Source organism: Esox lucius, chromosome 1, assembly GCF_011004845.1.
Source record: "Esox lucius isolate fEsoLuc1 chromosome 1, fEsoLuc1.pri, whole genome shotgun sequence".
NCBI classification, from domain to species: Eukaryota; Metazoa; Chordata; class Actinopteri; order Esociformes; family Esocidae; genus Esox; species Esox lucius.
The window spans coordinates 13,666,960-13,727,907 of NC_047569.1; the positions used below are offsets into that span (position 1 = coordinate 13,666,960).

At 39.9% G+C, this 60,948-nt stretch overlaps 1 protein-coding gene across 1 annotated transcript; it reads left to right on the forward strand.

The window, feature by feature from the left end:
* Positions 1 to 15,266: 15,266 nt before the first annotated feature.
* ccdc180 (coiled-coil domain containing 180) lies at positions 15,267 to 39,731 on the forward strand. Its single transcript, XM_020050429.2, has 36 exons — positions 15,267 to 15,567; positions 16,095 to 16,180; positions 16,296 to 16,405; positions 19,766 to 19,894; positions 19,992 to 20,102; positions 20,195 to 20,290; positions 20,373 to 20,536; positions 20,646 to 20,765; positions 20,888 to 20,967; positions 24,700 to 24,788; positions 25,041 to 25,160; positions 25,252 to 25,425; positions 25,537 to 25,652; positions 25,786 to 25,912; positions 25,994 to 26,036; positions 26,139 to 26,257; positions 26,345 to 26,529; positions 26,606 to 26,781; positions 27,397 to 27,577; positions 27,709 to 27,855; positions 27,935 to 28,079; positions 28,207 to 28,323; positions 28,417 to 28,509; positions 28,627 to 28,713; positions 28,918 to 29,099; positions 30,101 to 30,168; positions 30,364 to 30,433; positions 32,770 to 32,847; positions 33,867 to 33,936; positions 34,050 to 34,194; positions 34,334 to 34,494; positions 34,770 to 34,907; positions 35,030 to 35,141; positions 35,471 to 35,576; positions 35,668 to 35,809; positions 35,901 to 39,731. Coding segments are annotated over exons 1-36 (4,224 nt in total). The 5' UTR covers positions 15,267 to 15,565; the 3' UTR covers positions 36,036 to 39,731.
* Positions 39,732 to 60,948: the final 21,217 nt, after the last annotated feature.

Consider the following 60,948-nt stretch of genomic DNA (forward strand, 5'->3'; position numbering starts at 1 on the left):
CACTAGTCTTCAAGTTTACATTATCTGACGGCGTCGAAGTGCATTCCCTCATATAGATGTGTTTGACGACTTTGAGCTTGACTTGCCTATGTTTTGCCTTCCATTTCTTTGGAGGTTCTATATTGGATGTGCAGCTACACTCACACTGACGATGATTCTCCTGGAATCACCATGCCAGCAGTTGTCCAAATTCAAGAAGTTAAGTTTTAACATTACATGTTTTTACACACTTGAGCCAGTAGTCATTGTACATCACAAGTTTACACGGTTACATTTTCTGACGGCCTTAGTGTGCATTGCCTCATATGGTTTTGTATAAGACTTTCAGCTTGACATGATTATGTTTTGCCTTACATTTCTTTGGTGGTTCTACATTGGGAGTGCAGCTACAATTATACTGACCATGCTTCTCCTCTATACACTATGCCAGCTTTCGCCAAATATAGCAAGATAAGTACTATAATTTCCGCAATTTACAATCTTAAGGCAATTGTCATAGTACAGCACTAGTCTTCAAGTTAACAATTTCTGACGGCCTCAAAGTGCATTCCCTCATATGGATGTGTTTGACGACTTTGAGCTTGACTTGCCTATGTTTTGCCTTCCATTTCTTTGGAGGTTCTATGTTGGATGTGCAGCTTCACTCACACTGACGATGCTTCTCCTGTAAACACCATGCCAGCAGTTGTCCAAATTCAAGAAGTTAAGTATTAACATTACATGTTTTTACACACTTGAGCCAGTAGTCATTGTACATCACAAGTTTACACGGTTACATTTTCTGACGGCCTTAGTGTGCATTGCCTCATATGGATGTGTTTATGACTTTCAGCTTGACATGATTATGTTTTGCCTTACATTTCTTTGGTGGTTCTACATTGGGAGTGCTGCTAGAATTATTCTGACCATGCTTCTCCTCTATACACCATGCCAGCTTTTGGCCAAATATAGCAAGATAAGTACTATAATTTCCACAATTTACAATCTTAAGGCAATTGTCATAGTATAGCACTAGTCTTCAAGTTTACATTATCTGACGGCCTCGAAGTGCATTCCCTCATATGGATGTGTTTGACGACTTTGAGCTTGACTTGCCTATGTTTTGCCTTCCATTTCTTTGGAGGTTCTATATTGGATGTGCAGCTACACTCACACTGACGATGATTCTCCTGGAATCACCATGCCAGCAGTTGTCCAAATTCAAGAAGTTAAGTATTAACATTACATCTGTTAATTGACAGACTTCAAACAGTAGTCATTGTACACCACTAGTCTACACAGTTACATTTTCTGCTGGCCTTAGTGTGCATTGCCTCATATGGTTTTGTATAAGACTTTCAGCTTGACATGATTATGTTTTGCCTTACATTTCTTTGGTGGTTCTACATTGGGAGTGCAGCTACAATTATACTGACCATGCTTCTCCTCTATACACCATGCCAGCTTTTGGCCAAATATAGCAAGATAAGTACTATAATTTCAGCAATTTACAATCTTAAGGCAATTGTCATAGTACAGCACTAGTCTTCAAGTTTACATTATCTGACGGCGTCGAAGTGCATTCCCTCATATAGATGTGTTTGACGACTTTGAGCTTGACTTGCCTATGTTTTGCCTTCCATTTCTTTGGAGGTTCTATATTGGATGTGCAGCTACACTCACACTGACGATGATTCTCCTGGAATCACCATGCCAGCAGTTGTCCAAATTCAAGAAGTTAAGTTTTAACATTACATGTTTTTACACACTTGAGCCAGTAGTCATTGTACATCACAAGTTTACACGGTTACATTTTCTGACGGCCTTAGTGTGCATTGCCTCATATGGTTTTGTATAAGACTTTCAGCTTGACATGATTATGTTTTGCCTTACATTTCTTTGGTGGTTCTACATTGGGAGTGCAGCTACAATTATACTGACCATGCTTCTCCTCTATACACTATGCCAGCTTTCGCCAAATATAGCAAGATAAGTACTATAATTTCCGCAATTTACAATCTTAAGGCAATTGTCATAGTACAGCACTAGTCTTCAAGTTAACAATTTCTGACGGCCTCAAAGTGCATTCCCTCATATGGATGTGTTTGACGACTTTGAGCTTGACTTGCCTATGTTTTGCCTTCCATTTCTTTGGAGGTTCTATGTTGGATGTGCAGCTTCACTCACACTGACGATGCTTCTCCTGTAAACACCATGCCAGCAGTTGTCCAAATTCAAGAAGTTAAGTATTAACATTACATGTTTTTACACACTTGAGCCAGTAGTCATTGTACATCACAAGTTTACACGGTTACATTTTCTGACGGCCTTAGTGTGCATTGCCTCATATGGATGTGTTTATGACTTTCAGCTTGACATGATTATGTTTTGCCTTACATTTCTTTGGTGGTTCTACATTGGGAGTGCTGCTAGAATTATTCTGACCATGCTTCTCCTCTATACACCATGCCAGCTTTTGGCCAAATATAGCAAGATAAGTACTATAATTTCCGCAATTTACAATCTTAAGGCAATTGTCATAGTATAGCACTAGTCTTCAAGTTTACATTATCTGACGGCCTCGAAGTGCATTCCCTCATATGGATGTGTTTGACGACTTTGAGCTTGACTTGCCTATGTTTTGCCTTCCATTTCTTTGGAGGTTCTATATTGGATGTGCAGCTACACTCACACTGACGATGATTCTCCTGGAATCACCATGCCAGCAGTTGTCCAAATTCAAGAAGTTAAGTATTAACATTACATCTGTTAATTGACAGACTTCAAACAGTAGTCATTGTACACCACTAGTCTACACAGTTACATTTTCTGCTGGCCTTAGTGTGCATTGCCTCATATGGTTTTGTATAAGACTTTCAGCTTGACATGATTATGTTTTGCCTTACATTTCTTTGGTAGTTCTACATTGGGAGTGCAGCTACAATTATACTGACCATGCTTCTCCTCTATACACCATGCCAGCTTTTGGCCAAATATAGCAAGATAAGTACTATAATTTCAGCAATTTACAATCTTAAGGCAATTGTCATAGTACAGCACTAGTCTTCAAGTTTACATTATCTGACGGCCTCAAAGTGCATTCCCTCATATGGATGTGTTTGACGACTTTGAGCTTGACTTGCCTATGTGTTGCCTTCCATTTCTTTGGAGGTTCTATATTGGATGTGCAGCTACACTCACACTGACGATGATTCTCCTGGAATCACCATGCCAGCAGTTGTCCAAATTCAAGAAGTTAAGTTTTAACATTACATGTTTTTACACACTTGAGCCAGTAGTCATTGGACATCACAAGTTTACACGGTTACATTTTCTGACGGCCTTATTGTGCATTGCCTCATATGGATGTGTTTATGACTTTCAGCTTGACATGATTATGTTTTGCCTTACATTTCTTTGGTGGTTCTACATTGGGAGTGCTGCTAGAATTATACTGACCATGCTTCTCCTCCATACACCATGCCAGCTTTTGGCCAAATATAGCAAGATAAGTACTATAATTTCAGCAATTTACAATCTTAAGGCAATTGTCATAGTACAGCACTAGTCTTCAAGTTAACATTATCTGACGGCCTCGAAGTGCATTCCCTCATATGGATGTGTTTGACGACATTGAGCTTGACTTGCCTATGTTTTGCCTTACATATCTTTGGAGGTTCTATGTTGGATGTGCAGCTATGCTTCTACTGGTGATGCTTCTCCTGTATACACCATGCCAGCAGTTGTCCAAATGCAAAAAGTTAAGTATTAACATTACATGTATTTACACACTTGAGCCAGTAGTCATTGTACATCACAAGTTTACACAGTTATATGTTCTGACGGCCTCAGTGTGCATTGCCTCATATGGTTTTGTATAAGACTTTCAGCTTGACATGATTATGTTTTGCCTTACATTTCTTTGGTGGTTCTACATTGGGAGTGCAGCTACAATTATACTGACCATGCTTCTCCTCTATACACTATGCCAGCTTTCGCCAAATATAGCAAGATAAGTACTATAATTTCCGCAATTTACAATCTTAAGGCAATTGTCATAGTACAGCACTAGTCTTCAAGTTAACAATTTCTGACGGCCTCAAAGTGCATTCCCTCATATGGATGTGTTTGACGACTTTGAGCTTGACTTGCCTATGTTTTGCCTTCCATTTCTTTGGAGGTTCTATGTTGGATGTGCAGCTTCACTCACACTGACGATGATTCTCCTGTAAACACCATGCCAGCAGTTGTCCAAATTCAAGAAGTTAAGTATTAACATTACATGTTTTTACACACTTGAGCCAGTAGTCATTGTACATCACAAGTTTACACGGTTACATTTTCTGACGGCCTTAGTGTGCATTGCCTCATATGGATGTGTTTATGACTTTCAGCTTGACATGATTATGTTTTGCCTTACATTTCTTTGGTGGTTCTACATTGGGAGTGCTGCTAGAATTATTCTGACCATGCTTCTCCTCTATACACCATGCCAGCTTTTGGCCAAATATAGCAAGATAAGTACTATAATTTCCGCAATTTACAATCTTAAGGCAATTGTCATAGTATAGCACTAGTCTTCAAGTTTACATTATCTGACGGCCTCGAAGTGCATTCCCTCATATGGATGTGTTTGACGACTTTGAGCTTGACTTGCCTATGTTTTGCCTTCCATTTCTTTGGAGGTTCTATGTTGGATGTGCAGCTACACTCACACTGACGATGATTCTCCTGGAATCACCATGCCAGCAGTTGTCCAAATTCAAGATGTTAAGTATTAACATTACATCTGTTAATTGACAGACTTCAAACAGTAGTCATTGTACACCACTAGTCTACACAGTTACATTTTCTGCTGGCCTTAGTGTGCATTGCCTCATATGGTTTTGTATAAGACTTTCAGCTTGACATGATTATGTTTTGCCTTACATTTCTTTGGTAGTTCTACATTGGGAGTGCAGCTACAATTATACTGACCACACTTCTCCTCTATACACCATGCCAGCTTTTGGCCAAATATAGCAAGATAAGTACTATAATTTCAGCAATTTACAATCTTAAGGCAATTGTCATAGTACAGCACTAGTCTTCAAGTTTACATTATCTGACGGCGTCGAAGTGCATTCCCTCATATAGATGTGTTTGACGACTTTGAGCTTGACTTGCCTATGTGTTGCTTTCCATTTCTTTGGAGGTTCTATGTTGGATGTGCAGCTACACTCACACTGACGATGATTCTCCTGTAAACACCATGCTAGCAGTTGTCCAAATTCAAGAAGTTAAGTATTAACATTACATCTATTTACACACTTGATCCAGTAGTCATTGTACATCACAAGTTTACACAGTTATATGTTCTGACGGCCTTAGTGTGCATTGCCTCATATGGTTTTGTATAAGACTTTCAGCTTGACATGATTATGTTTTGCCTTACATTTCTTTGGTGGTTCTACATTGGGAGTGCAGCTACAATTATACTGACCATGCTTCTCCTCTATACACCATGCCAGCTTTTGGCCAAATATAGCAAGATAAGTACTATAATTTCAGCAATTTACAATCTTAAGGCAATTGTCATAGTACAGCACTAGTCTTCAAGTTTACATTATCTGACGGCGTCGAAGTGCATTCCCTCATATAGATGTGTTTGACGACTTTGAGCTTGACTTGCCTATGTTTTGCCTTCCATTTCTTTGGAGGTTCTATATTGGATGTGCAGCTACACTCACACTGACGATGATTCTCCTGGAATCACCATGCCAGCAGTTGTCCAAATTCAAGAAGTTAAGTTTTAACATTACATGTTTTTACACACTTGAGCCAGTAGTCATTGTACATCACAAGTTTACACGGTTACATTTTCTGACGGCCTTAGTGTGCATTGCCTCATATGGTTTTGTATAAGACTTTCAGCTTGACATGATTATGTTTTGCCTTACATTTCTTTGGTGGTTCTACATTGGGAGTGCAGCTACAATTATACTGACCATGCTTCTCCTCTATACACTATGCCAGCTTTCGCCAAATATAGCAAGATAAGTACTATAATTTCCGCAATTTACAATCTTTAGGCAATTGTCATAGTACAGCACTAGTCTTCAAGTTTACATTATCTGACGGCCTCAAAGAACATTCCCTCATATGGATGTGTTTGACGACTTTGAGCTTGACTTGCCTATGTTTTGCCTTACATTTCTTTGGAGGTTCTATGTTGGATGTGCAGCTATGCTTCTACTGGTGATGCTTCTCCTGTATACACCATGCCAGCAGTTGTCCAAATGCAAAAAGTTAAGTTTTAACATTAAATCTGTTAAAAGGCTTGAGATAGTGGTCATTGTACACCACTAGTCTACTACACGGTTACGCTTTCTGACACCATCCGAGTGCATTCCCTCATATGGATGGGTTTGGCGACTTTGAGCTTTATCTGTCTATGTTTTTTGATGTTCTACATTGGAAGTGCAGATACGCTTCTTTTGGCTATGCTTCTCCTGTATACACCCTGCCAGCTTTTGACCAGGTGCAACATGTTAAGTACTAAAACTACCCCTGTTAATAGACTCGAGCCAGTAGTCATTGTACACCACAGGTCTACATGTTTACATGTTCTGACGGCATCATTGTGCATTGTCTCGTATGAATGTGTTTAAGACTTTAAGCTTGACATCATTATGTTTTGCCACACATTTCTTTGGTTGTTCTACGTTAGATGTGCAGCTACGCTTATACTGACATTGCTTGTCCTGTATACACCATGCCAGTGGTTGGCCAAACGGAACATTTTAAGTTCTAATTTTATCTCTATTTACAATCTTGAGGCAATTGTCATAATACAGCACTATTCCTCAAGTTAACATTATCTGATGGCTTTGTGGAATCTGAGCGTTAACAATTACAATATGAATGTACATTTCAGTGGGAGTGTATGTGGCTAGATAATGAGAATGACAGAAATCTCTCTCTCTGTAGGTTGCGCTCTGATAACCTCAGGAACGTTTACATTGCCCATTTGGCATGGGGGTTACTTTCTTGGAAACCTGATCTTTGCTAGGTAGACACACCCATTAATGTATATGTCAGCGTGTAACTAACATTACAGTGAGAAGACAATGGAACGTTCACCAAATTACCTCTGTGCTGCAATTTTCCAATAAACTTGAGGGAACTTCTCTCTCGATTTGATACGGGTTCTACATTATTTGACCACTATACGTAACTGCCGATTTGGTTGGAGATATAGATTCTACCAATAATGACTGTTTTTGCTGGAGATCCTGAGACGAAGCTTGCTGTGCGCACCTGCAAGGGAGTTGGTCTTTGTTCCTGTTGGTGAGTCTGAAATCCACATAATTTAACCAATATATTTAAGACCTAGTTACTCCCTGACTAGGCCACGAATTGCAATCATGTACGATCAATTTGGGGGGGAAAAATTGGAGGGACGACCTAGTTATTCCCTGACTGGGCCACGAATTACAACGTTTAAAATATCTCTAGGGGTGGATAAATTGGAGAGAACACCTGGTTAGTCCCTGACTAAGCCACAAATAAAATTGTGCAAAAATCTCCAGGGGTGGATAAATTGGAGAAGCGCTGAATTTCATTTCATTGACAATTCTAGTTGCTGTAGGCAATTATACAGTGACTTGTACAAGTAAAATATAATGCCATACAGTTGTACAAATACGACGGGAAGAGGAGTGCAGCATGACATATTTAAATAGCATGGCGCGAATAGAACACCATCATGAACGAATAGGATCATTAACAACGATATATGGAGTCGAAATGGCTAAACAAGATGGATTGCGAGGAAGTTGTATATGGACAGATGGAGAGTGTGGTACATACGTAGAGAGAAGACAAAGGAAAGTTAAGATGGCCGAGAAAGGACAATAGTCGAAGGGAGGGAAAGGAGACAAACGAAATGGAGACATTCTGTTTGACCACCTGGCTGACCGACAGTAGTCTCAAGATGAAGTCTCTCTTATGGGATCCTGGAATCATGGACGATACTAGGAACTGACGTGAGCTTTCATAATCATTGATTCAGAGTTCTTAAATATTTATTACCAAAAATGTATCTGAAAAAATAAGGGACACCTTGCCAGCAGCCCCAAACCCAGGGGACACAAATGAAGCAGGGTCTGGGGTTCTCCCCAATGAGAGTGTCAGATGTTCATTCCCTGCATTCTGGTGAATTTATATGCATCAATTTGTTCTTTTATGCATGATTTTCAAATTACTTGGCTACTGTGAACATGAATGTAATGTAAATAGTGTAAAGAACAGTAAAGAACAGTTGCATCAATTATATTAAGGATTAAGACATCAGATCATAGACATGGGCAACATTTTTGGTCTTTCAATATAAACTATTTGGTATATTTGGAAGAAGCAAGAACACACTCTCCAGGAAGGATGGGGTAGTCTAGTTTTGTCTGTTGCTGCTCCCATGCTCTGGACTAGTCTCCCATCCCACATTAAGTCCCATTCCACAATTGCAATTTCAAATCAAATTTGCTTTCAGTTCAGTCTGAGGTTGTCCCTTGGTTTTTGTCAAGTCCACTCTTTACTTATTTTTAGCATCCTCTTACTGGTTAAATCTGTTGTTGGTTTTATTCAATTTCTCTTAACTTCTTATTGTATTACTTTGATTTTATTTTACATAATTTTAGTTGTCTTAAGTGTTTTCTATTTTAGACCTCTATGTATTATATGTAGTATTAAGTATTGTTGCCTTTTATGTATTATTCCTTTAATCATGTATCCAGACCCGGTGACACAGGATCATTGCCTCCCAGCAAGAATTCTTTGCCCCCCAAAAATAGTTTGGGTAAGATGCTTCCCAACACTGTACTTCACTAGTTACTAAAGCTATCAAATTTGATTGACAGCTGTGTATTTTGCTAGTATATAGCCATAAGACATGCATGCAAAGATTATTTGCTTTCCGTCCGTCGTGCTTTACCTACTATTCTATGTTGATGAGTAGGACAAATGTGCCCCTCCATGGCAATCAAAAGCCAGACCAAAACGTTTGTTCTAGCGCCTGCACATATACCTGTTTTGAGGCAGATGTTAATCCATCTGCCTTGACTGTAAAGCACTTCGGGTCAACTCCTGTTGTTTTTAAATGTGCTATATAATAAAAGTGACTTCATTTTCCACCAAGTGGGCTGTTGTTTTAATTTCCCTCACACAAACACACACCGCTCATGCATGCGGAGGGTCGTATCTGTCAACTTGTGTATAGGAGAACCGCACTGCTGATGTTACCGTGCGTCTGAATCTCCATAACCAGGACAACGACAACGTTCAGTGACAGACTGAACGTCATCTGTAATTCTGATAGACTGAACGTCGTCTGTGATTCTGATTAAATACCTCTCAGCTATGTTTCATGAAACACTTTTGATTTGATTATTTTTCGTATCAATCCCAGCTTAAAGTAGGGTGTGCACGAAAAAAATCCATCCATCATCCATCATCTTCCGCTTTATCCGGGGGCCGGGTTGTGGGGGCAGCAGTCTAAGCAGAGATGCCCAGACTTCCCTCTCCCCAGACACTTCCTCCAGCTCTTCCGGGGGGACACCGAGGCGTTCCCAGGCCAGCCGGGAGACATAGTCCCTCCAGCGTGTCCTAGGTCTTCCCTGGGGTCTCCTCCCGGTGGGACGGGACCGGAACACCTTCCCAGGAAGGCGTTCCGGAGGCATCCGAAACAGATGCCCAAGCCACCTCAGCTGACCCCTCTCGATGTGGAGGAGCAGCGGCTCTACTCTGAGCACCTCCCGGGTGACCGAGCTTCTCACCCTATCTCTAAGGGATCGCCCAGCCACACTGCAGAGAAAGCTCATTTCGGCCACCTGTATCCGGGATCTTGTCCTTTCGGTCATGACCCAAAGCTCATGACCATAGGTGAGAGTAGGAACGTAGATTGACCGGTAAATCGAGAGCTTCGCCTTGCGGCTCAGCTCTTTCTTCACCACGACAGACCGATACATCGACCGCATTACTGCAGAAGCTGCACCAATCCGTCTGTCAATCTCCCGTTCCATCCTTCCCTCACTCGTGAACAAAACCCCTAGATACTTAAACTCCTCCACTTGAGGCAGGCACTCTCCACCAACCTGAAGTGGGCAAGCCACCCTTTTCCGACTGAGGACCATGGACTCGGATTTGGAGGTACTGATTCTCATCCCCACCGCTTCACACTCGGCTGCAAACCGTCCCAGTGCATGCTGAAGTTCCTGGCTTGAAGCAGAGACGAAATCGTGTAGTCCCCAAACCTGACACCCGACAAAGAAAACAGAACCGGCGACAAAGGGCAGCCCTGCCGGAGTCCAACATGCACTGGGAACAAGTCTGACTTACTGCCGGCAATGCGGAACAAGCTCCTGCTTCGGTCGTACAGGGACCTGACAGCCCTTAGCAAAGGACCCAGGACCCCATATTCCCGAAGCACTTTCCACAGGATGTCGCGACGGACACAGTCGAATGCCTTCTCCAAATCCACAAAACACATGTGGATTGGTTGGGCAAACTCCCATGAACCCTCCAACACCCCGTAGAGGGTATAGAGCTGGTCCAGTGTTCCACAGCCCGGACGAAAACCACACTGTTCCTCCTGAATCCGAGGTTCTACTATCGGCAGTATTCTCCTCTCCAGAAACCTGGCATAGACTTTCCCGGGGAGGCTGAGAAGTTAGTTCCCCCTATAGTTGGAAAATATCCTCCGGTCCCCCTTCTTAAAAAGAGGGACCACCACCCCGGTCTGCCATCCCAGAGGCACTATCCCCGACCGCCACGCGATGTTGCGCAGGCGTGTCAACCAAGACAGAAGGACTATCGCAAGGCACCGGGGGTGGATGAGATCTGCCCTAAGTACCTCAAGTCTCTGGATGTTGTGGGGCTGTCTTGGTTGACATGCCTGTGCAACATTGCGTGGCGGTCGGGGCTAGCTAGAAAAAGCAGTGATGGCCAAATTATGCTTCCTTAGCATTATTTTAGCTGCAGGATATTATGCTAGCAGCACTCAGATTTTCTTTTTCAAAATAAAAGCCATCATTAAAATGTACAAGCCAATACAGTTAATATAGTAAAAAAACAAACAGACAAGAACAACATTGGAACGGACATTAAACATAAACTACTATCAATCAGAAAGATTTCTGGCTCCCAGGTGTCTTTTATACAGGTAACGAGCTGAGTTTAAGAGCACACTCTTAAAGGGAGTGCTCCTAATCTCAGTTTGTTACCTGTATAAAAGACACCTCTCCACTGAACCCGATCCAGAGCATCCCAAACATGCTCAATGGGTGACATGTCCGGTGAGTATGCTGGCCAAGAACTGGGATGTTTTCAGCTTCCAGGAATTGTGTTAAGATCCTTGCAACATGGGGCCGTGCATTATCATGCATGAAGTGATGGCCATGGAGGAATGGCACAACAATGGGCCTCAGGATCTCGTCACGGGTATCTCTGTGCATTCAAAATGCCATCAATAAAATGCACCTGTGTTTGTTGTCCATAACACATGCCTGCCCATACCATAACCCCACCGCCACCATGGGCCACTCGATCCACAACGTTGACATCAGCAAACCGCTCACCCACACAACGCCATACACGCTGTCTGCCATTTGCCCTGTACAGTGAAAACCATGATTCATGTAGATGAGCTTCCCTGAGACGGTTTCTGACAGTTAGTGCAGAAATTCTTTGGTTATGCAAACCGATTGTTGCAGCAGCTATTTTGAGGCAATTTGGAACAGGTTGTAGGTCTGGGGACAGCTAAAATTAAATGTCTAATATATATATATATATATATATATGCTCAGAGAGGCCTAAACTCTAGAGGAGTTTTTCTCCCCATTCAAGTTTTTTTGAAGACACTGAAACATTCGTGGATGAAATAGACAAAAATGGACTTGGTGATAATTTTGAGCATCTCTGTTAATTATTTTTGTTGATGAGGGTTTTTATTTGCTGTCTTCAAACCATCAGCTAACGCTGGTTTCCACACACCAAAAGTTACAAGATCCAGAAAACACAATATAGTTTGATGAGACAGAGACAAGAAACATCAGTTATTTAGCAAGAGTAAACTGGACCGTCTTTTGGAAGTGTTCACCTGGCCATACAACATGATAGGATGAAACCAAATCCTACAGAATCTGGGCAAAGCTGAATACACTGTAAATAAAGAAATGGTTTAGTTTTGTCACTGTTGGAATTTAATGTTTTGAATATTTGATCAGGAGATTAAATGTTTAATTGTCTAACTGGCATGTCATTTAATTTAGTATTTTTAGGTTATGCCATTAACTTCATGCTTTTGGACTACAATAATTGACTTTCAGTAATGTCTGTTGTGCTCTTTTGGACCTGTTCTACTTGTAATTTAAGTTATTGAATCAACTTTTAGGATAAGGGTTAAATTAGACCTCAGATAATCAATTCCAAGACATGTAACACTTATAGCAAAGGCTACTCAAAGAAAAACTTACCATGGCAGGCATAGTAGTAAACCAGTAGTATTATTTAGCCAACTAGATTGATGCATTCAAGATTATTTGGATAATTCCATCCAATAGTGTTAAAGTGAGTCAAAACAAACGGCTCTGGTTAACTACCTCACCCAACATGTAATTTATCATACATATTTTGTGTGTTTAATATCACAGAACTTACCACTCAGTAAGTTCTTAGCATGGCAATCTGAGGTACGAAAGATCATGCACATATAAACAACATATTACACATTCAGCCCAAAATGGGAGGTATAAAAAATAATACATTCACAAAAGTTCCATACTGCATCTTGCAGTTTTATACAGTGACTTTGGTCGACTTTAGAAGGACCAGACATTTTGCAAATGTGCAAATATTTGTGCACTCAAACTGTTTTTAAATGCTGAATGTTAGCTTTTTAAAAGGCTAAACTTTGTTGCTTCATGTATATGCTCAAATGTTGCACAACCTCTTAATCTCATTGCTTCTTAAAATCTCCCTTTTCCCTCTACTTACACCCTGTGGGAAACATTCCAGTGTACAAGGCAGACGTGTGCTTGAATATCAGTTCAACACCTGAAGATCAGGCAAAGTTGTCATTTAACATCTGGACTACTGAACCCACTTTTGGTTGGTCTCATTGATTGTGCCATCAAACCACTTCAAATTATCCAAAACGCTGCAACATCATGTTTTTGTGTAGTTTTGTTCATTTTTCTTAATCCTATGTAGCTTGTTTGAAACAACAAGTATAAAATGCTACTTGATAGCAAAAGCCACAGCCAAGCCAAGGACAAAAATCTTATGGCTTAATTGCAAGCGCAATTATGTGTTTTCCCACATGAGACTCGCTGCCAAGAAGTGGATAAGATGACAGCGTTTGATACACTGGCTGCACTTCACCAATGGTATGTTAACATTTTAGAGGGGGCAGAGGTGTCAACACGTTATTCGTAGGTAGATTCTGTGAGATAAATTCACAATGCAATGTAAGTCGTCTTTTTAACATTGTATTAAGAATACTTTTTAAACAAACTGTTATACAGTCATCCTCTATGAATTTGTTTGATTTTGCTCTTCAACTCTACATTATTGCCGGACCGCGTTAGCGGAGCCAGCCTAGAAGAGCGAATGTCACTAACTGACTGGCCGGCCTAGAAGTGCGAATGTCAATAACTGACTGGCCAGCCTAGAAGAGCGAATGTCACTGACTGATTGACTGGCCGGCCTAGAAGAGCGAATGTCACTAACTGACTGGCCAGCCTAGAAGAACGAATGTTACTGACTGACTGTATCCATGGCTTCATTCTCGGCCACAGAGAGCGGGTAGATCCTGTTCCTGGGAGGCACGGTCTCTGGGAGGTTAATGGTGCAGTCCCAGGAGCGGTGGGGAGGGAGACACTTGGCTTTTTTGCTGGAGAACACCCCACTTAGGTCCACACAAGTACCCCTGACTGCAGTGTGCAATTGTACAAATTCTGTACAATTCTGTTAATTGTACAAACAGAAAACAACAAAAGGAGAGGTACAGCCCATAAACTGAAAAGCAACAAAACAACATTTATTCCAAATAATGACGGACAACTAAGGGACACACAGGACGACTTAAATATGATCCCCAATCAGAGGCCACAGGGAGTAGCTGCCTCTGATTTGGGATGATTAAACAGCAATGAACATAGAGATGCCAAGATGCACCTCTGCAGCGAGCCCTGACTGTGGCCTCCAGACAAATAGAGATGCCTAGAGGCACCCCAGCCAGGACCAAGGCCCAGGTGGATGTTTTATTAACATAAATAGAAGGGTGAGGGGAGGGGGAAATCAACCAAAAACAAATCACTGTGATGGCCTCCCGTGGCGGTTTGGGTTGAATGGGGCCCTGTGAGTGACTCATCTTCGTCCTTTCCATCCTTCTGTCTTTCTCCCTGGGCTCCCAAGTCACTGGAGCCAGGCAGCGGTGAGGACAGTATGTCTTGAAGTTCCTCTTTTTCTGCCATTTGTTTCTGCACCTTCCTCTTCTTCAGCTCCTGCAATTTCTTGCAAAACATGTTGCTTCTGGGATTCCAGCTATCCCCCTAAACTGCTCCTTGGGAGCCTTTAAGTACCTCCCTTGACGAGTTTCCAATTGGAGGTAACTGTGCAGGGGCAGGGCTGGCCTGGCTGTTTGCCCCTGGATGGTTCAGAAACCTGCTAACTTTTTCTTATGTGGCCATTGGTTGGAGACGCTCATGTTGCAGCGCATTCACACCACAATATATAGAAAGTTTTCTACACGTTGAGGTGGAAGTTGTGTTGGGAATACCCAGTAGGTTTGTGGTATATTCATTTGGTGTATTTTTGTCTAAATAACCAGAATAAATGTTTGCTTTACCCATTCCATCCCCAATGAATATGTGTGTGTGTGTAAAAACATAGCATAAGTTCACTCCACAGCTAGCTTGAAATGTTGCAGGTGGAGCTATCCAACTGGTACTTTCTGTGTAGCTTAAATATTTGGAACGGGACTGTGATTTGCATCCAGTGGGGTCAAGCTTACTGTGGAGGAAGCTAAACAATTAGCAACCACATGTTTGACTTTGGTTACTGCCTTGCAGAAATAGTCATACCTCTGACAATTGTCATACCTCTGACAGTTGTACTTTTTTAAATTCACAGTAATTATTACTTATTACTATATTGTATAATATAGTGCTCAATTCTCAGAGCAATTTTGTTTCTATATATTAATTGTGTACATGTCAATGCAATTAAGTCGTCTCCATAGTGGAATGTATTTGATTTTCTTCAACAAAAGATTTAAACATTAGAAATCATTACAGTCCAAAGGTGTAATGTTTCCAATGTTTTTTCTAAATCAAGTTCCATTACTGTACATGGGGGACTATTATTCTGAATGCGAAACTAGAGTTGTGTAGAGACTCGTAACTATGACAACTTCCATAGCAATAGATTCGGAAAGGGCGAACGCAGAGCTGGAGACAAGTACGCAGTCATTGCCACTCAGTAAAAACTGATCTAACGAAGTGAATATTCCTAAAATCCGTGATGATTTTTCTATTATAATAGGCTAAAAATGTAATTACCTCCGTTTGATATTGATATATTTGGTTGTTTTTGCTGCTTAACCTTTAAAAGTTATATGTTTTAGGTTGAGAAGGGACCGCTAACGGCTACCGACCACACGTCATTCGAATCACCTGGTTGCTAAATTAGCATGCAGATATCGGTTGGTATATTGAAAGTAGTTTTTACTGTAATGCGGTGGATTTTTGACGAAGACATGAACACATATTGTGATTGACATCCATACAAACATCGTACTCATATTTTTACCCGAATAAAGTGTCAAATACAAATATATTAGCCTAGCCATGAAGGTTAATTTTTAATCAATGGGAAGCATCAGAAGGTTTCCCCCAGCTGCATCTTTTGTGTTCTCGTTGTTTACTTGTAAATGATTGACATGTTACGCTTACAACCCATAATGTGATGTTTAAAAAATATTTAATATTTGCAAAAGGCCCAGACTCCATCTATGTATGTAAGTTATTTCTGTTTGAGTTTGAGTGTTTATATTAGTTTTTCTCTCTTTGACACCACAGGGACCAACTGCTCTCAGGCATCATGCATTGTCAGACAAGTGAAGAGCAGCTTGTGGAGGAGGTCTGTGGACTACCTGACAATGTAGGCAAGTAGTTCATCTCATTAAAGTTTTGTAGATTAAAAATGTTAAGGGTGGATTGTAGGCTAAAATTAACTGCTTATTTTGCCTGCTGTTGTGGATCTATTCCCTCTTTCTGCAGTGGCAGAAAGGTCAGGCTCAGACATCATTGAGCGCCTTATGGAGAAGAAGCAGAAGAACCATATAGAAGCAGTGGCACAGTTGCACAATGACCTTTCTGTTATCAGTGTGGTAGGAACCAACATATACTGTGCATCTGGACATATTGGAACATCTTTTTCTTATTTTGGCTTTATACTCCAAAAGTTTGGATTTAACATAAAAAAATACTGAGAGTTTTAAGTATATTATTTTGGGGTATTTTAGCTAATAATAATCTTTCTGTTCAGAGAATATAAATATTTTTTTTAGGTAGATTTATATGGTGTCTAAATAATTGTGTGCATTCTTTGGTTATCCACTGCATAGGTCTTCCTTGGCCTACCAGGCAATTTTCTGAGCTCACCATCTTTCTTGACATTCATTCACACTTTGTTGACACACACAAATAGAAGACTGACATTTACCTCTCTCTTATATCCACACAAATGAGGGTACAAAACCCTCTCGACCAACCGGAAACACATGTAAAGCCAATTATTCCAATTATTTCTGTCCCCTGAAATAGTGGAGTGTAGGACTATGTATAGGTGATGTCATTACTAAATGGTGAAACTGCCATGTGCAAAAATACCATTAAAAAGTCTTAGTCTATACTTTAAGCTCATAGTAATTGTTGGAATACAAATCCAAACTTTTTGACTGTAGAACCAAAAGAAGAAATAATCAGAACCTTTGCTTTGAGGGAAAATCTACTGTAAAATAATGTTTGGGTTGTTTTCAGTCTCCCTGCGTAATTATGAGTGATTGGAGGTGTTTCAGACAATTTCGTGCACCGCAACAGTATTTTTGCAATTTTGTTGTCATCAATGACATCATTGGCTGATTGAGTTTGCTGTTTGATCTAAAAGTGAATGGAATCAGACTTTGTAGCAATTATTATTGTCACTAATTTTCACCAATTGTTTGATCACACTAGAGGTGGTTAGATATGGTATCTTTGTTATATGATATCTTTGTTCAACAGAGCCACTGGACTTTTAGGATAGCCTTGTTGGAATTTTCTTCTGGCTTTGTTGAGACTACAGTCTGATGGGAGCTCTTTTCCCACCCATGGAATGTAAGCTTTTCAAAATGGTGTTGTTCTAAGACTTTTGGAGCTTGCTAGCCAGCTATTCTATTTGAGATTGAGAAACAATGGCTGTGATGGTTCGTCTCTATAAGAAAGCTGGACATAGCTATGAATTCCTATTATTGTGGTTTGCTTACAACCAGGAAATGTAGATGACCTGCTTCTACCAGGGAAATGCAGAAATGCTTGTATTTGCATCTACACACCCCTCTTTAAATCCCAGGTTCTTGTGATGTAAAAGAATGAGACAAAGATACATCATATCAGAACTGTTTCCACCTTTAATGTGACCTATAATGTGAACAATTCAATTGAAAAACAAACTGAAATCTTTGAGGGGGAAAAATAAAAAATGGAAAACTCACAATAACCTGGTTGCATTAGTGTGCACACCCTGAAACTAATACTTTGTTGAAGCACCTTTTGATTTTATTACAGCACTCAGTCTTTTTGGGTAGGTGCCTATTAGCATGGCCATATTTGCCCACTCTGTCAGATTGAGAAGACATCTCTTTTGCACAGCCCTCTTGAGATCACCCCACCGATGTTCAATTGGATTCAGGTCTGGGCTCTGGCTGGGCCATTCCAAAACGTTAATCTTCTTCTAGTGAAGCCATGCTTTTGTGGATTTGGATGTGTGCTCTGGGTCGTTGTCGTGCTGAAAGGTGAACTTCATCTTCAGCTTTCTAACGGACACCTGAAGGTTTTGTGCCAGAATTGCTTGGTATTTGGAACTGTTCATAATTCCCTCCACCCTGACTAAGGCCCTGGTTCCAGCTGATAGAAAAACAGCCCCAAAGCATGATGCTGCCACCACCATGCTTCACTGTGGGTATAGTGTTCTTTGGGTGATGTGCAGTGTTGTTTTTGCGCATATCTTTTGGAACTATGGCCTAAAAGTTAAACTTTGGTTTCATCAGACCATAACACATTTTCCCACATGCTTTTGGGAAACTTGATGTTTGTTTTTGCAAACTTCAGCCGGGGTTGGATGTTTTTCTTTGTAAGAAAAGACTTCCGTCTTCCCACCCTACCCCATAGCCCATTCATATGGAGAATACGGGAAATTGTTGTCACATGTAGTACACAGCCAGTACTTGCCAGAAATTCCTGCAGTTTCTTTAATGTTGCTGTAGGCCTCTTGGAAGCCTCCCTGACCAGTTTTCTTCTCGTCTTTACTTCAGTTTTGGAGGGACGTCCAGTTCATGGTAATGTCTCTGTTGTGCCTTATTTTCTCCACCTGATGATGACTGTCTTCTCTGTGTTCCATGGTATATCTAATGCTTTGGAAATTATATTGTACCCTTCTCCTGGCTGATATCTTTCAACAATGAGATCCCTCTGATGCTTTGGAAGCTCTCTGCGGAACAGCTGAACTTTTTTTGTGATTAATCAGAATCAAGTTAAATGATGGCAGGTGTGTAATGACTTCTATTTAACATGAGTTTGAATGTGATTGGTTAATTCTGAACACAGCCACATCCCCAGTTATAAGAGTGTGCACACTTATGCAACCAAGTTATTGTAAGGTTTTTATTTTTCATTTTCCCCCCTCAAAGATTTCAGTTTGTTTTTCAATTGAATTGTTTACATTATAGGTCACATTAAAAGTGGAAAAAGTTCTGATATGATTTATCATTTATATGTTTCATTCTTTTACCTCACAAAAACCTGGCACTTTAACAGGGGACCTGGCACTTTTTTTATATCCACTGTACATGTATTGGTAAATAGAACAGCAGTAATATTTCCCTTTCAATGCCTCTTTAAGGCTGAAGTACATAACTTTCAAGAAAAGGAAGTATTTCCGCATCATTTTCCCAGAAAGCTCGCCTGTCGCTGGTGTGACGGTGTGACTTATCTAACAGAAGAATTGCCACATCAGCATCGCAGTGTAATGCATTTTACTCCTTGAGTTCCATCTGTGGTGGATAGGCAGCTGCACCAATGTTCACTCGTGTTTTCCAACGGTATCAATCTGTCTCTCTTTTATCAGATTTACTTTATTTTGATCTAAAACGTATTTTATTAGGTACTGTTACATTCTGAACTTGCTAGCGTGTCTCGCTGCTTGATCCATAAAATGAGAGTAGTCATTTCCTTATTATTTTCAGCCTCAGCTCTCTGTTTGATATGTCAAACACATCATATGCTGTGCGCAGGAACAGTTTTCCTGCCACTGTGCTAGCCAACCTTTTTTTCCTTAGCCGCAGTATACCTTATAGAGAGGTTTTTCAGATGCGGGCCTGGGACAATCTGATATGATAGGAATTCATCCATACATACTTCAGCTTTAATTACAGAGGGCACTGTATATACATTTGTAGTTTTAAAGTAACATACTGCCTTATTGTTTGTAGGAGTATGAAACACTGTACAGGAAACCTGGGGAGGATTTGCTTCACCAACTCTCTGTTCATGATGACAATGTGGAGAGACAAATGCTGAGGATTGAAAGTATTTCTGATTTGGAGAAGTTCACATTACAGGTCAGATTATTGTTCAATTGCTTTTCTTTAAATTGCTTTTCTTATAACTTCATATGTAACCAACAACAAATATGTGAACTGTCACCATTTTTCATAGGAACTTCATGAATTATGGGATACAGTGAACGAGGAGTTTGTGATGAGGAGGAAGCAGCTCAAGGACCTAGATAGTGCCCTAGCTAAGTATGAATGTGACCGAAAAGCCATGGTGAGTCTTACAACGTAGAACAGTAGCTTCCTAGAAACATTCCTTGTGGATATTATTTCTGTTGCTCTTGACATTGTTCTGTGTCTGTTTAGATCACAGCATTACTGAGAAAATACACAGGGAAGCTTGAAAACATAGGCTATATAATACCTTCGGATATCCACCGACTGATGGACGAAGAAGCCATGGTAGGATGTTCACAGTGCTTTGTCATTAAGGTAGTGGAGAAACCTGCAGAGACAGACCCTCTCATGACTCCTCCCTCCACAGATGATAAACCAGGCTTTGTTGGCCAATAGACGTGCATTGGCCAAACTCCACCTGAACCTGATGGAGAGTCATCTACAGAAGGAGTATTCCCACCGACTCAGATGGGAGGACAAGCTGGAAGACTGGAAGAAGGTCAAGGCCCTTGGTGTGGTCAGTAGGTTCAAGTAGGTTGTTTGTTCAGTGTCAAGCAAATTAATTGTTCTCATTCATAGAGAATTTGAGATGTGATGTTTGGGGATGTAAATCTTAATCCCATGAGCCTTATGTCATTAGAGAGTTCATTGGAAGCCCTGCAATCCAGTGTCCCAAGGACATCCAAACTGTTCGCAATTGCATGCATGTTGCACAGCAATCTGTTCAAGAACAACGCATCAAAATTCTTCAGTCAGTCATGTAAGTTAGCAGGCAGTTGCCCCCCATCTTTGAGACAAGTCATGGTGTCACACAATGTACTTATGAAAAGCATTGTAGAAATGACGAAAATGACTGATTTGTTGTGTGGGTTTATTTTTTAGGGCCATGATACCTCCAAGATGTTCAAGTTCTCTAGTCACTGAGTGGTATAAGTCTTTATCAGGTGTCAATGAGAAAATTGGTGAGCAAATCCTCATTCTTTACTATTATTCCTAGCTACTGTTCTGTTCTGGTTGTGCTACCTTTTGCTACATTGACTGAAACCAAAAGCTTCCTTTAGCTGATCATTCACTCACATTGCTGTGGAGATATTTTGACCCACTCTTCCATGCAGAGTTGCTTTAACCCAGTGACATTTGAGTGTGAACTGCCTTTATTGGTGCTGTCAAAACATCTACATTTAGTGTTGGTATGAACATTGAGTAGGCCATTCTAAAATGTCTTGTTTTTCTTTTCTGATGGAAAACTGCTTGTGTATTTTGGAACATTGTCTTACAACATAATCTAGGCTTCATCTCATGGTGAGATCACTATTAAGATTATTTTAGAATACAAATCGTTCCTTAAGTTATGGCAACCTTTCAGTGGTAGCAAAGCAACCTCAAAACAGCACACCATTACTGTCAGTTAATAATCAATTTGAATAACAAACTGTGCTGCTTAAAAAACAACACTTTGTTTCTAAATGAATGTACCAATGATAAAACAAACCAAACTATATTGAGAAAGCAAAATAAACTTGTCTTATGTCAAACTAAAGTTATAAACCAAATAAGCATTTTATCCTTTTTACACAGTCCCAACATAAATGTAATTTCAATAGTCCATACAGGACCGGGCAATACAAACTCCCAAAAATATAAAACCCCCAAAAATGTCATTGCCATTCAAAATGCTAAAATATGGAATTACCCCCCAAAAATAATTAATTTGTTATTCTTGGAAAGGAAGTTTGTACCTACAGTAATGAGCAAATGAAAGATGGGAACAGCAATGTGTTGGCTGGAAATTATAACTTTTTTGTCCTGGAATTTGATGGGCCAGGTACACAACAAAAAATTCTAAAAAATTTCTACATAGCTACCCCCGAAAGAAACATTGTTTTTTATAGGCATAATCCACCAAAATTGCTAATGGTGGCCATTTTGGAAAATATTTAACCTCTCCTGAAGACAAAATATTGTTGCTTGTGCAATTAAAGATATTATCCCCTGACTTTCCGGTTTTATGATTTTGTTCATGGATCACAAATTTACAAAATCTAACAGTTATGATACTGGGACTCTGTATGGTTGGATTTTGGAAATGGAAAGAACAAGTCAGGTTAAAAAGCATGAGCATTCAGATTAACAGAGGACCTAGAAATGTTGTTTTATAGGCAATGTAAACATTTGGTATGTTGACACTGAATAATGTGTGTGCATTAGTCCAGTTGTAGAAATACAACAGGAAAAACAGTCCTAGCAGAGGCCACTTATATTCGAATAAAGTGAGAAATCCGTAACCAAATCTTCCCTGTAGTGATGGGGAGTTCTTACCAGACTGAGTAGTAAGTGACACGTGTATTTAAAGACCAAATAAGCCACTCTTTTACAGTGAGAAACCTTCCTTGTGCTATCTGGAAGTCATTGTTTGATGGGTAGCAAGCAGACGTGTAAAAATACTAAATCCTAAAGTACTAAAGTAAGGTAAAGAAAAGTACGTCTTTAATTGACCAAACAACGTTAGTTAAAAACGTGACTGCAGCCCCTGATGTAATGGTAGAAAATATGTTAGTGTTCCAGAAAATGATTATTTCTGGAATTTTTCTGATATACAGAAGACATGGGAAGAAATTCAGCAAATGCCTGATGGATTACACTAGTCGTTGATTGTTTTCTCAGAAATTACAAAATAAAGTGCTATATTCCTCAGGGATAATTTTTAATGAGCTATGCAGAAGGAGAGAAAATGTTGGGGTGTTGGCTGAACACAAGCGAGAAAATAAAGAACTGGATCTGTTGAAGAAAAAACTGGACAGTTAAAGGCAGGAACAACATCTAAAGACACTCAAGGCCCATTAAACAAGAAACGAGGTGTGTCACAACAGTGTACCCTGGCCACTGGCAGAATGAGTTTCGCAAGAAGGAAAGGAAATACAGGACAAAGACTGAATGATCGTGGTCAGGTATCGTCATGATCTGCATCACAACCTGGAGGACTTTGGACAGGGACACCAACGAGTCTTTCAAGCCTGGTACTCTAGAGGTGTGGGCCAAGACCTCATGTCCTCATAAGTTTAAACAGGGCAGGAGACAAGGAAAATTGAGAGTGCATTCCTTAGATTTACAAGGATTTACAGTGGAGAAGGAGAACTGACCCTATTCCCCCGGCACAATAATATAGCAACATAAAACCTTAGGAGGCCCCAAACAGGGCCCAATAGGCAGGAAATCAATCCATCCACATTGCCAAGCATCAACTAAAGGGACACCCACCAACTGCAGTCAACCTGAAATGAGGGCAGTGTATTGCCAGCGGAGTTCAACCCAATTGCACAATGGGCGCAACAGAGAGACAACAAGCCAGAAACTCCGCCCCTGAATGGCATTGGAGGGAGGACATCCCAGTGACAATGTGAGCCCACCTGGGAAGACAGCAAGGGTGGACAGTGTCTAGCCTTTACTGTCACCTTCACACCCCGGGGCCAGACTGAACTTAATCATAGACCATGCTAATAACTGAAGGAATATCAAACAGTTAATTAACTTTCATCTAACAGCTTTAACACAGGAAGTTATGGCAAATTCTAATTCTAAATAGACACAAAGGCATAGTTGTAAATTCTTAAAAGGTGTGGTCACATGGTAAAACTCTTTTGGAAGCTGGTTAGGAGTATCCTTCCTGACAAACTGGTGAGACAGCCTTCCCCCAGAGGGAAACCAATTATTTAGTTAGGTATGCACCAAAATCACAATACTTTTTTAAAGATCTTAGGAAAGGTACTGACATTTTTTATTTAAAGTTGTTTAGCTAAAAGAGGAACATTTGTCAATGTGTTATTTGCTTTATAATTTACATACTTAGGGAAATAACTAAACACATGATAAACCTTATGTTGCTGTATTGTTTTTAATATGTTAATATTTGTTTTAGTGATTATGTTATGTACACATTATTGAATGGATACTAGATCCATACCAGGTACCAATTAGTGTTTTATTTTGATATACATCCTGGAATTAACTGTTGTTATAATAATGAACGTGGACTCTGGATGGCGCTGTCTTGTGGCTTCATATGATGTTATTCTAGTTTCTCTAATTTGTCATTTTCCATTGACTTGTGAAGAGAAAGCAGGGGGATTTATGATTCATTATTAGGGATTGGGAAAGCTGAACTCAGAGCTCAAAAACGAATCAAATTGGTATGTGTAAAAAGTTACAAGTTTTTTTTTACATAGTTATGACGGAACAAATGCATTCGTTATTGCTCACATTGCCATTCATGGGATTTGTTTTATTTGGGTGATTCAAATTTTTGTTTGGGTTTAGAAATATGTTAAATTGATATAGGGTCATATAGGGTCAATGATGTGGAAAGCATTGTTTGGTTTTCAACCCTAACCCAAACTGCACTTCAAGGCACCTGTTACAACTCCTGAAGGAATGTGCTATGTACAGGGAAGTCAAAAGTCTAGCTTTTATGGATGACATGGGTCTGGCAAAATCCTTGTGCATTCCATCTCACAGATGAAAATGAAACTATTTGGAATGGCCTAGGCTAGTCAATATTCAGAACTAACCGCAATTGAGATGTTGCTGGAGAGTAGTTCATGAAAAAAATTACTATGAATCAGAAAGGGGCATGAATATGTTTTTATAGCACTGTATGTTCTGTTATTGCATTGTTTTACATTTCAGTGTTTCCTCAGATTGTATGCACATTGATTCCATGAGGAAACTACATTCTTTGTATGAAAATATGTGGCAAGAATGTCTATCTGAGGTAGAACAATGTAAGGTAAATATTGAGTCATATTATGAAACATTTAATGTTATGTAGCAATTTTTTTCATTCTGCTCCATGTTTTACATAAATTTGAACTGCTTCTGGAAGGCACTTGATTATATTTTATGTCTGTGTTTTAATGTTTTTTTGTTAGTTGTTTTTGCCTATCAAATTCACAATAATTATGTTGTCTTCAAGGTTATTTCCCAATAATTTTGATAATATTTAAATGTACTTTGTTTTCCTTTACATGTGTTTATTTAGAAAGAATTTCATACATGCGGGATTTCTCCAGAGGAGATCCAGAATATTGTAAAAGCTGAGTTCCTGCCTCTAATTGGGAATTGTCAGAGCCAGGCAAAGGAGTGTCTTGCCGCCATGAATGTAAGTGTTGGCAAAAGAGAACTTCAGATTTGGATCATCCTGTTAAAGGTTGGAGTTCCGTGATGCCCTGACTGTCCATTCCTTACCCCAGAAAGCATTTCAGTCTTTGGCCAAGAGTTCTGCTGGGCTGAGCAAGTCTCTTTTCAAATTCATGCGAGGGACATCTCATCTGTGGGAGGTGCACAGTGCCGGGCTGTGGAGGAGGGAGCAGCAGTTGCAAGAGCAGCTGGACCAAGTGTGCTACTGTCGGGACCATGGCATCCAGGTTAGCCTTATTCCCAGTCCCCTCTTATAGCCCTGCCAGCATACGAACCAAAAATACTGATACAGAATGTGTTCCTTAGACAACTCCCACAACAGTGTCTGTTTCTTTCAGAAGAAGGAGGCTCATCTCGATGTTATGCTGGACAAACTGAGACAGGAGAGTACTGAGGAGGCACTCAAAATTACTTTGGAGAAGACTCTACACTTCCTGGATGAAGTAAAACATGTGTATGCTACTGTCATAGTATTTCTCAAGAAGGTTTTTTTTTTTTTTTTCTCGAGTCTGTTCCCAGAACTGTGTGTGCTGTGTAGCCTAAAGCCTGTAAACTAAGTTTATAAAGCTGTTGTATGTTTTTATTAGGTACATTCACTTCTACAAAGAAGAGGTGGACACAGTGGAAGGTTTTCCCCCCATGGTCTTGGAGGAGCTGCACTCCTACAGCTTTGCTGTTAGTCGATACTTCAATGTCAAGGAGATATATAGTCCGGTAAATAATTTGCAAGCCACTGTCACTAGCCTTGTGCGAACGATTTCCTGATCACTTGAAGTGTCTATCTTTTTCCCACAGGACTCTGAGGAGCTTCGTTCCCTTTACCCCAACATCAATCTCGGTGAGTTGGATATTGTCATTTTGCAACAATCAATTTAATTAGCTTTAGAAAATATCAGGATCCCATGTAAGAGTAAAAATGTGTGCAATGTTGAATCAATAGATTTAAGTGGGATGGCCACTGTGCAGGGAAGACCAATCACTGGACAGGGAAGGAAACAATTGCCGGAAGGATTTCAGAAAAGTCCAGCTGATTTGTCCTTTGATGAATATGACAATGAGGTACCAATCCATTCCAAGCAAGAGTGGTACTTTTATTTATCTATGGCAGTGTAGAAATGAAAAATAAATAATTTCTCCTTGCTCTAGGATGACATTGATTCCCATCAGGAGTTTGTTGACTGTCAGTCCAGTGAGTCTTTCGTAACCTCTAAAGGCAATGTGTACAATGGCCAGAGCTTTGTCTCTCACTGGGACCTGGAGCAGGAGACCATTCCATCAGAGATGGAGGCGGTTGTGTTTCCCAGAAGTCTCCTTGTGGATCTACAAAAAAAGTAGGCCTGAATAAAATAAAAAATCGTTGATACAGCAGTTTATTTGGATTCTTTAATTGTTCCTATATTCCCACAGTGTTCGTCTGTTGTTTTTCAATCACCTGGAAGAGGTATATCAGACTGCTCTGACCAGCTCTATGAATACTGTGGCAGCCAAGAAAGAGGCACTGAAGTCTGAGCTGGACCTTCGACTGCAACTCCACCAACGACGTGGCGAAAGGATTAAAATGGACATCCACAATGTCCGTGCTGGTAAGCAGAACAACCCATCTCAGCCCACAGTGGCGAAGTGGTCAAAGTCTTTCAGTTGGGATGTCAAACGTGTGTCCTGACTCTGTGGTCACTAAAGGTCCCATGGAACATGAATTGGGTTGTTAACCCTGGTGTCCTGGCTACATTTCCAATATGGCCCTCCTATCATCATGGACACCTAAGCATACCCAGCTTTCAACTGGTTTATTTCATCCCCTCTCCACACCCCAAAGTTAAAATCACAGCATCCAGACACGGGCAGGAGGTTCCACACATGGGTTAACAGGTGGATGTTGGACAGTGTTGCCTTGACTCGTTGCACTCCAGCAAGTCCTTCTGGTAGGTTGTGTGCCTGCAAGCTCAATCATTTAACCTTCTAGGTTGAGAAGTGTGATGAGATGCAAAACGGCTTGGGGAGATGTGCATCGGAGGACACAAGTCTCAATCTTCTACTCACCCACAACTGCTCTGGAGTTATTGTGATCGGGCAAGGCCATAATTTGCCAATTGGCAAGCGCAATATTGAGAGTGGAGAAAGATTGGGTAAAACAGAAATAAAAACACTGGACAAAGATCCCACTGTTAATTACTATTTTTGTCTGTCTTACATCTTAGCGGAACTGATACTGCATAGAGATCGTGTGGAAAGGCATTGTCAAGGTGTCTTGCAGGCCCTTGGCAACTGTCGAACAAACGTTCAGGATCTCCAGATTCAACAGCACAAACTGACCGAGGACTTCAGATCCCAGATTTACAGCATGGAGGATGAATTTAACACTGCCACCAAATCAGACATGTGAGGATGTTTGTGGTCATATAACATACTTGACACTTACTATGACCGATAGTTTGTTGCTTTCTTTTGCTTCTTTGTCATTGCTTTCTCAGTCTGTTGCTGCGTGCCCTTTTCACACTCTCTGTGCTCAGGGTGGTTGGTCTATGTGGAACGCTGCAGTCCAATCTGGAGAATTACATGAACGTAATTCAGGAATTACAGAGACACTTCAGACAGACTCTGGAGTCCAAGCTGGATGACCTAAGAAAGTCCAACGTCAAGTTGATGAAATCCTTTAAGTAGGAGTTGTTCCTCTATTTTCAATGGGGTTTCATTATGTACAGACTATTTGGTAACAGAGTGCCTCAATGCCTACAGGTTGTTCTCAGAGGGAGGGAACTTCACGCCCAAAGAGATAGAGATGCTTCACAAACGAATAGAGAAGATGTCTAAACGCATTGACTCCACTGATGAGGCTATCATGCTGGACATGGAGGGGACAGAGTCCAAGTGTCTGGAGCAGGTATGAAAAGCACAGAACTTTAGTTAAGCCTACAGAAATGTCCAAACCGATGTTTCGACCCAGATTGATTATATCAGTGTTGCATTTTAATGCTAAACTTTGCCATCCCTCTTATGTTTCCCTTTAGGCGAAGGATGTGATAAACAGATTTGAGGAGAAATCTCACTTCTTGATAATAGATTTAAAGTTTATGGAGAAAATCCAAGGAATGCTAACAAATACACAGGTTCAGTTAAAAACAGAGGTACATTTATTTTACTCGGTATGGTTCTTCTTTACCTGGCATGCCTTTTCTTGAATTGCAGTAAATGTAACATTTGTTTTATTTTATTTACAGGCCACAAACAGCAACATGCAACAGAAGAAGATCAACAGCCTCCTAACAGAGTTAAAAACTATGATAAATTATTTTGCCCAAAGTCCAGAAAAGGTGCTAAACTCAGTCAAAATTACATTTGAATTACATTTTCTCTTGTAGGTTTTTTAAATGTTAATAACAGTCTATTTGAGCTTAATATCCTAATAGATGATCATACATTTTTTTCAGAAAGTGACGACAGATGATATTTTAACTTTTACACAGACTATATTAGAGGAATTCAGGGCACGATGCCATTATCTTGAATGTTTTTTGGTAAGTGTTAAAGGATTTAAAGCTGCATATTAATATTCACACAGCTAACCCAAACACTGTGGCCTGGTGACATCAACAGATTATTGAAGAAGAAAGCTATTCAGTGCATTTTCTTATACTGTTGCTGATCCATTATATTTTTGTTGTATAGACCATGACCGTAAGGTTCTGTTAGGTTTAAATTTCAGTGTGTTTTGTGTGCAGGACCCAACCATGGCAGTTCCGATGCCGGACTGCGCTCTCCAGGGTGCATTTGCTGTAGCGGCGCGGCCCAAATCCCGCAAACAGTCAGGCAGCCCTGCCAACGACAGCCTGCTCCAGCCCAGCCGCATGGGAGTACCCTTAACGGATGATGTGGTGGTGGGTGTCATCAAGGGACTGCTGAGGTGAGAGAAGCTAACACAATGCAATTCATAACTCTGTGAAGCCATATATAATCATGTTCACACAGTGAATGATAGGAGGTTTATACTGTAAAGCATAAACTTCTTACTGTACCAATAATATTACTAACATTGAAAAGGAAGCTCATACCTTATTTTCCTATTCAAATGGGTACCATCACTGGTGCCAGCTTAAGTATATGCCCTCTACCTTAGCTCGCTAAGATTAAATCCTAAAGCCTATTTATGCTTTGTTCGACAGACTCAACACTCTTTAATTTACTGCCACCAAGATGCTTCATACACTTGTCACTTCAGCCTTTCAAAAATTAAATAAGCAAGCGGTTATTTGACAACTAACATCTGCAGCACTTGCTAAATTCACCAGAAACTATATGTGCCTTACCATATTTATTTTAATTTGTTTAGTAATCTATTTGTATTTATACATATTTCATTACCACTTCAGGTTGGTGGAGAGTGCCTGCCTCAAGTGGAGGAGTTTAAGTATCTAGGGGTCTTGTTCATGAGTGAGGGAAGGATGGAACGGGAGATTGACAGACGGATCGGTGCAGCTTCTGCAGTAATGTGGTCGATGTATCGGTCTGTCGTGGTGAAGAAAGAGCTGAGCCGCAAGGCGAAGCTCTCGATTTACCAGTCAATCTACGTTCCTACTCTCACCTATGGTCATGAGTTTTGGGTCCCCCCGGAAGAGCTGGAGGAAGTGTCTGGGGAGAGGGAAGTCTGGGCATCTCTGCTTAGACTGCTGCCCGTGCGCCCCGGCCCCGGATAAGCGGAAGAAAATGATGATGATGACATATTCCATTTTTACTTTGTGTGCTGTCTTTGAATCCCTTTGGTCGGTTGACCACAAAAATGTGAATTTGTTCACAAGTGACTTGATTAAATAATGTTTACATAAAAAATTTTTTTTTTTATAATGTTGCTGATGGGTCCTTTTCCATACAAGACCTCAGAACATACGCTCTCTGATGATTTCTCAGGCTAGGCAAGCCAGTCACCCAGGAAGCACATTCACACTCACCAGAGAAGGGCTCAGCCGCAGTCGCAGGTACCAGCCGGGTTGGTGTACAATGATTTCACCAACTTCAGAAAAAGAAGTTTGGTTCCCAGACTGAGCCATATTGCTGTTTCTTTAACTTAATTACTCTTACGTTCCTTGTGATTTATCTGGCTCCCAAGCTAGCAAATGCAAAAATGGTAACACTGGTTTCAGTCATATGTCGTCCCTCTGTGCTCTCCATAGTCACCTTGTCATCTCCTCTTGGGCAGAGGTCAGGGAAGAGCCCATCTGCCGAATCTGTCGGTACAAGAAGGTTAGACACATTTTAATGTCTTAATCACTGACACTATCAAATTAAAACCTTTTTTGCATTGTTTTCTATGATTTCCACAGCTCAAACACTTTGTGTGAAGATATTAATAACCTGGTCTATCAAGCTAGTCTATCTTTTGTCTTTAGTCTGACACTTTTGAGCATATGAAAACATCATGATGAAACTTTGTGAGAAGGGCTTACGGCACGGAGCCACCCCTGGGTGGTCCCACATGGACCACGTGTGACAACGTCCCGGTCCCATGCAAGCCTCCAAAGAAATGAAGAGCAGAGTCATGTTTTCCAGTTCAAAGGCCAAGCCTTGCTTTATTTTACATATCACAATGGACCATATTAAAAAGGTATTAAACATGTACCAGAACCTTTATTCTCTTATTCTAATTAAAAAGCTATTGCACAATGGATCAGGGCAATTAATAAGACAACAGAAGGGTGAGGGCAGAGCCTCCGGCGAGGGAGAGATACTCACACTAATAACCCAAAGACCCTGTACCACAGTGACTGAGGACATACACACACTCACGACTGTTGGTGGAAGTGACAGTGACATTCACTTAATCCTAACACACCCCGTGCCGTGAGCCCAAACTAACCTTGACTAACGACTATTGGTGAAACTAGTGACAGTGACATTCACTTAATCCTAACACACCCCGTGCCGTGAGCCCAAACTAACCTTGACTACTCTCCCGCCCGGAGCCCCCCACTCAAATCGAAGAACTGAATAAAACTTAGTCCCGTCAATAAAGTCACTAAAATACAACAACCAACTCCTAATTAATGCATATAGACAGACCAGTTGGTTAGGGTAATAGTGAGATACACACAATTACACTAAACTCCCTACACTACTCATCGTAACACAATGGTAGAATATCTAGCAAAGCAAAACAGAGGCGGCATAGTCCTGCTGAACAAACACAAGAATTAACATGTGATAGGATTAACCAGGAGACATACACAAGACCTATGAGGCCTTACCGATGCCATAAAATGCAGCAGTCCAATCTCACTCTTTACCCTGGTTTCCTCCAATTCCGATTATCACTCCTAAACATTGCAATTACATTATACAGACCGTAATTACCCCAATACACAAAAAACCTTAATACTGGAACACAGACGTTACCATCCAGCAAGACACCAACCACCTTTGCACACCCCAAAAAAAAGGCTCCCTAATTACCCAAGTACCCACACCTGATATACCCTAGGATCTTCCTGACTACCAGTTGGGCTACAAGGTATCTCCTGAAAGGGATGGTCTGATCCTTAAAGGAATGGTACTACTATAATTCAGCCTTATCTCAGTAAATACACCTAAATAACACAAGTTATACATACATGTACAGTGGGGAGAACAAGTATTTGATACACTGCCGATTTTGCAGGATTTCCTACTTGCAAAGCATGTAGAGGTCTGTAATTTTTATCATAGGTACCCTTCAACTGTGAGAGACAGAATGATGATTTTTAAATAATTCATTTGCATTAGTACATGTTATTGAGGGCTTGTTATTATTATGCTACATTTTCACAGAAAAGGACGACTAGATGCTAGATTATTTTGTTTTGTAAACCTGCAGATGAAGCCAACTTCCGAGGTAGCATGCTCCATATTTTTGATACATCCCCTACAGTTTTGCCAGTGTGAAGACAATTCTGTCGTAATTATGTCAAGTTTTTGTGCAGTTTCTATCATTAAATTTAACAACGATTTAAGGTCACAATGCTATGTGGTATGTCTCAAACATACCTCTATAAATTTTAACTACTAAATTATTATACTAACCAAGATATGTCTATCAAACGTTTTATTCTCTCTCATAATGTAAACAAGTCCTGAGAGTCCTACCTTTAATTTACAGCAGGGATATTCCCCTCTGGCCCTGGAGTGCCCAAACACTCCAGGTTTTAATGATTTTTTCAAATTTAGACCTGGAACAACAGATAAAAGCAAATAACTAGCAGGTACAATCAAAACAACACAAATGTTTCACCTTTCCAGAACCAGAGTAGAATCGTTTTAATTTAAGAGGTAATTTAATCTAATATCTCCACCATTTGAAAACTACAGACACATTTGTTGGATTAAAATAGATATGTGCTAAATTCTAAATTACACACATTCTGTTAACCAAGGTTCAACAAAGCTTTGTTGCATGAGTAGGACTTTTTCATAAAGGGAGATGCCGCAGGCCAGCTGCGATCCTAAGACCTGGCTTTGAAGGTGGTGATAGTGTTAAGAATATATTTGTATTGCTGATTAGTCTGAATGGTCCGGAAGGCTAAGTCATTTATCTTTTTTTTTCTTAGTGTGAAGAGGTTTTCAAAACCTACCCGTTTTGACAAGCGATTCCAGGTTTTTGGTCCCAAACCAGAGATACATGGCATGTGAGTATACCCTAATATACACTGATTATAAACACAACACTTTTGTTTTTTCCCCCATTTATCATGAGCAAAGATCTAAGACTTTCTCTAAATATTGTTCACAAATCTGTCTAGATCTGTTAGTGAGCACTTTTCCTTTGCCGAGATAATCCATCCACCTCAAAGGTGTGGCATATCAAGATGCTGATTAGACAGCATGATTATTGCACAGGTGTGTCTTAGGGCCACAATAAAAGGCCACTCAAAAATTTGCGGTTTCACTGTATTGGGGGCGGTCCGGGGGGGGTCCGAAAACCAATCAGTATCTGGTGTGACCACCATTTGCCTCACGCAGTGCAACACATCTCCTTCTCATAGAGTTGATCAGGTTGTTGATTGTGGCCTGTGGAATGTTGGTCCACTCCTTCAATGGCTGTGCAAAGTTGCTGGATATTGGCAGGACCTGGGACATGCTGTCGTATACGCCGATCCAGAGTATCCCAAACATGCTCAATGGGTGAAATGTCTGGTGAGTATGCTGGCCATGCAAGAACTGGGATGTTTTCAGCTTCCAGGAATTGTGTACAGATCCTTGCAACATGGGGCCGTGCATTATCATTCTGCAACATGAGGTGATGGTTGTGTATGAATGGCACAGAAATAGGCCTCAGGATCTCATCATAGTATCACTGTGCATTCAAAATGCCATCAATAAAATTCACCTGTGTTCGTTGTCCATAACACACGCCTGCCCATACCATAACCCTACCTGTGAGGTGGATGGATTATCTCGGCAAAAGAGAAGTGCTCACTAACACAGATTTAGACAGATTTGTGAACAATATTTGAGAGAAATAGGCCTTTTGTGTACTTGGATCTTTGAGTTCAGCTCATGATAAATGGGGGCAAAAACAAGTGTTGTGTTTATAATTTTGTTCAGTGTAACTTTCAACAGACAGTTGCCTGCCTTACTAAGATCATTGATTATTACTGATTTCCGTTCTCTGACTGCTGAAAAATACCATCTGCAATTCTTTCAGAACTGCCTTCAAAGATGTGGTAGACAGCATTCTGTGGAAGACGAATGATATCCTTCTCCAGGTTGCTGAGGTAACATATTTCTAATCTACTGTTAAAAACAGCAAAATATTTGGTATTTGTAGTAAAGTCTGCCGTCTTCCTATTGTTAGTCCCAGTACGTGTCATTTAAATGTGTCAAACAGGAGTTCTATAAGCAGAAGGAACGCCGCCCTATCACAAGGCCTCAGTACCTCCAAGAGACCTTTGAACAGTGTGCGGATGAGATTAACAAAAGGCTTCTTGTCTACCAGAGCCAAACCCAGGCCTACTACAACAACTGTCTGCAAGGTCAGCACAATAAAGATTTTAGAACATTGTTTGACTTTGTAGGCCATGTTTCCCAATGCATTCTGCATTGATGAAGCACAGTTGAAGCAGATAATCTTTTAATCTCTGTCCTTTTTCTTTCCATCCTGATTTTGAAAAGAATTCCGACAGCAGCTGACCAACTGTGAGGAGTGTCTTTCCAAGGTGCCAGGGTTGCTCATCACTAACCTGGGCGAACAACACCTTAGGAGGCTGGGGCAGGACACGGGCCACATCCGCCAACAGCTGGCCGTTACTCTGCAGGAGAGCGAAGAGAGAAAGGTGCTGTTGCCCCTGTTTGAATACCCTCTCCTTCTTTATTTCCATTAGGAAATCACTGTTCAGATAAGGTAAGATTGGTGAAAGCAATGGAGCGGAAACCAACCATCCACTCACAGATCAGGCATCTGCTGAAAGATGTAGTCTACAGTTTTGGAACCGGGCCGATGAAAGCACATAGCTAAGCCAAAGCTGGTGGGAGTAGTCAGTCATACTGGTTTGTTATGAACGTAACGCACGTAAGGAAAGCCATTCTTATCTGTAACGCGTCCTTTCAGAAAAAGCATAGCCGTCTGCTGAGTGTTCGTTTGAGCCATCCCGCCTGTCAGAAAGAGCTGGAAGCCTTGAAAAGTGCTGAAGAAGACAGACAGAGAGAGCTGGCCAATGCTATCACCAACGCTCATCAAGAGCTACTGGTAAGCACTGTCCCTATGGCACGACCATATCTCTACTCAGATGTAGGGAGTAAGGTTGGCTGTCCACCTTATGGATTTACATTCCTTAATTTTTTTTATTCAAATGCATTTTGTGGATTCAGGAATGTGTGAGAAAACATGGAGATGAGTTTGTTAGTGCAGTCAGTGCTCTGACACAGAACCTCTTGTCCCACATGGACAACCTTGTGACCGTCGATGATGTCCAAGTTGGTCGTAAGTCTCCATCTACTGTGACCTATTTCTTTTCAAAGTCTTAAGTGTTATCAGAAATGCTCTAGCCATCCTTGCATATCAGTTATTTTGGTAGCGTCAAAGGTGGACCTGCATTAGAGCTGACCTATCCACAAACACAAACATTTGTTTCAAATGACAGCAAACCTTGTATTTGACAAATCCCATTGTGCTGTGGCAGCTTAGAACTTTTAAGCACATGCTGCAGTTGCCCCTCCAACCCTTTTTTACCTCCACTATGGGGGTTAAACGATCAGATTAAATTGAGGCCAAAATAACAGCCTTCCTTTTTTTGTGATCGGAAACATGAGAAACTGAAATGAAGTCGGAAAATGTCACCACTCTGATTCGCCGTAAAAAAGATGGCACTCTGCTAGAGGACAAGCAAAGTGGACATCTAGTACCGAGAGGCAGCAGGTAAACTTAACTGGGCACTTCATTTAAAAAAGGACCATTATTTATACTGATTTATAAATGTAACCAGAAATGTATGACCTTTTTGTGTTAGAACATGGCCAGGAATTTCAAACTTCAGGTCCAGTGTTTACGGTGTAGAGGAGCAACCATGCAAGGAAATGGCCTCAGTCAGAACTATCAAGACCACCTTTGTCCACCTGAGGGCAGTGGAGGCCCGTGACTCTATGTACCAGGTAGGAGGCTGTCTTTACCTCAGAACTATGGGCAGATACACACACACACACAAAGGCTTACTATATGTATTTTTGTGTTTGGGATCCACAGCGCTATGAGCAGCAGTACAGGGAAGAGATGACCCAGGCCGTGCAGGAGAGCCAGGCCCAGAGCAGGGAGTTACAGTGCTGGGAAGAACATTGGCGAGAATTACTAGACACTCTGAGCCAGCTCAACGCTGAGTGATCACCTGGAAAGTCTGCACCAGGGTTCAAGTTTTTTTTACTGTAACACTGCAATGACATTTCAACAGTAACACATTCTTTGCATTTTTTCCCTTCCTGCCACTGTAAGGGAATTGGAATACTGCTTAGGCAAAATTCTGTGCTAGTGACTAATCATTTTTAAATGGTATTCATCATGGTTGGCTCAAAACACAATGTTCGATACTCCTAAGTATGGATCATATTTCATTTTGTGTTCTGGGTAGGATCGAGGTGTTAATACTGTTTTTAAGTAAATAAAAAAAAAAGTAAATTCTACTGTTTGAAGAATTGCATTCACAGATAATGTCTGCAAAATTATTTAAAAAAAATGTCATTTGGCTCATTTGTTCTACCAAAAAGGGAATGTTTTTGCTATCCATTACTCTTTTTTGTTTAGTCTGATGTGTTAATTTTACCTAAAGTTGAAGAAATTGAAAAGTGATTCATCACAGTGAACTACTTTGGGTGAACACCCAAAAGTTTCCTCAGTAAATAACACGTACATTAAAAACTTCGGTTTTCAAATTCACTGGAGCTGTAGAAGCACAAGATCTGAATTTTTGAAACCTAAGGTCTATTATCTCATGTAAATGCATTCTGTGACAAAATCCTTTCTCCCTTTTATATGACAAAGGCTTTTGAACTTTTAGTCTCTGCCTTTTCTCTTACGGGCTTCCTGCCATGTGCAAATGTATGGCTTCCCGTCTTTCAAGCTGGTGGTGGGGGGGGGTTTATGGTCTAGTCCTAACTCCTGTGAAACAGACTGTCCCTCCAGGTCTGGGTGGCCACAGCTGAGGGGACTGAACGTCCATGTCAAGTATACAGAGGTCAATACTGCCAATAAAACTCCAAGAACCGTTTGTAAGAAGTACGCCGACAGAGAGGAGAGAATTGTTTTTAAAGATAAATCATTCGGACGACTCATTAAAAATCCAACGGTGTGATCTGATTCAGTCTCAACTCGAGCAACTGGTCCTCACTGCAAGCATGTTTGTGGACGTGCTCCAGAACCACAAGGATCAACGGGATTTGGAAGGTTGAGCGCTAGCATGCATGGATACAGGAACCGTGTCTTCTCTGTCACGATCAAGGGCAAGTAATGTCCTGCCCGGCTGCCAGCACAAATCCCTCCTGTGGCTAGACAACAAAGTCTAGCTTTAATATTGCTTTAATTTTCAATTGCCTTCTTTAACAGATAAGACAGGAAGGTAAGGAGTTTTTTCAACCAGGGCCTTTTTGGCCAGGGATCATGTGATTACATTTCCAACTTTCTGGTAATACGAAGGGAGGAGGAATACGTTTCTACATCAACAACGGCTGTGGCAATGTCATACTATGGTCCTAACCTGGAATATTTTTTTCTCATCATTTATCCTGGTCAGTGTTTACATTCCACTGTTAGCCAACATGGACGAGACACAACTGCAGCTGGCTGAACAGAAACTTGGGGCGGAGCGCTCATACCCGGACTCCTTAGTTATTGTTTTTGGCAACAAAGGTGTTACCTAAGCCAAAAACTCCTGAAATATTAATAGTTTATTAAACCACTGAGGCAAACACTTTGGATCACTGCTACACTACAATCAATAATGCCTATCACACTGTGCCCCACAATGCTCTGGGACTAATACCCACGTATAGGCAAAAGGTAACATTTTCCAAGCCTGTTGTGCATAGGTCAAAGAAGTGGAGCAGTGAAGCAACAGAGGCTCTGTATGCGTGTCTGGAATGCACTGATTGGGACATTTTTAGGTCTGCCACTAAGTCTGGATGAGAACATTATGCAGATCAGCTTTCTGCTGTGTATACTGAGATCTTTAACACCTCACTGGAAACATGCTGCATCCTGGCATGTTTCAAATCCTCCATCATCCCAGTCCCCAAGAAGTCAAGGATCACAGGACTTAACTACAGACCCATCGCCCTGCCTGACCTTTGTGGTTGTGAAGTCATTTGAGCGCCTTGCGCTGTCCCACCTCAACACCATCACCGACCCACTACTAGACCCACTGCAGTTTGTCTACAGAGCCAAAAGGTCTGTGGACGATGCGGACAACATGGCTCTTCATGGCTCCCAACTGGTTGCGGCTGCACTATTGGGCCTGAGCGGACCTTGGCCCCTCCAATTTACTCAATTCAATTAAACGTATTGCCATGTCAACAAGTTGATAGGAATTTGTCTTGGTACAACTCTCAGACATAAAAACAAAAACTTAAAAGACAAACATCATAAGTATAAATGGGACATTAGACCAAAACCCTGCAGACAAAAGACAATACCCCACGGCAATGAAGAGCACAGTTGATAGAATGCTGCAAATTCAATCCAGAGCCATCTAGAGAAACTTTAATATAACGGTTCTGCAATCAACAATGTATTTTGTTATTTAGCTGTTGCTATTAAACTACATACATGCGTAAAGTACGTCCTATAAGACATCATTGCATCCATTAACCAATCATAGAGTAAACTCGCTATATTCAAATTATATTTACCTACAGTATACGTTAGAAAAGTGCCCTTTTCTTAGTAACAGTCAACAAATTACCAAGCAGTTTTGACCATGAATCAAGCTAGTGTGACAATATTAACCTGATCGTCGAGAAGATGTCAAACTGGAAGAGCCTATTTAAATTTGTAAAAAGGTTTTGTTTAAAGAAATATATATATACCGGTTTCTGTATATAAAAATATGTATAGGTTTCTGTTATTTCGTGTCAGTGATCTAAGGACCTTATGTTTTGTTTTGTCTTTTTTATGCCCATCAATGATTTTGTCAAAGTCTGGAGCCACCACTGCTCCCAACTGGGAGTACCTGAGTCCACATGCAGGTGGATCACTTCCCCAGCACGTGAGTCTAGGGAAGCACTTGTCTAAACGCCTGACCATCAACACCGGCTCCCCTCAAGGATGCGTCCTGTCCCCCAACTCTTCTCCCTGTACACCAACAGCTGCACTTCCAGTCACCACTCTGTCAAGGTCCTGAAGTTTGCGGATGACACCACCCTCATCTGACTTATGTCTGATGGAGATGAGTCCACCTACAGTTGGGAGATTGCTGAACATCACCTCTCTTACAAACAATGCACAGCAGAGGATATAATTCCTGTGACAGATGAAATAGATACACAAACCTCAACTGGACAAATCTTGCACCTTACATATTTTTTATTTTATTTATTAATGCTCGGTCTGCTGTTTTTATGTTCAGTCCACTGTTTTGTTTTTATTTCTCTTATTCCTTTTATATAAATTGTTGCACCAACGGGCCAGAACAAATTCCTTGTTTATTGTGAAACTTACTTGCCAATAAAACTCATTCTGTTTCTGAATACATTAACAACTACAATTGATCCTACATAGGTATTTATTTTGTTATTCATTCCAGACGCATGCAGGAAAAGCTATGGACAATATTATGTAAAGATGAATGAAGGCCTATCCCAGTAACTATACTTAAAGTACGTAGCAGAGTGTATATCCACTGCTATTTAGAGACTGTGAGAGAGTGTGAGAGAGTGAGTGAGAGAGTGAGTGGTCTTACTAAACTCATGGGGACAAAATGTCCCAATGAGTATAGTAAAAACTGGACTCATTGGGACCAATGAGGCAAAAGTCAATTTCCGGCACAGGGTTTAGGTTTAGGGTCAAACTTACAATTTATTTTATAGTTAGAATTGGGGTTTCTTTAAGGTCCAGGCGTTGCTGGTTAAGTTTAGGGTTAAGGTTAGGCATTACATCTAGGTAAAGTTTAGGCATAAATGTTACTTTATTGAGTTTAGGTTTAAGGTTAAGATTAGGGCAAGGAAGCATGCAATTTCTATTTTCTGGTCCTCATGAGGGTAGCTGTACAAACTTGTGTGTGTGTGTGTGTGTGTGTGTGCATGTCCACATGCTTCAAATTAGGTTACTGTATAATTTCATCATCTCAAAATGGTGAAGAACCATTTGCTCTCTCTCACAGCTGCCCAGTAAATGTCATTCCTGCTCTTAGTGAACTGATGGAGAATATTGTGTTTTAACAATGCAATGTTTCAAAGAACAAGTTAACTGACTTTTATGTGTATCCAATAGAGCTGCCCTACCTCAGATGACAAGTGATTGGCAAAAATAAATGGGTAATATGATAGCTGGAGCTGTAATGTTTCACAAGAGGCCAATATGAAAGTTTTCAGTGAAGTCTTTGATGTTATTGATCATGATGTGTTATTGAAAACGATGGCTTTACATCACCTGCCATAAAATGTTCACAAACACAGACAGTCACAAAGGGTTTCTTCACTGTAACCAAACAAAAAACAAATGGTTTTAAAGTGTTGTTTAAGTTTTGAGAACTGCGTGTGCAATAGCTAATATGGATCCTTATAAACTCTTATCATGTAACAACGTTTTCTGTATTCCGTTATTCCTAATATTAAAAAATGCAATTGACGATAAATCTATTAATTTGTCATTTTATATATTTTATGCATGACACATGACAGCAGTTGTTAACCCTCACAGAGAGGCACGAGGTGCAGGCTTTTGTTCCCGATTGCTCGATCACACTATATACAGTCACATCCCGTGAAATCAACGTATCAGGCACAGCGCGTTTTAGGAGCTTCAAGAATAGAATAATGAGTGCAGTCTATCATATTGATACCACCAGCTCAACGTGTGATGTAGAAGTTGTTTCTCCTGCCCTGTAGGTCGCACTGTTGAGTATATTTGGCCTGTTCGAGCTATTGCCACGTAATATTAGAGTTCAGTGTCTGTAGGTTGCTCCATGTTAAAGCAGAGCAGTTGCGCCTGTTGAAAAACTGGAGAAAACTGCACGGCTAAGCAGAAGTTCAGCACAGACAAGTTAAAGGGGAATAATACTTTTTTTCTTCCCAAACAAGATAGTAAAACGTGGATATCGCCAATCCATTTGGTAAGTAAAAAGTAACACAAAGTAAACTAAAGGAGAGATGGGACAAGTTAGCCAACTAGCTACAACGATAATGACTAGCTAACAGGGGATTTGGTAGTTGACGTTAGCAGTTTACTACAAACTAACATTAACGTATGGTTGAGAAAATCCAAACCATATTCTCCACGTTAAAGTTCATAAAACGTAGCGAGTCACCATCGGTCAAACAACTTGTGAAATATACCTTTTTAAATAGCTAGCTAGCTAAATGTTTACATGATCACATTATCTATACTACTGTAACGTCACAGGGATACTAGATTAGTCTCACATGTAACTAGCTCGCGCTTGCTCCTGGGTTTCCTTGAACTGAGGTGGGCTTTACTGTAGCTACACTTCCAATTTATTTTGGGCAGACGATCAACCAGATTAACACGTGAAATGACGTGATGCCTGTTGTGCCTGCAATCTAGACTACAGTATCTGTAAATCTCATCGACAAATTTAGTGTGGACAAAGTCGTTATTCAGGTTACATGTGCACAAGGTTTCTTGAACTGATTATTAACAACATACTATCAATGCACGTTTGCCGGTGTGGGTAGCCTCTGTTTGGCTTTCCTAAACCACCTGTTAACCCTTTCACACGCTATAGCCGGAGAGACTGTTTCCTTTCGGTTACATTTCTGATGTTGACATTGAGTTTAGAAACATTTGTATGAATAAGTCTTGGCCTATTGTACTGCGGTCAGACAGACATGTATGTAAGATGAAAGACGTGGTAGAAATGTCAAATGTCTGGTGAAGGGTCTTCTTTCCTGCATGTTTATGTCGTAGCTAACTTTGGTAGCCTAGCTAGATCTCCAGACATATAATCGTTAATGTAATACCAATGGGTCTTTGAAACATGTTGTCATCTCAGTGAATCATCTTACCATCATACCATGATAACGTATATTAGGTTTGAGACAGAGCAATTATAAAGCTATAATAGCAGTGTTTTTGCCTTAATGTGACCAACACCTTCATCGCATTACATTTCTTATATTTTCTGTACACAGCAATACAGCTTGAATTTCAAATGAATACCAGCAACATGGTCACCAGCTGTCAAAATCCCCTCAAGCAGCAGGCAGCTTCATAAATACACAGTAGACTAATGTTCAAATACAGTATATAACCTTTGAATGGGCATCTTGGCCAGTATACATTTTAAACCGCTGGCCATTTATTTTAAGACATTGTATCCATATCATTATCCTGTGTCATAACCAATCCGTTTTTTTCTTTTTACAGCTAGAACTTCTGAGGACCCCTAATCTACCTACCGGTTTGCCAATGAGCCGGAGATAGTTGTTGTCAACAGCTTTAGTTTACTTGTATTTGACAGTTGACAGTCCGTTTGTCAGCCATTGTCTAAATAAACAGATACACAAATAGTAAGGAAAACGTTTTCAGACAAGCAAAAATAACACACCAGTTAATATAAATCAGGGCTAGTAAGTAACCTGCTTTCAGACACCCATTATACAAGACCCCACTTCCTTCTTTAACAGGGCAGGGGCTTTTTCAGTAGCCATGCTATATATAGCTCTGCTGGGATAAGGAAGGAAAAAGCTGTTTAGAATTCTTTAAGAGAGATCAGACTGTAGTGATTATTGTGTTATTTTGCCCCAAGCAGGTCTTATTCATCTGATTGTTCAAAATAATTAAGTAGGCTTGATTGTCAAGGGGCATTTCACTATTATTTATTTAAATAGTCAATGACCACCATATAAAACAACCTGCTATTGCTACACTAAAACTGTCCTTTTCAGGATCTCGTCTGTACATTATTAAATTGTAAAGACAGAACAGTACATTTCAGCCTTTTTGACGCTTTGTTTTCGGTTGCCATAACGATGACTGTCATTCGTCTTCCTCCGAGATTCTTAGGTGGAATTGTAGCTATTAGATGTGCTTGCACAGGTGGTAGATGTAGCAATTTGGTTGCCTTTTAGAAATGTACTGATAAAATACAGTATTTTGTTTAGGATCTGGTAACTGTAATATAAAGGGGATTTAACCAAGCTTCCGGAAAACGCCGAAACAAAATGCATAGCCGTAGCGTGATGGCAACCACAGCCATTCATAATGTGATTGACTGAATGTTTGTCTGATGGAACATGTTCTTTATGTTCTTTTCTTGGTGTCTGTGGTATAAGCCAGGAAGTGGGGAGCAACAGACTGTACCTACAGGACTGTTCTGCGAGTTTGCTGCATCTAGCTGAGTTCTGCAGTGTGCCCACTCAGGGAGGGAGCCACCATGAGGCAGCTGAAGGGGAAGCCCAAGAAAGAGACGTCCAGGGACAAGAAGGAGCGTAAGGCGGCCATGCAGGAGGCACGGTCGCAGGTGGCCACTGTGGTCCTACCCACGCTGGCAGTGGTGGTGGCGCTTATCGTGGTCTTTGTCTATGTGGCCACCATGCCCAGAGCAATAGAATAGCAGCTAGTTCCAAAATCCTCCCTGTCTCTTCCCTTGGCTCAAACCTTTGTTAAGCATGAGTGAACAGGTATAAGCAGTGTAGTGGTTCATCTTCCAGAATTTAGATCAGGGACATCGGGACTGGTTTTAAATTGGTTGAGACCAGATGGTGATTTTTGTGTAAGTATGAACCAGCCTGGCCACCATGGACTGGGACCCAGTTTATGTCCAGAAACTTGCTACACCCAAAGGATGACCCCCAACACCCCCTGACTCTTTACCTATCGTACTCCCCTCATACAGCCTTCCCATTTCTCCCATAATGTGTTGATTATGAATGTCACCAGCTGCCATTTGTCTTAAATTATGCTTTTAATTGAGCTGCAAAACAATCAGTTTGAATGGAGAAGTATTTAAGTAGTGTCTTCTTAGGTGCCTTGTGAATGGATGATGTGGCAACTAAGGCGGCCATGTTGGCTCAAAGACTCAACCTTCTATCTATTATGTCTATCACTCATTTTATAATGACGGTAGGATTCATATTGGCTCTGATGCTGTCTTAAAATGTATTTCATGTTTCAATTCATGTTTACCAAAGGACTTTCAGTGCACACTTTGCCATGGCTGACATGGAAATGTGATTAATCAGGAAAAAAGTCAGTGTATATTAAAGTGTGACAATTAATTGACTTCCGTTGTTGACCAATGTGTTTTTAAGAATCAGGTCACATGACAAAGAGCCTTTTCATAAGCATTTAACAGATTTATGGCCAGCACTTGAAGCTATGTTTGTAGAATGTATACATAAAAAATGTGGTATAAGAAAGTGTCTTAACTTGCCAGCAATTGGTCCTGTCGGTTTTGAATAGGTGAATGCAAATTGGGTTTGTTTTTCCTGATTGAATGTTATGAGGTGTTTAAGCGTAATAGTTAAAGAAAAAAGATGTGAAAATGTCAACCAAGAAAACACAATATTGTATTATTTCTAAAATCCAAGTGTTATTGACAGCCTTGACTTTTGAGTCTTTGCTTGAATCTGCAGATGCGAAAATGTGCCTTATAAAATTTCACAATGTCCCTTTTCAGTTAATAAAGATAACTGAATGACTCATGTTGCTTTAGTGTACTTGTGGAATTATGTACTTGTGAATTAATGCTGTTAGCTCGGTGGAGCTGTTGTTTCACTTGGCATTTTGTAGGGACATTAAAGAGTTCAGTATCCCTACTGTCTCCAGTGTATAGTACAGTACATCCATGTAGTGTCCCCCGGTACCCAGAGTCTTAATACGAAATATGTTCAAGATTGAGCTTGGAGCTTTCACAAACCACAGTAATGAGGAATCACCTTATTAACTGTGGGCTAACAGGATTAGGAATGGCCCTGTTACCCAAGGTATAACTCTGGATCAGGAATGGCCCTGTTACCCACGGTCTAAACCTGGATCAGGAATGGTTTGCCAATAACTAACTTAACTAATAACTAACTCTGGATGACGACTGACTCTTCCACCCAAGGTCTAACTCTTCCGATGATGACTGACCCTGGCATCCAAGGTCAAACTCTTTGGATGACGACTGACACTGTCACCCATGGTCTTACTCTGGCTGATGACCCACAAGACAAAGGTGCCCTGAAATGTGTCTGGGAGGCACTGCTGCCTCACAGACTGATGTTTAATTAACTCTGCACATTCTTCTGCATCATCAATTAAAATATGAATCATGTTAATGCTCTTGAGAAAACAAACCTAAACTTAACCAAGTTGGCTAATTTGATTAAAAAGTTAACATTTAAAATTTTAGGAATTTAGCAGACAGTGACATGCTAGTTACCATTTTAGGTAAGTTATTTGTTCTGGGATGTCATTTTTCCACTTCAAACTGTCAACTCTTGATACTAGAAAGATGCCTAAACCACTAGGCTAAGTGTTGCCTGCCAGATGCCTTCCGATACATTACCAGTCAGTAAAGAAGCTTATACAGACTTTGAAAATGATAGCTGTGGTAAGTAGGGTCTAAGGAATAGGTGTTGAGTTTGTATTTACGCAAAATGAGACACAAATACCCATAACAATGAGTAGGTTTTTATCCAGTAATAAATAGCAGATAGGCTGCATGAGGCTCATGTAAAATAGCCTCTTGAGAAGCCTTTGAAAACATGTCTCGTTCCTCATCATTATGAAAGACAGGCTAAAGTTGCCTCATGTCACAATCTATTAATCTGATTTTACTCTGCCCTTTCATATAATCAACAAGATTAAACGAGGCGATGCTGAAAAGGGAAGAAAAAAAGTGACCTGAGCTAAGATTGTCTAAGTTCTCTACACACCCACACTTCCTTATATTTACATTTTAAGAGGGTTTACATTTGGATTTCCCCCGAATTAACTTCAGAATCTATTCCACACAAAATATACAGTCAACAAAATCTTTGGCACATTTGACAAAGATGAGCAGAAAGGCTGTATAAAATAACAATGACCTATATTGTATTTTCAATGTGGACAATTCAGTATTTTACTTAATTCATGGGAATTAAACACGATTTAAATGTTTCTCAAGAATGTAAGGGTCAAAATTATTGGAACCTTAGTTTTCAGTCCTTTGCTTACCTTCCCTTGCAAACATAATTCAACTGATTTATTTTATAAGATTACTGGCCCAACAGCTGTATTTCTATTGCCATCCAAGTGCCAAAGCCGTTTCGCAAACTCCATGCATTTATTTTTGTCTGATTACAACAAAAAAATTATTGGCCATCTCAATCCCTGGAAATCCCTTTGAAAATGGGGTTTGATTTTAAGAGGACAATTAATTAACATTAACCACATTTAATCAACAATATGGAATTATTCTGAATGAATGAAAGACCTAAGATTGCTTCCATCTCACAAAAAATTAAGAAAAAGACTCAGTGTCATTATCCTTGGAAGGAGAGTGTGCACCAAGGATTAAGACAAGGAGTCCAATCAATTTGAAGAGAAAAATGGACTGTGAATTTCAATTAACCTTAGATCAACCAGTGAGCTTTAAAAGTATATTTCTGATATCATCTGGACATTCTACCCAACATATATGTGGAAATTAATGCAAACTGCTCAGGGATTTATCTTCGAGGGTAAAGCTGAGTTGGAAAAAATTGAATGGGTCAACAACATTGCTTTCACTCCACATACTAACCAGTACTATAAGGAATACACAGAAAAATATATAAACACAACAAACTATAGGTTCAAAGATTTATCTGAATTAATTATTTCATTTATTTATTAGACCTTTATTCATGGATTTCACATGACTGGGAAAACAGAAATACATCTGTTGGTCACAGATACAAAAGGCTAGGACCATGGATGAGAAAACAGATGAACTTCGCTGGGACAGTTAGTTCAGAAACTATTTTCAAGTTTCACTTACCAGCATTCTTGGTGGCTGTCTCAGACAATCCTGCAGTGAAGGAGCCTTATGTGGATGTCCTGGGCTGATGTGGTTACATGTGTTGTGCCATTTTCGAGGTTGGTTGGATGTATTGCCAAATATTTATGGTAGAAAAATGTACATTCCATTTTGTTGTTTAATCTCTGGTGGTCATTCCCGTACTCAGCCAATTGCACACACTCTTAAAAACGTGTGTAGCAAAACAGTAGTGGCATTTTATTGTCCACAGCACAAAGTGCACCTATGTAATGATCATGCTATTTTATTAGCTTCTTTACATGCCAAACCTGTCAGGTGTATTGATTATCCTGGCAAAAGAGCAATGCAAACAAGGATGTAAATAATTTTAAATACATTAATTTTTTGGCGTTTGTAGATGTTTTTGGGATCCTTTATTTCTGCTCATGAAAAATGGAACCAAGACTACATTGTGTGTTTTATATTTTTTTCCAGTCCATAAAGTTAAACATTTGGACAAAATGTCAAAGAAATTAAAATGTTGGCATTAATTAAAAACTTCAGGGTGTGTCCAAAGCTTTATCTTTTTGGGCATGAGCTAACCACAAATCCATACAAAAACAGGCTTAAAAAGCAACAGTGCCGGAGTTTATAGCCTTTCAGTAAGTGCAATAGAAGCAGGGTAAGGACTTCGTCACTATTCTCTTGAGAAAAGCTTGAAAACTGAGATGATGGTGGATCCATTATTGTTTAGAAGGCCCTTTTTAATGAGCATATACTGTATATTCATAACTGTTAAAGCAGAGAAAATACTATTAAACCCCTGTAAAACCACCTGAAATCATACACCCAATTTAAACTATAAAAAGTTAGCTTTTTCCTCAATCAATCACTATGCGTCAAAAAATACCCAGCAGTCCGTTGCCTTGGAGAAGGGATCTAGTCTGACAAGATGTCTTTTGGAATAAATCCAACCTCCATCCCCTAGCTCTATTCTCCTCTCTTCTTTTACAGGTTTCTCATTAAAAAATGTAGGTAGAAAGCACTATGTGGTGTGCCAGTCAGGCATGGCTGCCTTTCTATCGGCGCTACAAACTGTGTGCCATATGGTTTACGTCTGTGAGACTCTTCCCTCTCTCCTGCCCTGGGGGTGAGTGCATAAGCCTAATCTTTTCTGAAGTGAGCGAATGACTGATGAGAGAACAATTCATTGCTGATTTACGGCTTTTTGGTTGACTTTACATGACACCATAACTATGTAATACTGACATAACTTGTCATAACCTGTTATAATATTGTCATAACACCGATATGACACCTACAGCACCTGCAAAGAGTTTGGACATCTACTCATTCAAGGGTATTTCTTTAGTTTTACTATTTTCCACATTGGAGTCATCAAACTATGAGATCACTTGTCTGCTGTTACACATTGTTGAAACAAATACAATTATTTCATTTAGAAATCCTGAAGGGGAAAGAAAATGTACAGGAATAATGTGGTAAAGGACTACAGATAAAACCAAGATGCAAAATGACAGAGACAGGGAGCAAGGTGGGTAGAAGTAAAAGACTACAGGTCAAAACAAAAGTAATGCATAAATACAGAAGCTCTGGTTTGCAAAGTTAGGAAGTTGGTTTCCACCCTTGCAAAAAGGAATCTAGTTCATCAGTTCAATTACGTACCTTTTGTAGCTGACTAAAAAAAGAAAGAGAACATATTACTTTATGAAGAGAAATGCAGAACATGATGGAACTCACCTAACTGCCTGTTTCCTCCAATGGGTTTGTCCATCAGGCGACATGCTCCTGCACAGTAATTACAGTTGTGCTCAAAAGTTTGCATACCCCTGGAGAATTGATAATATATGTACCAGTTGTAAAGAAAACATGAGTGAGAAGGCAAAATACTTTTATTTCTTATGGGATTCACATTGAAATGTAGGTGATAACAGAATGGTACAATCATAAAACAAAACATGGCAACAAAGAAATTTTTTTACTGGCCCCTGTTCATATGTATGCATACCCTTAGTTCTTTAAACTGTGTATTGCCCCCTTTAGCATCAATGACAGCATGGAGTCTTGTAATAGTTGTCTATTAAGCCCCAAATACTTGCAGGTGGTATAGCTGCCAATTCGTCTTGGCAAAATGCCTCCAGGTCATGCAAAGTCTTTGGTCGTCATGAATGAACCGCACGTTTGAGACCTCACCAGAGTGCCTCGATGATATTAAGGTCAGGAAACTGATGGCCACTCCAGATCCTTCACCTTTTTCTGCTGTGCCCACTCGAGGGACAAATTGGCCTTGTGCTTAGGGTCACTGTCATGCTGGAAAGAGTGTCCCATGCACAGCGTTCGTGCAGAAGAATGCAAATTGTCTGCCAGTATTTTCGGATAACATGCTGCATTCACCTTGCCATACATTTTCATAGATTCCCTGTGCCTTTAGAGCTCATACACCCAAAAACACCAGTTCACCATAGGCCTTATTGACCACTCTCCAAACATAACTTTTACGGTTGTGACCATAAAGCTCTATTTTGGTCTCGTCAGTCCAAATTACAGTGTGCTGTGAAGTTGTGAGGCGTTTCAAGGTGTTGTCTGGCATACTGTCACCAGGCTTTTTTGTGGCAGTAAAGGATTCTTTCTGGCATCTCGACCATGCGGCTAAAAAATTTTCAAGTATGGTTGTATTATGCTCCTTCAAACAACCACACCGTCTTTTTCCAGACCAGCCTTAGGTTACCTGTGGGTTTTTCTTTGTATCCCGAACAATTCTTCAGGCAGTTTTGGCAGAAATCTTTCTTGGTCTACCTGACCTTGGCTTGGCATCAAGAGATCCCTGAATTTTCCACTTCTTAATAAATGATTGAACAGTACTGACTGGCATTTACAAGGCGTTGGATATCTTTTCATATCATTTTCCGTCTTTATTAAGTTCAATTTCCTTGTTAAACAGCTCTTTTAACAGTTATTTTCTGCTCCCCGTGGCTCATTATCTAGCCTGCTCAGTGCATCCACGTGAGAGCTAACAAACTCATTTACTATTCATACACAGACACTAATTGCAATTAAAAAAGCCACAGGTATGGGCTTTAATTGCCATTTTTACCTGTGTGTGTCAGCTTCTGTGTCTGTAACAAGGCCAAATATTCAAGGGTATGTAAACTTTTGATCAGGGCCATTTGGGTGATTTCTGTTATCATTATAATTTAAAAAGGAGCCAAACAACTGTGATAATAAAGGGCTTCATATGATCACTATCCTTAAATAAAATATACTTTTTTGCATGATCAGTCATATTTTCAAAATGCCAACATTTCACAATTTCTGCCAGGGTATGCAAACTTATGAGTACAACTGTACATATTTCTTTCCTCTGTAAGCAAAAGCAACAAATGTTATTAATATCATTAGTCAGTGAACTGAATAAATTACTGTCTGATGCTGATTAAAATCATATCCAATATATTGAACTCTGGGCTAAGATACATTAATACTGTTAATATTGACTGAGCCTCAGGTGTTCTGGCTGATTCCCTAGCCTGGTGTGAGGTGCGAGGGTAAAGGAGGTGCGAAAACAAAAGTAACAAGACAACACCCATAATAGTCAATATTAAATAAAATTAGGCAATAAATATAAATATATAAACGAGTCAATATATAAATAAATAGGTTTTATTTCAAAATTATGTTTCTCAAAAGACTACTGTTATCTATTACAAAGTACTTTTATTTCCTAACACCACATTTATTTATTTCAAGTGACTTATATTGACACATTTATAATGATAATGACACATTTATTTCATAATGACACATTTCCATTTGGTATATTCAAATTAATGGGGCGTGGTTACCTCACAGTTTCAGACCAAAGCAACAGCAACACTACATCCCTGAATTTAAATATACGAGGAGGTTGCGAACATTTCTGGCTAATGGAAAGGACAGTAGGCTACAAAAGAAAACATTGTTGTTGCTCATTGTTCAGATGCGTACGATATCTGATTCCTACGGAGCCCTGGAGGTGACATTGAATGTTTAGTTTTTTTAATAAAATGTGCTCTCATTTTTTAAAACGTGCTCTCGTTTTTCTAAAAGAACGAGAGCATGTTTTTTAAAACGAGGGCACGTTTATAAAATGAGAGCATATTTTATAAAATTGTTAGATTCTGTCCAAGTTTGATCCATGAACAAAATAAATGCAACCAGAAGTCAGGGGAGATCCATCTTTATTCAGCATGAGTCTATGATGTTTCCCTTCGGTTTCTCATTTCTCTCTCTCTCCAATGATTACAAAGTGGACACAGTATTTATGTCCCAGCACATCCCCACCAATATCTGGCTGTCTTCCAATCACATACGTGTATTCTACATCCTAACCTTACATGGCCTAATAGTGTCCCTTCTTAAGTTTCTTGGCTCCACAGCTTATCAGGTTGTGTGAGGCCCCTCAATAGTAGATACCAACTGCTTGTGATACGGTACCTCATATAGCACAAGATAACGAACCACTCCTCTAACAAGAGAATAGAACTAAAATACATGCATATCATCAGGTACAGACAGGTTTCCTCACAATGGTATGTGCCAACCTACGGTCCATGGGTCTATTCATAGGGTCTATGACAGTCAGATGGAAAACTCCTATCAGGAGGTATGGACAGGATGTGTGGAAATCATCAGAAATGGGGCATCATATTTCCTACTTAGTGTCCTTCGTACAGAGATCATTAATACTCTCATACATTGTGTAATTCAGCTACTTTTCATGCCCAATATCTATCAGTCCCCCCTTCACACATTAATGATTAACATATAATAATTACATGTTGATAAAAATAGCAAAAATAAAATTACAGTCCAATTCCTAATGAACTGAAAAGGTCCAAACACTTTGGTTAAAAAACAATAAATAAAAATAATAAAAAGGATTATCTGGCCTATGAGGCTTTATTATTCCTGAAATGAAATGAAAATAAGATGCAATGGACACAGCTTGCCCTGGCACATAGCACTGTATGGTACTGCAATCACAATAACCATTGTGATCGATCTTTGTCATACACATCAAGTCCCAGGCTACTATCAGTCTAACCCGTGTCCAACAGAAACAGACCTAACATGACATATTAATGAAATGCATAATTCATTCACAATAAACCCTTTAAACAATCAAAGTCCCCCCTTGTCCATATCATGAGTCATGCGTCAACATCATACCAACAACCCAACATATCCTGAACGTAACACAACACTCAACTCCAATGAATGTACTAGTGACAGTTTCTACCTTTTGAAAAGGAATATGGCACTATTAAACATATCAGGATAGTTGTTGTAATTATGACTATTATGCAGCTTCACAAAAAGACAAGTATCAATGACCAATGTTTGGGTAGTGATCATATGTAGTCCTCTACCTGCCTTGTGAGGAATGAACATACATACATACATAAGATATCAAAATATCTGTCAATTTAGGAAAACTATTGATTGTTAAGAATTAAGCTGGATTCCCATCAAATGTCCTGTAGTTCTAGTCTTCAGTCTTCTCTGTCTTGCATCAGTGATGTAAAGTTCCAATATCAGCTATTGCAGTCAGTGTGATGTGGACCCACCAAATTGCCTGGTTGTTCTAACAAGTCAGTGTAGGTGTGTAGTGGAGTAGTGAGTTTCCAAAACTTCACTACTTCAAGATTAACACCACAACAGTGTCTTCTACTGTGTTGGGACCATGTGACCTTTCCAGTCAACTGGCCCGTGGTACTCTGACCTGTAGTATGTGGAGTCCCTCAGGACTCTCCTCTCATCTTGCTGTCAATGATTCATCTGGAAATGGGATGTGAAGCCAAGTGATCTGACCCTGGCATCGTTCTGCCATGTGATTGGTCAGGAGGATTCGGAACAGATTCAACCAGTGTAGTTGTAGAAATCCTTCTTGAACATGTTGCTGGTACTCACACACTCAGTTGCCTGTGTCCAGTCAGTGACGTGATGTATCATCAGAAAAGGGGGTTGTGATGTCCTGATCTGTTGAAAGTATAACTGCAAAACAACGATTAGTGTGGTTCAACAGTCCATCTGACTTTCATCCACTGGGTCTGGTTCCGTCAACTCCCAACAATGAAGACAATAGATCAGTCTTGAAAACTTGGGGATCTCAGAAGTTCCATAGACAAGTTTCAAAAGTCCATGTCAAATTTCCTTTTCCATCTAGAACGGGCTTGGTTGATGTTTCATTCAATGTGCTATATTTATGCTGGATAGCACCTAGCAGTAGAATGAGATTCCGTTGTCTGATCAGACTTGACTATGCATAACCAAATCAAAAATGGTAAGATCTAATATATTCCACCATTAAAATGTTAGACCTTACAAATAAACAAATGAAAACAAATCCAAGGAATGGAAGATGTAAAACATAACAAATGCCAGTGCACCATTATAACTATGCAAACAGAAAAAAAACTAAATGTTCATGTAACTCCTTATAAGTACAATTTGATTTGCTTTGAGCCCTAAGCTCAACTATTTCCAATCATAATCAGTTATCATATCATACATCCCCCCTGCTTTCACTTCATTAAGTCAATGGAAAGCGACACCATGAGTGAAAGCAGAATCACGGCGAATACGGCCACAGGAGGCGCCATCCTGAACCCACACTGGCCATCATTTTGGGACGGACATGTAAAAATAAAGATTTGGTAATAGGGATGGATCTAGAATCCATTTGTTATGGAGTTTCGTACTGTATATTCATCAAAAACAACAAAGTGGAAATGTTATAAACACAAACATTCACTAACACAATCAAAGACATCAATGTGCAACACAGTCTTATGCGAAGGAATTATAAACCATATAACCCACTGACACATTCGTCTTACAGAGCTAAACAGCTCTCAAATTCTTTAATTGGCTATCATGCATTTATAATATCCTGAAGTTTCTTGGCACATGCCTAACTAAATTGGTTAGCCCACTAAGGGATATGCTGAGCAACTAAATTTTAGGAGAGAAAAACTCCAGCCCAAGTTCCAGTGGTACATCTACTGCAACCACCAGGGCGATTGTATTAGCATATCTACAGCACCCAAATTTAGCATTTTTAAAGGCAACGACCAAACTACCTTGTGACAAACAATGTCTTAATTGACCTTCTACATTTAAGTAAAATTCTCCAACTTTGATTCATTTTCATTCCAAATAGTGGTGGTCAGCCAAAGACTAAATCACAACTTATATTTTGACCACATCTGTGGTTCTATTGACATCAGAATTACTCTATCATCAACAATGGAGGATGACTTTTGGTCTCCACCCTCACTGTAGTCCATAAATTCCTATATTAAAGCTATTGAGTGGAAAATGGGTCTAACCTTTACCTAATGTTTGACTATCCCAAAACTGAATATGCCTATTTTGAGGAAATAACCACAGTTGAGACCAGTCTTAACACTCAATTTGAACCCTTAGTAATAGGCTGCCCTGATTTAATGGGAGAGGTTGTTTGGGGTCATCCTAGGGGTCTGCCCTCCTTCCTGGAGCCCTTGACTTTTCCCACTTATAGTTAGCCATGAATAAAGGCAAAATGTATTATTTAAAATGTGTATGAAATTTAGGTTTCTATGTATTAAAAATCTGTACATGGTCCTCAGACTGTCAGTAGCACCATATGTTATTCTCTCAACCTAGCCAATATCCTTTAAATGAAGGTTCAGATTTATTGTCTTACTCATCTCTAGTATTGTGTGCAGTTTGTAAAAATATGCTTGTCATATCTATACAATAACTTAACATTCTTGTGGACATTCCAAAACATTGATAAAAATTATGACTAAACCGAAAACAGACATGACCACCCAAGTAAGCCTATGTCTTCTAACACAGGGCAGTGTGTGGGGGAATTGGCTCAAGCACTCCTCCCTCCTGTGCTGCTCTTAGAACCCAGGATGAGTCTATTTTTGTCAGTCAACCTATTTAGAACTGAGTATCTAACTTTTGTTCTTTAAAACACATATGTCATCTCAGTAACTAGAGAACAAATTAAACTGTTCCTAATTAACCAAAGCAAATTCAGAATAAAATATACAATTTTATTGTAGGGGAAAAACTCGCTTTTGGCGGTTTTCACCCTTTTTGTCTTAATTTCACATGAGACTGTAATCTCAATCTTTTGTCTAAAACCAATTTATAACATATATTAGAACCAAATTCAGTGCACATGGAAAGCCACGTGTCTATTTAAAAAAATTATTACCCTATGTGTATTGTTTCCCTCTCACCAGTTGTCCTGTGACAAGGCAGAGAGAGAGAGACAACACACATGCATTCCAACTTGGGGGAAACCCTCTGTAAAGGCTTACGGCTGTTTTGGATTTATATTCAGTCCTCATGGGACACAGCGTGTCTTCTTAACATTAAAGATTATCACCATGTGGATTCTTCATTCTATCACTGATATAATATATAAGGAAAGAGAAAACACAATATTTTAACCCTTTGTAAGAAAACCATGAGACTATTTTACCAGATTACAAAATCATCATTGTACCAATTTCTAATTTATCACTAGGGTTAGATGTACCCTCGTGTTAAAGCCTGTAGTGAGACCCTCCTTGAGGCCTTACGGTTTTAAACATTATCATCAATGCAATAAATACGTTTGATTTAAATTTACATAGTGAACATGACAAAGCACAACAAAACAGGCTATTCCTTGAATACCTATTAAAACATGTTCAAGCATGACAGAACAAAACAGGCTATTTCCAATGCTTATTAAAACATGCTATATACCATCAAAGTGCTTTCAAACTAATATTAACTTGAATAAGCATGGTCATTATCAAGGGAAGTGATCAGGTTTCCTTGATAAGTTCCAGCTCTACTCAATATTTAGGTATGATACATTTTTGGAAACACATTTAAAACTCTTAATCAATGATTATTAGCTCACGTCAGTTCCCGGTATCACCAGGAAATCCTCTGTCTTTGATTCCTGAATTCCATACATGGGAGAACTTTCCTTGCTGCTGATCAGAATGTGGGTAGAATGTCTCATGTTCCAACTGTCTGTGCATCCTGTCTTTTTCTTTTGGTTCTTCTTCTTCTTGCGACACTCATCCTGCCAATGTCCAATGATTCCACAATAGTGACATGATCCTGGTTTCTTTTTTAATGGGCTTTGAGTGTCTTTAGATGTTGTTCCTGCTTTCAACGTTTCCAGTTCCTTTTTCCAACTTATCCAGTTCAGCCATTTGTTCAGCCGACGCCCGAACACATTCTTTCTCATTCTATCTTTGAGGAATTTATCAATCCATTCTTCAATTTCTGATAACACAATCAACGACCATTGTGTTTTTTGTAATTCATCAGGCATTCTTTGAATTTCTTCCCATATTTTCTGTATATCAAAAAAACTCCAAAAAACTTATTCTGGAACAATGGCATATTTTTTAATTATCTCTTGGTGACAGTTATCTATTTTCAAACTCTTTTTGATCTCATAGGCCAAGGATTTCACCATTTTCTAAATTACAACGGGAGGGCTGCAGTCCCTGTATTTACCACGTTGTTTAAAGACGTCTTTTTCTTCCCCTTACTTGTACAAGATTTAAATTATTACTACATACGCATCAACCTGCTATCCAAATAACAAGGACTTCTAGATGAATACCGAAGCTTTGCACTAAACAGTGGCCTATATTAGGACTTTACACATGTGTCACTTACTACTCAGTCTAGTAAGTACTTCCCATCATAACAAGGAAGATTTATCAAGGACTTCTAGATGGCTTAACGAAGATTTATCTTCTTCTGTGGAATCTCTGGACTAAGACTAAGAACACATCTTTCAGTGTCAACGTAAGTCTTGCGTGTCCTCACCACAGGTTTCCATTGCCTAAAAAAACGATATTTCTAGGTCTTCTTGTTCCAGATGTGTTAATCTGGATACTCATGCTGATTTAACTGACTTGTTCTTTTAGAGTGGTTTGACTCACCATTCAGAGTGCAAATCCATCTATCCGGGTCACGGCACCATACTGTTAGATTCTGTCCAAGTTTGATCCATGAACAAAATAAATGCAACCAGAAGTCAGGGGAGATCCATCTTTATTCAGCATGAGTCTATGATGTTTCCCTTCGGTTTCTCATTTCTCTCTCTCTCCAATGATTACAAAGTGGACACAGTATTTATGTCCCAGCACATCCCCACCAATATCTGGCTGTCTTCCAATCACATACGTGTATTCTACATCCTAACCTTACATGGCCTAATAGTGTCCCTTCTTAAGTTTCTTGGCTCCACAGCTTATCAGGTTGTGTGAGGCCCCTCAATAGTAGATACCAACTGCTTGTGATACGGTACCTCATATAGCACAAGATAACGAACCACTCCTCTAACAAGAGAATAGAACTAAAATACATGCATATCATCAGGTACAGACAGGTTTCCTCACAATGGTATGTGCCAACCTACGGTCCATGGGTCTATTCATAGGGTCTATGACAGTCAGATGGAAAACTCCTATCAGGAGGTATGGACAGGATGTGTGGAAATCATCAGAAATGGGGCATCATATTTCCTACTTAGTGTCCTTCGTACAGAGATCATTAATACTCTCATACATTGTGTAATTCAGCTACTTTTCATGCCCAATATCTATCAAAATAATATGTTTTTCAATGTCACCTGAAAAATAAATACCTTACAATAACCTGGTTGCATAACTGTGCACACCCTCTTATAACTGGGGATGTTCAGAATTAACCAATCACATTGAAACTAATGTTATATAGAAGTCATTACTCACCTGCCATCATTTAAAGTGACTGATTAATCACTCTGATTAATTAAAGGAACTGCAGGGATTTCTGCCAAGTATCTGCTGTGTGCTACATCTGACAACAATCGCCAGTATTCTTCAAATGAATGGGCTATGGGGTAAGGTGGCAAGACGGAAGTCCTTTTGTGCAAAGAATAACTTCCAAGCCCGGCTGAAGTTTGCAAAAAAACAAACATCAAGTCTCCCAAAAGCACATGGGAAAATGTGTTATGGTCTGATGAAACCAAGGTTAAACTTTTTGGCCATAATTCCAAAAGGTATGTTTGGCTCAAAATCAAAGCTGCACATCACCCAAAGAACACCAGTAGTAAATGTAGGGTATAATGTGTCAGAATTGTGATTTATGGCCCTGGGGGGCGGGACTTCCATATTGATGTGACATGTGGGCTGTGACATCCAGTTTGTAGGGTGGGACTTCTGTTGTGACGTGTGTTAGGGTGGGACTTCCTGTATGACGTGTATTTGGGCGGGACTTCAGGAGTGACGTATGCATGTCCAGTGACTTTGCAATTTATGATAACATTGATGTGTCCTTGTTTGATGTTTTACAACGCCTGATGAGTAAACCAGACTAGTGTTATAACAGGTGGTGATTAACAAATGGTGCTTAAGGTTCCGGAATGTTAAATTCCCAGGAAATAAATAAGTGTTGTGTCAGCGGTAAGGTGTTTGGTGTTCAACCAAAGGGTGCCAGGGGTCCAGCATGTTTTACAATGTGCGTGTAGCATGTTGTTTTCCACAAGCACAGAGTTACATGTGGGAGACATGCTTTTTGGGGTTAGGGACTTTCGATTTGGAGAGTTTCAACCCATTTTCCATTTTAACAAGAGATGGGCCTTCAGATCAGATCTGCCCTGTAGTAATGTTCACTTAATAACCACTATTACAAACTGTAGTATATGCAGGTTGAAATTCATCCCATGTTTCACGGTTTGTAGTCCAACACAGTACTAGAGTTAACAAACATCGCATAAGCAATTCTATTATTTTGGAGAAACAGTCATGACCTGGGCCAATCACACATTACACATAGGTGGATTGTGTCGCGGTTTGGGTTTTAAAATATTGTTACAAATAAAAACAAGGATTTTGGTACATGTATATATATGAGCAATGGTGAGTTTTGTAATAAAAACTCTAAATTGCATTATATGGCAAAACGTTACAAAGTTACCCGCAATATAGCGTATAAATTTGCATGAACAATGACGAATCGTTGACAGGTCAGGATAGGTTATTTCAGGTAATAAAACATTTGTAAAGGCGTCTTTTGAAATTGTACAACAGGGATCAACGCAAGATTTATTTCCACACATTGGTAGAAATGTTTAATAATGGGCAACGTTGGTTAAAAAAATACTGTAGTATCTGTGTTAGTATGGGCGTATGCTGTCACTTCCGGGTAAGATGTGTTGCATTCTCGTAATGACCAACTAGTGAAATCAGATTTTTGATTGCTGTATTATGGTCTTGTGTTACATGTTGAGCAGATTAATGGCGACCATAATACAGCAATCAAAAATCTGATTTCACTAGTTGGTCATTACGAGAATGCAGCACATCTTACCCGGAAGTGACAGCATACGCCCATACTAACACAAACTGGTAATCGCAAATACTACAGGTTTTTTTTTAACAAACGTTGCCTATTATTAAACATTTCTACCAATGTGTGGAAATAAATATTGCGTTGATATCTGTTGTAGTCCTAGACACATGAGGGTGCAGAGGGAAATACCTTGAGGGAACGGAGGACCAGACCACTTTCAGGGAATATCCTCCTGAGTCAGTTTACTGCTTCCAGTGCCTCTATAGTTCCAACCAAACTCACACAATCTGAAGAACAACCCATTGGTTTGGCACCAATCTTCACTGGCTTCCATAATAGCTAATACTGGCCTTTTTTATCCTCTTTATGAGTCTGGATGGACGCTGTCCTGTGATTGGATACAGTTTTAACATATCCACTCATTCATTCCCATAGGACTTATGGTATGTATGTGTATTTGACATGCATCTAATACATTTCCATACTTAATAAAAATATTTGACTTGACTTTTTTTTGGTCAGTCATTCTTCAATATTCATATTTAAATTGTCTTAATTGTTTATTAATTGAATAATAAATGGTGATCTAAGATATTTAAGCAATTAGACAGGCTGTCAGAAATTCTGCCAGGCTGTCCACCCAATGCATTCCTGGTAAGTTATGTTTATTATTGGAACATCCAGGTGGACTTTGAACAGGGACAGCTTGGAGACATCAGGCCAGGTAATCCTAAAACACAGTCCAAGGACTTAGGTTCTCATAAGAGTCAACAGGACACCATAGTTATTAGCAGGAACATTCTTTAGATCCAAAAGGATACCTCAGAATTTGACTGACCCAAGTCCCCTGGCAAAAACGATTGCAGCATAAATACTAAGGACTGAAACGGGGGGGTGTTGGAGACTATGTGGTATGCAGTATCCAAGTAATGTTATGGAATATTTAAATACACAGATGCATGTTTGGTATAAGTAGAAGGATAAGTGGCATGCTTCTTTGACGAAGTTTGGTCCGGTAGTTTTCTCAGCAGTCAGGGCCCACAGTGAAACATCATGATCCAGGACACTGATGGCCATAATTGGGGACAGCGGGTGGGGCTCCAGGCAAACCTGGAAAGAGGTTGAGAGGAAGAATGGCAAACACTGAGATAGGTGAGTGACAACAAAACTGAAACGGATTCTGTACAGTTTGTCTGATTATTACTTGTTAGTAGTGGTTATTACCAAATTTCCATAAGCAGCAAGGCCCTTTTTATTTTGCATTCATCACTGTTAATCTGTAAAAATATTTAGATTTGAGTAATTTATCAGACACTATTATACAGAGCAATTTACAGTAGTATTTAGGATTAGATACCTTGCTTAAAGGCAGAGACATGAATACCATGATACTTGGATAATATTAACTAGCAAACGACTCTAAAACCCAGCTTACTCTCTCCCGTTTCCTACGAATACTGGGTGATGTGAGCGGATATATTGTTTTGTTAACATCTTTCAGTCCCAGTACCGTTGCAATGGGCCTTGTCTGTCCTTTGGTAGTCGTCAACGTCAGAGCTTTGAAAACAAGAAACCAGGAAATCCTAGTTCAGCCATCCCGCAATAGAAAGAGGTGCCATCTCGAGATTCAACCCGGGTCACACACATGAAAGGCTGTGTCATTAACCACTACACCACAGAGCTGTACCTTTGCCAGTTGTCAGTATAGCCTCTTGTCTATACTCACAC

What these genes read in the sequence shown, in the direction of transcription:
- ccdc180 (XM_020050429.2), top strand. An exon ending in TGGAGAAGTTCACATTACAG is followed by an intron (nt 19,895 to 19,991) that starts GTCAGATTATTG and finishes CATTTTTCATAG; the next exon opens with GAACTTCATGAATTATGGGA. An exon ending in CTTGTGGATCTACAAAAAAA is followed by an intron (nt 26,530 to 26,605) that starts GTAGGCCTGAAT and finishes ATATTCCCACAG; the next exon opens with TGTTCGTCTGTTGTTTTTCA.